At 24.5% G+C, this 70033-nt stretch overlaps 1 protein-coding gene and 1 long non-coding RNA gene across 2 annotated transcripts; one reads left to right on the forward strand and one right to left on the reverse strand.

Moving 5' to 3' along the window:
• Nucleotides 1-19663: 19663 nt before the first annotated feature.
• Proc-R (Proctolin receptor) lies at nucleotides 19664-47065 on the reverse strand. The gene is made up of 5 exons (XM_067271444.1): nucleotides 46990-47065; nucleotides 46512-46626; nucleotides 26925-26980; nucleotides 21181-21216; nucleotides 19664-21117 (listed from the first exon to the last, which is right to left on the reverse strand). Exon 5 carries the CDS (start codon nucleotides 21066-21068, stop codon nucleotides 19839-19841), a length of 1230 nt encoding a protein of 409 aa, XP_067127545.1. The 5' UTR covers nucleotides 21069-21117; nucleotides 21181-21216; nucleotides 26925-26980; nucleotides 46512-46626; nucleotides 46990-47065; the 3' UTR covers nucleotides 19664-19838.
• Nucleotides 36439-45018, forward strand: LOC136976223 (uncharacterized). The gene is made up of 3 exons (XR_010880896.1): nucleotides 36439-36573; nucleotides 44864-44925; nucleotides 44994-45018. It is a non-coding gene; the product is annotated as an uncharacterized lncRNA (long non-coding RNA).
• Nucleotides 47066-70033: the final 22968 nt, after the last annotated feature.

The raw sequence follows: 70033 nt of genomic DNA on the forward strand, positions 1-70033 counted from the left end.
TTTAGTTTAATGTGCTTTCTGTTAAATATTTACGCCCAGAAAATTGTTTTTACTTTATAACATACAATGTGTATGTGACGAAAGGATGTAATATTAATATTATAAATTAGAAAAAATAATTAGATACATTTTTTCTAATTTATAATATTTATTTTTCTAAAAACGTATCTTAAAATATATAAAATTACGTCTTTAGAAGTTTTTAAACTTCAAAATGTTTATATTTTGTATATTGAAAATAAATATATCTATTTTTAATGAGCAATTATTTATTGTGACGTTGTCACAATGCCGGGCTGCAATTTTTTAATCATATTTTTAATTTATTTAATTTAAAATATATGCTCTCCACCTCAAATTTGTAGCTGCTTGCCCCTGTACATCATACTTTTCCTTTAACACTAGAGTCGTGCTGGTCTTTTATCTTTTCAGGGGAAAAGTTTTGAATTTAAATAACGTTAATCGGGGCTCCTGATCCCAAGCTTTCCATATATGGTCTCGGTTTTCATCTGTGTAACTCCGTTTTCTAGATTTAATGAAAGACAGACAGGCGACAGTGGTAATTTATAGGTCTGCAATTTTTTCAAATTGCAGCCCAAAAAATAATAATAAAATTAAAGCATTATAACTTATACTATATTCAGTTTCGGTTTTTTTGAATATATGATGTACTATACATACCATTATGTAAATAAAATCTATTATACTGTATATATTACTTTATTATTAATTAAAATATATTAATTTTCTTTAATAAAATCTTGTCGAATGGCGTCGATTCCATAGACAGAAAAAGAATTGATACGTTGCGAATTGTTTTTAGAAGTGATATAAATTTAATAATATCCATTTATTGCTCTTATGTACTTGTTTCCTTTAATAGACATTTTATTTTTGGAGACGGAAAGATAAAAATAAGCTTTTATACAAGCTCTGTTTGTCTAGATCCACAAGATTTCTAGACATTTATGAACAAAAATAACTTTTTTAAATTACTTTTATCCGTCTGTATGTTTGTCCACGATGTTTTTAAATATTTAACACAGAAAAAATAAAACAAATAGAAATTTTTATTCTCTCTTGTGTTAATTTTGATGCCCTAAAGACTTCCTCCAATTCTAAATTTTACATTAAATAATATTTTACTTTGAAACTTATTATTCGTTTTTCTATCTTTAAAAGTTTTTATAAACTAAACGAACTAGAACTTCGAAATCTTATTTAAAATATGCTTTATGTTCATTTGTCTGTTTTAAAAGTTAAAAAAAAACACGAATTATTATCGATAGAATAGGAAAACTAGAGACTTTTTTTATAGTGAATTAGAAAAAAGATTGAAGTTTCACTGGAATATAAATTTAAATATTTCCAAAACACACGTATTTTTTTCTATATTTTGATTTAAAATAAGATAGAATATAGTAAATATTATATTTTTTGTAATGAAAACGGCTTTTAATTTTAAAAAAAACGTTTAAAAAATAACGATATTCATTAAAAATGAAAGATTTTAATTAATTATCAATGAACTGAACATTGAATAAAATCAAGTAATGTGTTATAGTAAACAAACTCTTTAATTAAAGTAGCACTTCCAATATTTAAACCGATGCTGGCCAAGTTTTGTTTATTTTGATTTTTCTTCAATTATTTAAATGCATCTAAATAGGGTAAGTAGCTCTTATCTAACACAGTATAATGCTCGCCACGTATCACCACAATTAACAAGTTCAACTTATATAACTTTAATTAAATAAAAATATTATTAGGTTTTTAATTAAATAAAAACAACTGTTTTTTTTAATAAAATATATGAAATGATTGCTATTTTCATAACTGAAAATATTTAATTTATATTTTGCAGTGTAAATAAATGCAAGTTATTACAATATAATGCTCTAAAAAGTCTATAAAAGTAAATAAAAATAATTTTTTACTGCTAAAAAATACATATGAAATAATTTTAAATATTAATTTTATTTTTGTTTTTACATTTTCTTCTTTAATTTTTATAAGATAAAAATCCTCATTGTTTACTGAGATCGTAATGAAAAATATTTTATTTCGTTTACATTAATTTAATTAAGTTATATACAGTTTTAATGGTAAGTATTCATATAACTATTTATTTTAATGTAAAAACATATAATAAATATAGTAAAAATTAAAACAAAAATGTAATAATAATAATAATAATAATAAATGATATTTAATAAATATTATTAAATATATATTAGTATTATCTATATATATATATATAAGTTAACTGATAAATTTTTATATATGACTGAAATTTTTTTGACTTTAAAAAATTCATTCAAAATTTAAATTAAATCACTTTTTTAACTTTTTAACAATAATACAAATAATTTACATTAATTGTGATTAACGACAAAAGATCAACTATCGCATGCAATTATTTTATTGTCTTTACAGTTAATAAAATAATTGCATGCGATAGTTGATCTTTGATCTTAAAGAAATAAGTAAATTACTTCTAACTTCTAAAAAAATATTTTTTATAAATAATCAGTTTTGCATTTTTATTTATTACTTCTAAAATAGAGAAAGCTTAAAATCACAACTAAAATACAATTTCAAGTTTTGTAATGTCACCCCGCTCGAAAAGAATTACAAATTTCGATTTTTTTTTTCTATAGCAGATTGAAAATTTCCACACAACAAATACAAAATAAATTTTTTTTTTTACTTTTTTTTTCTACGGACACTTAGATGGCCTTGTTTTTCCTTGTCTTTTGTTATTCCACAACAGAGAATTACGATATCATTAATAATATGATTTTAATAATCTTTTAATTTTCGTGTATAAAACAGGGAAACGAATGCTTACCAATGTTGTGGATTAACGCCTGACCAACAATGGGCTGTTTTCCAGATTTTCTTCGCCTCTCTAGCATCTAAATAGGGGCTAATTTCCTATAGAAAGTCATCCCATTTTGGTAGATCGTCCTCAAGTTGGGTTGTCGTTTCACATCAAAAGAAAAAACAAATAAAATAAACTAAATTTAAAATTTAAATTTTCTTTTCTATTTGTAAGAATTTTAGTTCAACATTTTATGTTTTTTAATACTTTTTTTTAAACTCTGTTTTATTTAAAAAGTTTTAAAAATTGTTCAAAAGTACATTAAAATGTTTTTGCGTAGATTGATCTTAAGTAGTTGTTTTAAAGTCTTATTTGCAATGTAAATTATTTCCTTAATGTTTAATGGTGAAAACATAAACAAGAAAAATTTTATTAAAATAATAAGTATTTAAACTGGAATTTAATTTCACTTCAGTGGTGGGTTTGGTCTATACCTAATTTTCGGGTTATTCCTCATTTAAAGTATGTCCAAAATGGTTTTAAACGAAGACAATTCCTTTTAAGTTTCGTATTTCTGCTATCATTAAGTTAATCTTCGTTTCTGCTGACCAAATAAATGATAATGAGGAGCAAAGTCTGATGTTGCTCTAAGCTACTTGGAATTTTAATGAGAAATAATCAAATGAGAATTGTTAATTTTTTGACATTTGAATAAGGAAAATAAACTTGTAAATTTTTATTAAATTAATTTAATTTTAGAAATTTTTTAATAGAATATCATGGACGTTATTTTGTAATTTTCAACAATAAACGTGAATTATGCAAATATAATTTATATTTATATTTAACAAATGTACTTTATTTTAAATAAGAATAGTAACATTTCATAGTCTAAAATCTGTTATTTAATTCAATAATTGTTTGTAAAAATAAAATTAGACAATTATTCTCACGAATTTATCTATGTATATGTTAGTCAAAACCCGTTTTTAGTTAGAACGCGTTTTAACTAGTTGAAACTAGTTTATACTGGATGTCTTTGTTAAAACCCGTTTTGTCTAGTTAAAACTAGAATTTACTGCTAGTCAAAAATGAATTTGAGTTAAAACTAGTTTTAACTAGACAAAACTGGTTTTAACAAAGACATCCAGTATAAACTAGTTTCAACTAGTTAAAACGCGTTCTAACTAAAAACGGGTTTTGACTGTAACATATATACTGATACTGTGTATTCTAATCTCCTAAACATTAAAATGGATTTAAAAGTATATTAAATTTAACAGCTGAATATTTCAGGTTTAAACCTTTAATTTATAGAAGCAAAGAAATCGCACAAATATAATTTCAAGTCTCAAGAAAACTAATTTTAACATTTTATAGCCCGTTTTTAATAAAAGAATTTAACTAAGTATTTATTATTGTTGTTCTTATTAGGGGTAGAGCCTATTCAAAGGTCTACACAAAGGAAAAATCAAGGGAATGAGAAAGAGAATGATAAAAGTTTTGTATCATATTATCACTCAACATACAATATTATGATAATAGTACCATTATCAAACAAATCTTCAAAATTTATGAAAAATATAAATTAATTTTTTATATATTTTAAAACGAATCAACTAACTAACCTTGAATTCTTTATATTCTTTATATTAAAATTTTTAACATAATATTTTAATATATTGTGAGATTTAATTTTTATAGAAGAAAATGTTTATTTCTTAAAAATATTAATTTATAATTTTTAGAAAACTTTTACATTGTATTAATTCAAATGTTTTATTATACAGCGATAAAATATTTTAGAAAATGATATGCAATGTTTCTATACTTTGACTCTATATATAGAAATGCATTAGATCTATGTAGATTATACTGAGAATAAAGAATATTACTTTTGCAAATGATAAATATATTATACTATAAATAAATAATATTATTTATGTAAAAAAAAGCCAGTTCTCCAACAAATACAGAACAAATAAAGTATCAGAATCTAGAGATTTGATAACAAATTTATCATATTTTCTTATAGTTTACTTTCTGAATTTTCTTGCATATAAAATTACAGCATTCTAAAGTTTATGCAAAATTTATAGCAATTTTTAGCTTTAACGTAATAGAAGGCAATGAACAATAATAAAAATAAAGCGGCATTAAAATAAAATAGAAAGTGCTTTATTAAACTATTAGGGCAAACCCTATTGAAGAAGAAATACAATTTAAATTGACAATTGTAGATGAGATATGAACAGTTAATAAACAATATAATTTGTTACATAAACGAAAACAAACTGACTCGAACATTGAACATTTTAATTAAGATTCAGGAGACTGCCCGAAGGCGACATATCGAGTATCGTATTTTTAACTTTCCAAATAGACGGAGTAGAGTTATTATGGGAATTATTACAAAATATGTCTGTGGACTTCACTAGGAATTTCAAGTAATGTTTATTAGACATAAATTGAGAATTTCCACGTTCGGATCGTATATGATATAGACTATAAAGTTTCAAGTCGCAGATGAGTAATGGTAACTTTGTAATAACAACATTTTAGACGAATAACAAAGGAATTTGCTGCATAAACTGGAGATTGATAGGAATTGAAGAAGTCCAATTTTAGATCAAGAAAGCATGCGTATAGTTTGTGCTGTTTTATTGAAATTTGAAAATGTATAAAGCGCATTAAACACATTAGAGTTTCCGCTCTTCCACTGTCAGGCATGAAAAACTGTAAGGTTATTTTAAATATTATTTTCTTCCATCTAATTTTTAAATTTTAGTGCTAGAAGGCTTGAAATAGTTTGCGTAGATTGACAGAAGGGCAATCGATCTATAATTTTTTGGATTCAGAGAAGCCTGTTGCTCTAAATTATTCTGAAATTGATGAAATTCTAGACAAGAGCTACAAATTCAGTTTGAAAGGAACCGTTAAATATTTTAGGAGTTGATTATGAAATTATGAAGAAGCCAATTTAAACAGAACTGTAAAAGTAAAATTACTTCCTAGTCATGGAGTCATAGTTTTATTTTTTATCTTGGCAAGAATTTTTGTATAGTCATTCATTGAAGATGAAAAACAAGGATAGAAATAAGAAACTTTGTGAAATCTAAATACTTTTCTCCAAAAAATTTGCACCAAATGTCTAAGCTAATATAATTGTTGACTTTTCTGTTATGATTTTTAACTTGCTAATTGTTGATCAGAAAGTAGATTGATTTTAACATATGTTGTGCTGAGTTTGATTGAAATGCCTTTTTAAGAAGCCATTTCTATAGGAGCGTTTACATAACTTGAAAAAAATCACTTTTGAAGTTGATTTGATGATATTTACAGAGATGAAATCTGACTTTTTGTTTTATTTTATTACAGTCACACATTTGTATTTGTATATGCACTGGTACAAGGCTATGAATACACTTAACTTGTGTTTTGCGATTTTGAATAGGTGAAGATTGAAATAATTGGTTATGTCGACAGGAGGAGGAGAGACAGGTGCGAAGACATTTATCATAAAAAGGAAATCCCGGTAATATATTATTTAAGTGCTAAATATAAACCATATTTTCAATAACTATGGGTAAAGTTTCGCATAGTTATTTTCAATAATTACGTGAACATAGCAATTGATCATATAGTTATTGAAAATAACAATGTTATCAGTGTAAAGTTTCAATGCTTCCAAGTTCAACTTGGAAACATTGAAACTTCTCTCTAGTATAAAAGGATACGGATTCTTTTTCTGTTTCCCTATAACCAACAGAGGTCTGGAGTAATTATTATTAGTTTTTCCTTGTACTATTTTGTTAGTGTTTTCTCCAGAAATTTTTTAAGAGAAGATCTTGTAGCTTTGGAATAAGGGTACGGTAGAATAGCAAACACTTAAACATTATAAAACAATATTGCTAATGCAAGAACTGGAATACGTATAATACAGAATTAACACAGTTAATTCTGTAGAAGTTATTATTCATTGATCTTGAATAAACTTGGACTTTCATAGTCCTTAAATAGGTCTAGGTCATCAATAGTCTTAATACGATTCTATATTATTAATAACTCTAGAATAATTCTAATATTAAATCCTATATCAGCCGAATTAGACTTGTTCTATACTATTTATAATTTTACAAATATTATACTATTATCACTATACTATAATATAATAGGCTTATACAGTATCCCAGTTGTACTTGTAATCCTAAAATAATACAAATTTAGAATAGCTATAACCATTGCCAATTTTGTAATTCTATATTATACAAGAATACGATAAAATAATAATTTATAAAAATTCTTTAGACATAAAATAAGTAATAAATAATTTTTGCATAAATAGAAAATTATATAAGAATATTATTCTAAATTGTTTTGAAAAATGATGGTTTTTAAATCAATAATTTTCAAAGCAATTTAGAATATTATAAAAATTATATTCAATAAAATATATGCGGTAATTTAATCGTGTTTGTATTTATTTATGTAATAAAAATAATTTTTTCTTTTACGTTTATTATTTCTTCTAAGATACACAATTCTATTCAACGGAGAATACAACAGAAATAAACATTCAGCAAGGAACATAACAGTAATATGGATAATGAAGAAGGATCGAATGTCACAATCCATTTCATAATGCAAGTTCTTGTTGCTGGCCAGAAGACTGTACAGTTGGTAAATTAACAAGATTACGTCTCATTCCGGCTCTGCTATTAAAATAAAACATTATTTCTTTATTTCCATATTAGTTCGGATGCAATGTGAGAAAGAGCATTTATAAATCCGTATTCTTGTCACTCTTGCAAAATTCTCTTAATTATAGAGTTATTCAAAATATAATTTAATAAAAATCTTCAGTAATCTATATAACTGTTTCAACTCATTGGTAAATGAGTTGAAACAAACAAAACAAACAAAACTCATTCTAGAGTAAATCCAACGATAAATTACATCTAAAAGATCGATTGTAAATAATCTTAGATATATCTCTTAGAATCAGATTTCTTGGTTTGATTGAATGTAAACAGATTTATACATTATTTATCATAAGAAAACATTCTATATACGTTTTCCGAGTATTAAAGAAAGTTGCTATTCTTATAATTTCATCATATCTTGATTTTGTTAAAGATTTGTTCGAAGAAATTCAATTTTTCTTAATAATAAACTTAATCTACATACCATTAAGGTATGAACTCTTTTAAAAGTATTTTTATTAAATTTGTACTTTTTTTAACTAAACAAATTTAAACCTTTGTAATTCTTTTATCCACAACTAAATTGAATATTTACGTTTTAAAATCTTATTATAACTCAATTATTATTTATAATATTCTAATTGAAGCTACAGCTGAATATACTTCATACAGCAGCTGCATTTTTCTAAATTTTACACGGATTATATATTTATGACAAAATATACGAAATCTATTATTTTTTAATCATTATACATATTTAAGATTATCAATATCTCGAATCAGCAAGCTCTCTAGCATTTTAATTCTAGCTTTTGATTTTTTCATGAACTTAATTTATAATTATAACCATTGCTCGATCATTATAAACAAAAGAATTTGCTCAAGCTGATTCTTTTGTTTATAATGCTTATTTTCTTGATTAGAACTATTTGAAAAATTATCGATATTCATATCATGAAAATATTAATGTGTAGGTCAATAATTATACTGATTTTCAGGCAGCAGTACTAGTTAAAAAAAAAAAAAACTTATTAAAATTATTAGTTCAGTACATAATTGCAAATTTTGAAATTTTATGCAATATTTTAATATTTATACAGAACATCAAATATGTTCTTTAAATATAAATTGTCAATATGGAATCAAATACACTTTCTGATATTTTATGTCACTAAAGACTGGGTTATGAATCAAATTTTGTTTCTCCTATTTTATTTCCACAATACTATAAACCAAATTGTTTTTATTAATTTCTAATTTATCATAAATTAGTTTAAAAATTAACAACTGAAAATATTTTATTTATAAGCGTAATTTTTGATTGTTTTATTTTTCGTTAGTCCTGAATGTGATTTAAATTTATTACAAATTTTTAAAATATTTTATGAAGAAGCTATAATATAGAAAAGTACATAACATAAAATTGTCTTTGTATTTTATAGAAAACAAAACTCTGGCAATGAAATAGAAAGTATTTTGAATAATTGAAAAACTAAAGTTATTTTTTCATAAAATTCTTAATAAATTTTTGAGTAAATGTATACTTTTCAATACATTTTTAATTATTGCAGTTTTATTTTTATTGTTATTCCGTCGATCAGATCGCCACGTTGTAAGATCCTCCAAATTCGAACCTAGTCTAAACCCTTAATTTAACAATAGCATTACGCTACAGGCAATTATTCTCTATTCCAGTCTACTAATTGTAGGTCAAGCTTACTCGTAATAGGTGTAATTGTGTTCGGTCACATAACCCAAAATGTAGAGTTGACTGGGATAATCGCAGACACAAGTTAAATTTCAGCCTGTATCGCGAGTCCCATTAGAGAAAACAATTTTTTTTTTTTTAAATATCAGTTGATAGTCCAATCTAATGGCTCTCATATGGTTTTATCATATTAAAAATCTACCTGTTATTTTGTCCTGTTAATACTGTAATGATGCAACATAACAGTGATGCCAACTTTTTAATTTATGTATTATTTCATATGTACCTTTTCCTCGTGTTCGGATTGCCCCGTTAATTAACCAATCATTACTATTCCTCGTATAAAAATATTGTTAATATCTCATTAACATATTTTAAATTAATTTTTCTCCATAAAACTCTTGTAATTAAACAAATTATAAATTTGTTTACATCCTCAGACATACAAATTAATTATTAATAACAGGTGAACTGTATTTACTTAATTAACATTATATTAAAATTAATAAATAAAATTAACATTACTCTGCTGAAAGATTATTTACTTTTAAAACTACACGTAATTACACTCTCTTCCTTTATGAATTTATATCCGTTTCATACAGGAAGTGAACCGAAAATGTAATTATCTTTAAATAGCTTTGATTATAAAATTAAATTGACTTATATTAGTGTTAAAATTGTCTGCTCATCTAAAATACGTGATTTGCAAATTTATATTGATGTTTATATACTTTACATAAGCTTATATACATATATAAACTTTAGGTGAGACAAGAGCACTTCCTTTGATGATTCACAGGATCAGAAAATAGCAATTTGAAGCTACCGGATTGCTCTTTTAGAATTACAAGTAGATTAACATCGCATAATTTTGCATAAATGATCATTTCAATGACTTTACACAACTAAAATTTGTTTGCTAGAATCTTAAATTTCTATTAGTTTTCTTATTGATTTTTTTCGTTACAAAATTTATTTTAAAACGAGCTATTAGTTTTAATATAACTTAATTTACATTTTTTAAAAATAATTTTTATATAAATTGACTTGGACTTTGTTATAATTATATTAAACGAGATGTTGTTTTTCATATTAATTTTTGACTTGTTTAATCTTGTCATGATATTGAATTAATTTTCTAAAATACACTTGTATAGTCGGTTCAAAAATTAAAAATTTTATAGGAAAAGATTTTAAAAAACAATCTTCACAAATTTTTTAAGAAATTTATAAAATTTCCAGTAATTTTTTCTAAAAATATTGTAAATTTAACTGTAAATCCGTAATATTATTTGAAGTGTTTTTTTAAATAAAAAACTGGTAATTATTTTTAGAAAAATAAAAGTTAGAGTATTTTCTTCTTCCTCCGAAATTTTAAATAGTTCTTGTATGTTTGTAATTTTTAAAATAATTTCAGGTAAACTTTATAAATTTTCAGAAATATTTCTATTGACAGAGATAGAATGGCCAACGCCTCTTTCAACTGTCGTTCTAAGAAAAGGAAAAGAAAAGAAATATTAACCTTCTAAATTTTCTTATAAATCTCTCTCATATTATTATTAGAAAATTCACAAAAAACTTTTTAAAAAATATATTAGAATGTATTTCAAAATTGCATAAAATTATAGAAAATTATCAAAAAAAATAATGCTTATTAATACATTTAAATTTAATGTGTACTTTTTATTGATTTTCAGATATAAAATGATATTTATTAACTTAATTCTAAATTAAAGACTTAAAATGTTAATAAAATTATTTAAAATGTTTTAAACTATTATTAACCTTTGAAAACTTTTGATTATACTGTATTAAGTATAAGTTATTATTTTAAATATATAAAACTACACTAGACTATTTTAAAATTCGTGTAAAGATTATTCGTCATTTAATGTCCATTAAGAAAAATGAGGATGGTTTAGGAATTAATTCTGCGAATAAAATGGCGAAATAATTTTTAAAACTTTAATTCTCTTAATGATTCCATCAAAATAATGATTTTACTTTATTTTACTTTCTTTTCTGTAATCCCAAAACGCTTTAAGTCTTTTACTAAATTAAAATTTGAGCACTTCTTAGTAAGAAAAACGAAGTTTAAGCTCAAATAAATCGAGAAAACGTCGCCTGATTGTTTACCTAAAATAAAAACTTCTTTAGAAAAATCGTAATTTTAAGAAGTTTTGATGCTTAAATACGAATAAATTTGATATGTAAATTTTAAAATTTATAGCAAATATTAACAACAAATTTGTAAATAATATTAAATTAATATTTGAGCCTGGAAGTGGAAAGCTGTAGTAAGGCTAGAGATTTTCATTTCCAGTAGGTATGGGGGGGAAAGAGCAATAAGAAGAATATAAACTGTTAGTATGTCGTCTATATTTTTCTGGTCTGTCAAATTCGTCACAGTAGATTAAATCTGATGTTTTTCTGGATCCGAAATATATAGATTTCTAGAAATGATTGCATTATCTTTTATGATGACCAACGAAAAGTTTCAGCATTTATTGAAAAATATTGTATTCAGTATCACATGTCAATAGTTTCTATAGCGAGAATGTATATCTTGCATAGATAAACAACTTTAGAAAAATTGTCTATCTCTCCTCTCGATCCTCTAGATTTCACAACTTCGAAGAATATGACGCAAATGCCATAGAGAATGCTCTCGAATATAAGAAGCATTGCTCGGGACAGCCATGCGAAATAGTTGTAGAAAATACAGTGAACACCTGACAAAACATGATCACCTTATTACAGAAGATTTATAGAGCAGCAAAACCATCATACAAATATTAAAGAGCGCTTATCTCCAGGAAACAGGAGTCAGTGAACCATTTGAAATGTATATCTATAAAGTTTGTTCGATCTTTTGCGCATCTATCGGCATATAGCTAAAGTGAAAAAAAGCCACAATAAGATATGATCTATAGTTTTTACAGAAATATTTGAGAAAGATGTTCAAAATTTTTCTTTAATCTTCGAAAAATACATTAGATAGAAGATTCATGTAAAGAAGAAAAATCAAAATCTTAATAAAGTGCAGAATTGAGTCAATACATTTCTTGTCATAACTCTGGAGACTAGAAAGAAAAATGGCAGGTTATATTCTGTGGTCAATTTGGATACACTCGTTTAAACTATCTCTCTGATAAAGTTTCTACCGCTTCATCGATAGTAGAAACTTTGAATTGCGGAGTATTTCATCAGTATGCTTCGAATCAACTTCACTTCTGACTTGTTACGAATATCAACGTGTTGTATGTTTATCTCCTCGATACAGCTTCGAAGATTAAAGTAGTTTTACAATTTTTACATAAGGACCAAAGTTTAGTGGATACAATAATAAATACTCTCTAAATTAATTATATGCTCCCTTTTTTCAACTGCACACAAATGTTTTTAATTCGAACATCAAGTTTTAAGCTAAAAATGAACCTGTACATGTTCCATACTTAGATATTGTAAAAAATAGCTAAACAACTTGTTTACTTCACAGTATTAAAGACTAAAAAGTCTGTAATACTGTGACAATTTCACTCACGCTTCATGTTTACATAATACTGTAAGTGAATAATCAGAGAATCCCTAAATACATTTTCACCTTTCGACTTTTAATTTTTTAAATATAAGATATATTAGCTTTAATTATCCAAATTTCTACTAATACATTCAGATGAATTGAATGTTTAAACACTAATTTAAATGCGAATTGCAAAGAAATAATAGCGTGTTCGAATTGATCGGGTGCGGCTGTGTTTTTATTAATTAGTGTTGATGTCTATAACTCTAATACAATGAATATAAAGTCTATTACGATGTGTTTTCAGAAAAATCATTCTGCTAGGAATCGATTTTGTTGAAAATTTAGGTAAGTATAGCTACAGATGCAGTTTGTCGAATGCTCTACATGTTGTTATAAACTACGTTTCAAAAATAAACTAAATAAATAACTCGCTAGAAAACGCTACTCATTAACTGCTGATAACCTTAAATCAGAAAAATCATGGTATATAATAAAAGAGGAACAGTTTTAGTCGAGTACTTGAAGCTAATTTTCGAAATATTGAATCAATGTTGTTTACCAGACGTGCCATAAACACAGGAAATCACCAATCCAAAGTCATGTTCAAATATAGAATAACTCTATCAGTTTAGGATAGAGCCATTTTATATTTAAAACTGAACGATTGGTATTTGTATTCTGGAGGAAATGGATACGAATCATTCATCGTGTCAACTTTAAAGTCGGTTATTATCAAGTGAATACGAAGGATAAAAATAAGGATAAAGATGCCGTCGCCATACTTTTTGAGACATTTCTTTTTATACATGTAAATTTTTATTTTAAAGTACTTTTGCAACGTTTTAGAACAATGAGAATTACTTATCATATAAGAGCCACTAATTTAGAATATACACGTGTTAATTTCTAAAAGTGTCATCCTTTAAGGGGTACGTCATACAGATAACTAAGAATAATACTGGCTATTTTTCTCCTGTATTATCAGGCCGGACCTTAGCTAGACTAAGATCTGACAGGAGTTTATAATTAACGTGTAAATTCATATACCGGTATAACTTAAATAAATAAATCTTAAGTGTATGGTAGACAATGTAGACATAATATTCGCAGCATTTCCAAGAAGATTCAATGATAAACATAACAAATAAAACGATTAACTCATTTTGGGACCTCTATCGCAGGTTTTACTTAAAACCCGAAAGTTTTTTAATCCGACACATTCTACACTGCTGGCCATTAAAATTGCTACATCAGGAAGGAAAGCAAATAGCAGAATCATGTTTATTGTACACATAAGTTACAGTATAATGGGAGGAAGACTTGATTAAATTTCCAGTTGAAAACTTTTATACTAGAAACGAAGCAAGGTAAAATTTCATTGTAGAACATTTTAAATGTAGGCCTATGGGCATTCCAAGAAGGACGATATATGATATAATTAAGAGAATGAAAGCGAAAAAAACACTACGTCTAAGACATAATTCCTATGTGTTGGGCGTTGTAAATTCATTTCCATATTCCGGATGTTAGTTTACTAATCTCTATGCAATAAATTGGTCGTTCCTTATTTATACCTCAAGCAATACCGTATAACTGGAACCGTATCAATTTGGTAGAACATAAAAATCTTGATCTAAAATTCATATAGTAAGGAAAGCTTACGTATTATAATGGGACATTTCCCTATTATCCTCAGTACTATAAATGCTTTCGTGAGTAAAACAATAGACTTCGTATATCACTTTTAACAGAGATTTAAAGTTTGGTTTGTGAGATTGAGATATTAGTTTCTTCAAAGTTAGTACCTAATATTTGTAAATACGAATTTTTCAAGAGATATTTCCAAACGAGAGTACAGCAAATTTAATGCAAAACGTGATGAATCCTATAAAATCTTTATTACTGGAATGATTCCTCGGAATTTATCATTTGAGTGCGTTAGCTTCGTTTTCCAATGCACACAAGTTCTTGCCATATATAAAAATGGATCGTATAAATGATTTTTTCTCTTCATTTATCACGAATCTTAGAAAGGGAGGGGATTGTAAAGTAAAAAATTTGTCTACCTCCAAGAGAAAAGGAAAACACAGTGAGAAGGATATGAATTGTCAATATCATCGCTTTTCATAAAATCTCTTAATTTCAATAAACAGACTGGCAACTACTCCACAAAATAGAATTTAAATTCCAAATAACATATTTTATGTGGATTCTATAGTTAAAATAATACGCTACTTACAGTACGTGACAAACAGAATGATTTATAGTAATATAATTTTATATTGTACAGTACATATAATTTATGGTTAATAAATAATATATAATGATATCAAAGTCGATATAATATTTACAATTTTGTTTTATAGTTTAGATTTTGGTAATTCTTGTGATATGATCAAGATGATTTATATTTTTGATGAACTCGACAAGAAAACTAACATTTTTTTGGAAAAATTGATGTGGAGATATCGATTGAAACATTTTTTAAAGTTCTGAATATATGAATCATTTTAGATCTTATCCATGATAGATGTGTATAGTTGTATCCACACTCTGTATACATGGACATATGTCTATCTATGTTTAGGTGAATGAGTGAGTGTTTCTGAATAGATGCGGGTGTACGTTTGTATGTGTATATGTATAATGTATTTACAGTATATATACATGCATAAGTGTGTGTATATAATAAAACGAAAACTATTTAACCTAACAAAATTATTTTTGCATTGATAGCATTTAGTTTCTCGGCGAATATAATTTCATAATTTTAAGCATTTTTCTGTAATAGAAAATTAAATTATATTATATTATATATATATATATATATTGTTCAAAAGAAATTTATGCAAATTTATATGTTAAATAACCGAATTAATCTTTAGAAAATGACGGAAATAAACTGTAAGTTTATTCATATATAAGTTTAATAAAATTCACGTAAATTAATAGATACTGTATATAATATAGAAGAATAATTACGTGTACAGTACATTCAAAGATTAAATGAAGTTTTAATTTTAATAGTGTAAAATTACATATAAATTAAAGAATTATAATTTTATTTTGAATCTCAGCATTATAATACGCATCTAAAGTTTATTTATTTATTTATTTTTTATTCTTCTAATGAAAAAAGCATAAAATATTAGGATATTTCATTAAGAAAAATTAAATTCAAGCGATTTTTCAAATAAACAAATGAATGTTATTCTGTTTTATTGACAAGTATCCAAATTTTTTTTATTATTTAATGACAAATTCTTAATGAAGTATACTTGTAGAACCATTATAGATCCATTTAATTACAGAAAAATCCCTAATGATTTACAGAAACTAAACAAAATTGATGTTGTTTCCAACATCAATAAAAACTTTTCCAATATTCTTTAATTTGTAAACAAATTTTTAGATAATTTTCTCTAATTATCATAAAAACAATAAATTAATTGTATTGTCAATACCGTTTTATTGATCGTAATTTATAAATTGATATCTAATTACATTTAACGAGAGTCATTTAACGTAATAAATGAACAATTTTATTAGTTAATAAATTTATAACTTTATTGTAATTAAAAAAAAACATTTAAACCTTAAAACAGAAACCCAATTTTTAAAATTAAAAATAAAATAAATAAAGTTAATTTAAAAAGTTTCCTTGCGACACTCAATAATGCAGAAACCAGAAAAAATTACCAAGAAGTCCACTTATAGTATGTCCCTGGTGAATCTTGAACTTATTTTTGGTTATTTGTTAAAATGTTAGGACAATAGCATTGGGAATTACAGCATCTCGTAAAGAACTTAAATAGATTTTTGATGTTTTCTCAGTAAAAAAATACGTCGATATACGGTAAAACTTTTTTATTTATTTCTAGTTTATTCAATTAATTATTCATATATATTGATTATCATAAAACACTTACACATTTATGTATATTATTACTTTAATGATAATATATTTCAATCACGAACATTATTATTGCTAAGAAATCTTGTTTAGTTAGAAATATCTTACATATTTTATATTATATACTTATGTTATTTGGTTATTTATTTATAAATTTTATTTAAATCCACAATACTGAGAAATATACGAGGAGTAAAGGTGCACAAATATAGTAGCATGTTGTATTGACTACTACTTGTTGTAGTGCTGTTATACAGATACTAAAATATAAATTATTAATAAAATTGAAAGCTTAATTATATCAGGAAAGAAGAAAAATCATGTTGAAGTATTTACAACAAAAACAGAAATATTTTTTAAAATATTTTTCTATTATAAATTATAAAAATTAAACCTTGAAAGCACTTATTACAAGCAAATACTTATCTTTTTCCTTTGAGAAATTTGTTCAATAAAGAAATTTTTGTGTATAACAACTTCAATCTACTTTTATACACTCACGTAACAGAATAATGTTTTTATAAGGTCGAACACATCTTGAAAATTTCAAGAGTTGATGATATGGAGGAAAAATTCTATCAGAATTTTGTTCAAATATTCGAAAATTCTTATATATCATTCTATGGAAAAAAAATGCTTATTTTTTCGAAAATATTTTAAATTTTTTAAATTTATACACTTGTTTACGTAGCAGAATAGTGTTATTTAATATAATAACGTTTTCAAATATAATTCATCGATATGCTAAAACTATATTAATTAATTATCTTCCATCATTTAATGATATACAATTGAGTTAAATTTAAAAAAAATATAGACAATTTAACATTGTATATAATAAAAGTTAAACTGGAATCTGGATTAAATCATTGAGGATTTTTGTGTAATTTTTGGAAATTTTTTAATCGAATTTACGTTATCTTTTTATTTTTCATTTTTTTTTCGCTTGATTAAAATTAAATTAAAATACTGTTAAACATATTGAATGGTTTCTTATTAAAACACACTTTCATTTATTTCTTAATTTGTTCGTATTCTAGTTTTTTAAATCGATTTATTTTTTTAAAAAATTAGCGTAGTTAATTGCTTTTAAGTAATTAAAAAGTCGAATAAATATTTTTAAAAAAATTTCGGAAATCAAAATAATTTCAAAAGAAAGGCAATTAAATTCAACTGATTTTTTCCCCCTCAAATTTAATGGGATTTATCAATATCGAAAATACACAAATTGACTTATTTATTTTTTCAAATCGTGGATATTAATTATATTTAGAATTTAGTATATTATATATTAAATATGTCTAAAAAACCGTCATTATTTTTTGTATTATGTAACTCTTTTTATCATCTGTTGAAGAATAGTTAGTTGTTAGATTGTTTAACAACTGTTTTTAATGAAATTTTCGGTTGTTTTCGATATTCTGTTATTTATATAATAATGTAACCAAAAACTTTTGTTACAACACATTGCTTTAATTGCTGTAACTAGTCTTTCAAAGACAACGCTATTCTGTTACATCCTGTATAGCTCGTAACAGGAACTTAAGTCAACTTTTAGAGTACAGATAGTAATTGTAGAGTAATATTGATACTTTTATTTGATGATTCGCTTTAAATTTGAGGCGTTTTCTTGTCGCTAATTGGACGGAAAGAAAACAAAAACCTACCGATCAAAGACTAATATTTGTGTCTCTTTCAGGCACGCTTTTCATTTTCAGGGCCATTTCTAAATATGTGAGTGTGCCACGGTTACGATTACACGAGAAAAAATAAATATAGCAAAGTAATAAGAGTGTTGAATGGTGTCATTTGTATGTAATAAAACTGCATTAACTCGAAGACAAGTTTATTTTATCGTGTCATAAATTCGTTACAATGGGAAAAATAAATTAGAAAAGCGAATGAACGTAACACGAGCACTTAACAATGCTGTGATTGAAGGAAAGGATTACGTGACGAAAGCACAAGACGAGAAAGAATGACGGCTATTGGGAGAGAGCTACATTCTTAGATTTTCCTGATATTGATTGTTATAAAAATTTTTCTTGAACATATCTTTATAACAATTGTAGTTCGTTATCTTTTTCAAGTTAAGAGCGAAAAGATGCTCTTTCTGATTTGTCGCCGCAGGCAACCGTTCGTATTGCCCGCTCCTAGCGTAGACACTGCTCACTTTCAACTGATAAAAAGATAATACGTATCATTTTTAAATGTAATTTGATGCGATTTAACAAACTGGTACATAATACATGGTATACATAATGTATATTATATTGAAAAATAACAAAAAATTCACATCAAAAATTTGTTGATAAAGTTATTTAAGAAATTTAGATATTAAAGAAAGTGATAATTATCAAGCGAGATCTCTCTATTAAAACGTGATGAAATGTGTTTTGCCATTTTAAAAAATAGCCTTTAAGTATCCAATATTTTATTTATTAAATTACAATGAATACCACTTTACAAGTTTGATATTTACGACCGATCTAAATTTTTTATTCTTATTTTTGTAATGATTGTATAAGATATAACATTTAAGTCCTATAGTTTTTGTCGGTTTTCTCTTCTGTTATATTGTTAAAGCAGTATTTTCAAGAATGAAATCGCAACTTATAATACTGAATTTAAGAGAAATACAACGTTTCGCTTTCGATAACTCCCTTAACAACGATTTTCTAAGAATTAATTAGGTCGTTGTACAGTTCTTAATGTAAATTCCATATAAATCTTTCTCTTTTTTTATGAAGTTTTTGAAGTTGAAAGTAAATGAATTTCAGAATAACTGGTAAGCATTGATTTTTACCATTTATTTTTCTTTTATCAACAATTATATCTATAATTTTAAAACTGCTATTGAAAATGTTTAGATATTATAACTTTTTCTATCTCAAATATAATCGTTAATACGTGCATTTATTAAAATGATTATGTTTACTGTTAAATATTAGAGTATTTTTCTTAAAATTCTATAACGTGAAGTAAAAAAATTACTACAAACATTAGCCACTTGCATTTATTACAACATAATGAACACATACACATTTGGGTGCTTAAACGAACGATATGTTAAATCAGAAAAATATACATATATGTATGTATGTATGTATATATATATATATATATATTAGTACTATAAGCAAATAATTTTTAATAGAATGTTAGAGATTGCAGTCCGATTCTCTTGGCGGCATTCCACCGCGGAAAACCGCCTGCTGAGGATTTTTTCCTTTCCACGATCCAGAATATTCGCTCAAATTGGCTTCTTGGTCCATCAAAATTTTACCGTTCTCTTCTTTCAGAGATAGAGTCTTGTGTGAAACTCGAGGGCTATCTCGACCGTTTGAAGTATACAAGGTATTTTGGTACACAGAATGAAGATGATAAATTCTACCTTTTAAACAAGGGCAAAATGTCTGTAGAAAGGTAGTTCGATATTTTTGACTCAGGACACAGTACAATACGAAATTTCCAGCCGCGTTGATCCCCATTAAAAAATTAAATACGTTGCCCAAAATCTCAAATATTATGTCTTCGTTACTGTTGCGTGGTACTTCGTGAAACGTTTGATATATAAGTACGGTTGCTGTGGGTAGTTGACAAATGAAAAACAATATAACAACTGATACTAACATAATAGTAATTTTGCGTTCTTGTCTTGAAGAATCTCTGTTATCGTTTCTTCTTGTCATTGTCTTCCTACGAACTTTTGAAGTGTGAAGGGAACGTATGAGAAAGGAGTTAAATATCGCCAATAAAATTAGTGGTAGGAATATGAACAAGATAGTCGTCAACCAGTAGAAGATTCTTCTGTATAAGGGATTTTTTCCCAAATCTGAATAGGTTAAATCCAAAAATGGTATATTTGATTCGTCGATCTTGTGTTCGAATGGTGTGGGTACTGTAAACGTCAAACATATGAGAAAAATACTGAAAATTGCCTTCTTAGCTCTTGATTCTGTACATAATATTTTCCCTTTTATGGGATGACATACTGCAATGTAGCGCTCAACAGTGAAAGTTACAGTTAACCATACTGAAGTATTACTGCATGTATCAACCAACATTAATACGAATGGTCTAAACCTCCAATAACTGTAAAATTTAATATCATGGAAATCTGGATAATGTGATAAAGATAGAATAAAACTGAATATCAAATACAACATATCGACTGCGCCTAAAGCTGCTAGATAGTGATTAGTTGACGAACGCATGCGACGTCGTGACATGATCATGATGGTTATACTGTTACCCACTACACCTATAACTGTTATAATTGGTACCAGGACTCTTTGGATCCAAAATCTGGTCTGGTTACGAAATGCTATGTATTCTTCATCTGGTCCTTGTGAGCAATTTATGTATACTGTGCAATTCCAATCAGCCATGATTTCTTCTTCAATTAATGTCTTTTTTTATTCAATAAAGGCATCCTGACTGTAAAAATGTGTATAAACAAATTATAAAATTTGAAAAAATTTTTGAAATATATATTTTTACCTCTACACATCAAAGTTCACTCATTGGTAGCATGATCTGGAAAAAGAAACAAAGAATTCTATTTATTTTCATAATAATGATAAACTTATTCTAATTTTGCGTACTTTTTAGCTGTAATATATTTAAATAAATTAAATTATCGCTACAGATATGCAGCGCTTTATTATAATACAGTATATTAACTTTAATTTCATTTTTAATTACTCCATCTCTAATACTGATATATATTACAAAGTATTTATATATCGCTTATAGAAGTTCAGTGAAGTAGCAATTCAGTACTTAATGCCGGCATTTTGTCTTAAATCTTGTAAAATTAACTTGTTTAAATGTTAAATAAAACTTTTCTACTTAACATTTAGATATTTGATCTTTATTTGCAGCGACGTGTTTCACTTTATTATATTAATATTAATTCTGTAATAATCCTGAAAAATATCCAGATTTTAATTAGTTGCCATTAAAATTCCATTCTTATCAGTTTGTAACAAAATTTAATTATTATATTGAAGTTGGAGATGGAAATCGCGCGAAAACAATCACTCGTTCTCAATGAAAAGTTGATCAGGATCATTTCCATATAAAATGTTTTCAGTTATAAATTAATATTCATTACAGTAAAACCTACCCAAAACGGAACCTGAATAATATGCCTAATTGTTTGCAACGAGTTAATAATTAAGAAATTGACTGAAATTTTCATAAAGATTGTTGTAAACAAACTACAAATTTGTAATTATAAAAGAGGATATGACATAAATAAGATGCCCATAATTTATTATCATTAGTTTTTAATATTAAGAAAGTGTATTCAGTTCGTGATAACTACATAATCTCTTGTATGCATATTATATTAAGCTACAATACATCAAAATTCAGGTAAAAAATACTGTAAAATAATTTATTTATTAATTTTTTTTCATAAATTTATAAACTTGCTAAAATATAAGTTTTTTTATCAGTATATTGCGACTTTCAGTCGATTTGAAAAATGATCATTAATCAATAACATCATCAATAACGTATACAATACAACTTTTCAAGTAAAAATATAAAATAAGCTATATTCAAATGAGTTTACTTTCTTCATTTAATAAATTAATTTTTTAAATTTAAAATAATAAAAAATAATAAATTATAAAATTAGAAACTCCTTAAATTAAATCTGATACAAAATTTATATTATTTATAACTGTAAATGACATTGGAACTTAAAGGCTTCAAGTATCAGAATCTTTTGCTCTTTATTAAAACTCATTAAATCCTTTCTTATTTTTCACATTTAGAAATTTTGTGAATAACGTATTTTCAGTTGAAGGAATGAAATGTTATCTTTTCTAGAAAATAATTGGAGTAGAGAACTGACATTATAAAAATAATTATTGAAATAAACTCAGCTGGAAACCTTAACCAAATTATTGAATCAAGAAAAAACTTCATTAACTTTTAGTTGGAAATTATAATGATGCTCCTAAATCAATTTTTTTATTAATATAATAGATCACTTTCTCGTGTTTCTTCATGACAATTAATTAAAATTTAACAAAACAAAACAATTTAAAATTTTTTATTATTACAACAGTTTTTTTTATTAATGATTGAACAATCTAACACTGAATAATTATTATTATGTAACCTGTTCTGTAACTTAGACTATTTTAAAGTTATTTTTTATTTCTCCAGGATAAAGCATAGTAATTGAGGGTATATTTGTTAGATGTATAATAGTGATTGCAAATTTATTGACTTTTCTATTAGCGGTTCAATACAGTAAATTTTCAAAATGTAAAATTACTGGTTATTTACCGGTAATTTTAAAATTTTAACTTCAAATGCAAAAATTACCGCAACAGTCATTTATCTGTTAAACTTAAACTTAATCTTAAACTGCGCTTACGATTTAAATAAAAACATTTTATGCTTTTTGTCTTTAATATATGAAAATGTATTAAAGGCAAAATATATAAACAGAAATATATAAATGTATTTATAAATGTACGTGAAAGTATACACAAATAAATATTTGGTTTCAAAAAATTACTATCGATTTACCGATGCATTTTACTTTCCTGGGAGTTATACACAACAGGAGTTGGTACGGCGATTGGTCAAAAAATCACCCCCCCCCAAAATTTTTACATTTTTGGATTTAAAAGACCTCGAAACGTCGAGAAATGCAGAAAAAATTCGGGTTTTTTCCCTTTATGTATGGATGTTAGTATGTATTTGAGGTCACGATTTTGTTCATCATATAGAAGCTTAATAACTCCCGTGTCTTTCGTCGAAAATTTCTGAAATTTTGTATGGAGGTTTGTATATTAAGATATTGATTGTTAATAAATTTTGGTCGTTAAAGGTCGAAGGATGGGAGATAGAAAAGATCGTGTGTCATATCTCAAATGGGGATTTTTTACAATTTTTTTTAATTATAAAACTCAACTCTTTCTCCAAAATGAAACATTTTGCCATTTTACAACAATATAAAAAATTTTTAATAAAACCTCATAACAGATAGTGCCATACACAATTTTAACTCTTTTGCCGGGAAAGTTACGCAATTTATCGCTAAAGTTTTTACCTTTTTTTACTCTGAATGCAATCCCTAATATATAGTACATATATATGCTCTATTTAGCTACTCTACACGCGAAAATGTATTTCTTAACATATGTTATTAAATATACGTAATGATTCGTGATAATACATGATAATACCCAATGTAAATGTACTATCATGCTTTAATCATTATGATCGATATATATTTAATATACACGTTTTTCTTTAATATACATCTATAATAATGCATTTTCTATAGAATTCTTGAAGTATTCTTACCAAGTTAATACAGAATGGGGCATAAACAACTGAAGGTATTTAGAAAATCTTTACACCCACGTGTTTCATCACAAACAGATGATTTTATTGCAACAAAAAAGATGCAAAATGGAAAGGAGGTTAAGATAGTCTCTCGGTTATACCTAATCAGTACACGAGATGGCCACCTGATTCTCCAAACACTATTCCATTCCGGTTCGAAGGGAACCCACCACCCGGTAAAGAATGTTCTTTAGAATGTCATGAATCACGCACTGAATTTTCTTTCCGCCACTTCCTAACCCACAACAACACAGTGTTTCTTGAAAGGGCATGTCGTTCGTTAAAATAACGCCGAAACTCTCGCTGTGTAACTGTGACAGAGTTGCTTCTACCGTGGCAACACGGTCCTGTACAGACCGGCTGTCGATAATCACTGCTCCAAGTGGATTTAGTGTATTCCACTAACATCACCAGTGCCGCCTTGCGGTGAAATTTGTAGTAATAAAACAAAAACTGTCAGGTGTTTATGCCCCATTGTATATTATTCTTGATTTTTAAGATGTATGCAAAGTTTTATTCGGATTTTTATACTACATAATTATCATGCGGTATAATACATTAATCTGTATTCGTTAGCTCAAGAATTAGTATTAGTTTATTAGTATATCGATCACATTATAAATAATGCGTGTATACAATACATTTGTTATGACAAAATCGGAGTATTTCTCTCTCTCAGTTGGAGCATAATTTAAATGACATTTTGATTGGGTTGATTAGAGCATAAAAATATCTTTGTATTGAGTTAACTCTTAGAAACTATTAAGATATGGTGGGTCAGACTGCTCGGAGCATAATGGCACATTTAATTATCAATTAGATCTACATTAATTAAAAATAAATACACTATCTTATATTAGTTAAATTGGTTGGAATATATAATATGTTTTATATTGACCAGATTTGTTGTAGCATAATGTTACAATATACATTGAAACTATTTAGTATTTTAATCCAAAACAGCGACGAATAAATAAATAAAAATTTTTGTTTTATAATAAAAATATTGCATTTTACATTGTAATAAAATCTGAAAAAAAATTCTAATTAATTAATAAAATAATTTAAAAAATTATTAATTATTATATACATACTTTTACGTTATTAATTTCACGTAAATTAAAAATTTTTCAATCAGACATCTTAGTTTGTTTACGTCTAAAAGTTATATTTTAAACATTAAATCTATTGCCAAAAATTTTCGAAATTTTTTAAACTTCGACGTAATTAATAATTTTTGCCAAAATAGTAACACAATTCCGAAAGTATTAAGGTAAAAAAATCACAGTTGCACATTTAACTTTCGACACATAAATCAGTTTGACATGTAATTCATCCAGAAATTCGATACGAAAAAATAGCATCCTACGTATCAAGTAACAATTTTTATTGTTTAAATTGTCTTTTTTTCCTTCACGATAATTGTGTAATAGGAAAAAATATCAAGATTATACAGTTTAATGTTCGTCAGATTTATTAAGATGCTTAGTCGGATGCACTGTAAAATGCAAGATTATAAAGCACTAAACAATAAAGTTGAAAATAATTTCAATGTTTTTCTGAGTTTTCCTTACGATAATGCAATTTTAAATTATGTTAAAAGTTTTTTATGGCGTTACTGATATTAAAAAAATAACAACTTTCAAGATATATTCATAAAACTAATTTTAGTTTGATAATCATTTTTGGAGAGAAATTAGTTCTGAGCGAGGTTGGAAATAGGCAATTTCTAAGTTAATAATTTTATTGCATCAAGAGATTAATCAGTTATATTCGATTATTTATTTTAAAGAACAATCTTTTATGGGCTTACAGGCTTTTATATATAATTTATAAGTTTGTTGCATAATGCTATTTTAACAGCTTTTATGCTATGTTATAGATTTGTAACGTATTCTTGTTTCATAGAATTTGTTATTAATTGGACCATTTTTATGTTTATTGTCAATCAACAATTGTTTTTGTGTTTATAAACAAATAGATACTTATATTCACAAGCTTGCATAATTATGCTAATATGTGTGATTTATAAAACATGCCAATGTTAGTTTACTCGTTCGTATTTTTGTCCATGCTTGAGTATTTTTATACCAACTTACCTTCGTTTTATTAATATTAATATAAATCGTAGTCGTATAACATGTAATTGCAATGTAGGTGAGTAGATATTAATATATGAAAATCTGAAAGATATTAATATATGAAAATATATATTGGCTATTTCTGTAATTTGTATGAAGTATCAGTACGATTTTTAATACGTTACTCGTGATTTATATGTATTTTCTTAGACTTAAACGTGTATAATGACGAGTTACAGCACATTTTTATTAAAAAAGAGTACTGTTGTTGATGTATACATTGATTTATACAGTTGTATCTCTGTTTGCAGTATTTTGAAGAAAAATAATGATGGCAGCTTGTTAACGATGTAGTAATAAAATAAATTTAAGTATTTTTAAATAGCTACTTACGTAGCTATTTAAAAGTACTGTTTGAAGTTTACTACAAATGTCTGCTTGTATCTACCAAGAAATTGGATTTAAGATATCCATTATATATGTAATATTTTCAAGTGTTTTTCCCTCTGGAAATTTTGTAATAAATTAATTATAAGATTATTCGCTAATTTACCTAAATAAAAAGTAAATTTAGTGATATATTTTACTATCTTTTTTGTATAGAAAACTTTAAAATAGCGTAGAAATGAAAGCTTGAGAAAGCTTTAAATTAATCCTGAAATTTCAAAATATATTTTATTAAAAACTATAAAAATAAGTTAATTTTATATATTTTAAAATATTAAGCTACTAATGATATCTCGAACCAAACATTTAATAACAATGATATTTCCAAGTCTTACTAACCTGTACATAAATGAAAGCTGCAGCTGTTCATGACAGCAAAGTAACGCCTTTCATGCCTGGAATGATAATAAATATAATTTTTTACCTATAAAAATGGACTAATAATGTAAAAAATGATTTCAATAATAAAATAATATAATAATTTTAAGTATAAAATTGAAGAAAAATTTGTATTTAGATAAATAAATAAACTGTAAATAATAGCTTTCTGTGTACGATTTTGAGATTATGAACCGTGAGAAAATTGACTTTGTCAACTGCAATAAGTAGTTTTAATCATTAAAACAATAGAATTTGGCTTCTAACTGGAAATGAGCAAGAGCCAAGTTAATCAAGGCGATTAATATATTGCTAACGAGGATTGGAGTCGACACCCAAATAACAAAATTAAGAACATTGTTTCAACTACTTAAAACATAAAAAGAAAGATCATCATATCGGATTTCTTAACATAAACAGGTGGAAAAACTGTCCAAAAATCTAAAATCGAACATATTCTTTAAAATTATAAGCTTCTTTACTTTTCAAAATACCCTAAAAAAGTAAAAGATCGTATATGATCGAAGAATTCAGTTGTGTTTAAATTTCTCGCTTCAGTAAATAGAATTTATATAAAAGATGGTAAAATATTCGATATTAAAATGATAAAATCGATTTTAAATTTTTGTATATTTTAGTAAGTGGAGCCGTTATGGGAATAGTATTACTGTCTAGTCTCATGACAAACGTTCAGAAACTAGAAAATAGTAGTTGAGTATCAACAACAAACATAGAAAGGAGGACAGAAATATAAGAAAAAGTATATAAAGTTTAAAATCTTTTGGTTTAAAAAATTTATATATAAATAAAATTTTATTTTTAAAGCTTTTATTTAACTTGTTTTTGTAAATCAGAAATTAATTTTAAATCTTATTTTAATTAATTTAACGTATGATTAAAAAAAGTGCGTTTAAGACCTATAAAACTCTACTTATAAAAAAGATAAGTAAAATAGTCGCGTTTTAAATTAAATTTATATTTATAAAGGTGCTTTCTAAATCAGTAAACAATGAAATTAATCAGAGGATTAAAATTTTTTTATGAGAATATAGCAACCATCACTCAATAAACTAGATAAAAAAATTATAATTAATTTAACAATATAATTAGATAATAAATTGAATGTTGATTATATTTTTGTTTTTAAAATTAGAAAATTAATTTTAATTTACAAATACCAAAAAATATTTGGATCATCCGACGTGGAAACTGTTAAAATTCTGATAAATTCCACGTAACAAAAATTATATTATTAATTAAAGTCTTAAATTTATTAAGCCCAGAAGATGTTTATATATGTTTTAAACTTATATTTATTCGATTTAAATTCATTTTATGATGTTTTACAGAACTTTAATATCTCGTTACTCACTTCATACAAAGTCAGTTTGTGTTATACACAATGTTTAACTTTCATAAATAAACTGTGAGTGTTGTCTGTTATAAAATTTTTGAGACATTTATTCCTGAATTATTTACACAACTTAAAATTTTATTTAGTAAAGTATATGTAAATATATTTCATACAACTTTGATCTACTTATCCTGTAGCCTAGAAAATTCAACACAACGTAGAAATGGATTACACAAGTGGAATACATTTACCCAAGAAAAAAGGAAATCGTGTAAAAGCAAGGAGAAATAAATGAAAATCTATATAAATTATATTTTGATAGTAAATAAAACTATCAGGTAAATAAATATAAAAGAATTAAAGTATATAAGATGTAACACTCTTTGGTTTTCCTAGAAAATTTTGTTTAAATTTAATTGAGAAGATGTCTTACCGCATCCTTGAAGCTGATGATGAATGATGCTGAACGAGAATGTGTTGATAAGTTTCGAATGACGTCTTTCAATAAAGAGATCGGTTGACAGAAATGGAGATGAGAAAACTTCTAGATTTAGAAACTCTGTTTACATTAAACTTATTCGATTATAACTTTATAAAAGTATTCTAATGTATTTCTGTCAGTTTATGAAGAAATTAACATGATAAAGAGCTTGAATAAAATATATTCTTGATTCTAAATCGTTAAAAGAAATCATTTTTTCAACTAATTTTGTACCGGGATAACTTACTTATAAGGTTAGTTACAGAAAACTGTATCATAAATAAAGTTAACTTTTTATTATTTTTCTCTTAATACATTGCTATAAATCACATCTGTAATACGTTTAATTGTATTTAAGTTATAATTTTAAGTCAAAATTGACTCAATACATTAATATTCTGTCGAGAATACAACTCAAAAAGTTTAAAATATCAAGAGATTGGTTGGAAGTAGGCCTACTTACATATTTATTATGTGAACTTAGATAAATTTTTATGTGATGAAATTACAATTTTTCATATATAAAACAGTCTTTTTTATTGAGTTTTTATAGTTTTCATAGAGCTTACTTTATATATCAAACGTAGACAGGAGGGGGTGACAACGTAGCGCTAACACTTTATGAACTATCCAAATAACTATTCGAAAAATTGCTCTTCAGAAAATATGTAATCAAAGAAATCCTATCCAAAAGTATTTTTATTAAATTTTGTTATAAATTTCATCAAAAACTTTCAGGTGTTTCAATCAATATGTGTTATTTTTATATATAAAGTTTAAATACTGTTAAAATTTTTTCAATATTATTAAATAATTAAAATAATTTCATTTATTTTGGATTAAAAATATTTTTAAAAAATCTATTCTATTTTAAATGTACAGTATATATTTTTTCTTATTTGATTGACCCGATCGTTTAAATTTGACATCAATTCTTTTCATAAACATTGCTGACAATTGAATGACGTTTTCGTTCATTTTTCACGTCTGTGACAGTGCAAAATACAGGCATTTTTTACTCGATTTGCAGAGATTTTGATTCTTAAGCAATTGAAAATGCCAGTGATCCACTTAACTTCGAATTGCGATACGGTCAGTCTCATCAAAGGCACAAAATAGAATAAATACACTTTATATTCCGTGCTACACTCTCATATTATTCGAGTAAAGCAAACTTGTTTTCTTTGTAAAAATATAAACTATTACCACAGTATAATTTCGAATTTATTTAAAATTAATATAACTTTACTGTTAAATATATTATGCTGTTTCGTTATATTTGTTGATATTTGTTGATTATTAACCTTGTAACATACAAAAAGAGGTAGGAATTTAAAATGGAGAGATATTTGTTCGTGAATTTTGTTTACTGTTTATGGAGTAAGCCAACAACTTTTAAATAAAGATTATTTTTAAACTTTAAAATGTAACTATTTTTAGTGTGAACGATAAGATTATTATTGTTTCTATATGAATAAAATATACAACTAATGAACATTTTAATTTAATTTAAGTAATTAAGTTCATATAATGATTTTTCTAAGTTGATAGTTTGCACAGTTTTTATGAATAAATTATGAGTGTTAATAAATCTAAAATCATGTTGATATATATTTTATATATAAAATATTCTTTAAAATTTTACGATATTTCTAATTTATATAATAGATTTTGGTTATATAATATCTAATCGTAATAACTTAATAAAAATTCTAGTTTCTCTTTGTCATGTTCTCCAATTAGTAGGTCGCGATCTACTAATTGAAATTTATTAAATAATATCGCATTTTTTGTAAATTCTGGTTATAAATCATGATCTACCGATTGAAATCCATGTTTTGTAACTAAATTATAATTTTCCACCTAATTGAGAAAATTAAAATGAGTAAATATTGATATAATTTACACGACTCTTAACTATCAATTTACATTAGTTACGAAGCTATTTAAGTTTTTAACTAAATTCAAACTGCATTTTTTTAACAGAAAATGAGAAATTTATACGTCAATTTTTCAAAATGAAAGATCAATTCTATAGAATATCACTTCAATCAAACACAATTTTATAAATTAGTACAGACCGTATTCATCCGAGAAGATCAATATTTTATGATCTAAACTTTATTTAATTTTGTAAAAAAAAAAACATAATATTACATAAATATATAATGGATGCAATTATATTTTAGAATTTGCTAAATAGTTTTAACATATGAAACAATTAAAAACTAATAATTTAAAGGTAAATTTTAATGCTTTATCACGCTAAATTTTGTGAAAAATAATTTCCTTTGAATCTTTGAATTGTTTAAATAAATTAAAATGTAATTTTTTTTTCAAAAATCTAATATTAAGTTACATAAAAATAATGAAATTTTAAAACTATTAAATCTTTGAATAATTTAAATAACTTTTCCTATATCCCAAATAAAAATTTCTGATTAAAAACATTATTTAAAAAAATCTTGAAAACGTCTAAAAATAAATTATTTTAAAATATTTTACTTGTTTACAAGTGTCAAAACTTATGATAAACATATCAAAACATCATCATCATCGAGATAAATGATGCTGAAAGTGTATACACGTATCACTTTCACTTTATAGAATTTTATTTAGATTTTTGTCTTTTTTTTAATTTTAATATCTGTCTAAAAAATGATCATGTAAGACAAGAGCAATAAATGTATTATGGAAAAGCAAAGTCAGCTTGTTACAAGAGTGACCTTCGCTAAGAATGCAATTGGTGTCACATAAAGTGATTCATTGCACCAACTTTGCTACTAACTGTTACATGGGTTCAAGGTAACTCCTAATTAACGCTAGATTTGTATTATATTTTCGTTCTTACCATTAAAAATACAAAAGGAACAGATTGAAAACATAGAAAAGAAAATTATATACCGTAGAAAAGTAATTTAACAGTAAAGTATCGCATGTAATTTACGTCAGAAGTAACAGTAATTTTTGTTCTTAAGTAAGTTTGTAATACAATAGAAATATTTAATCTTTAAATAATTAAATTAATTTTTTAAACAAATAGTCGAGATTTAATTATATAAATAGAATCAAATCCGAATAACGACTGGAGATCTATTGTTATATTGACTCGTACAAGATTTATCGAATTTTAAAGTATTTTTTAGTTAAATATATTTTAAAAGCGTTAAAATATATGAACAAAAATTCACTTATACGTTTAAGATTTTAAGAATTATTTATATAAACAAAATTCAAAGCACGTAACAAGTAACGCCGACACCATTTTCTCGTAGATTCACACATTATATTTCTTAATTAAAAAATACCCAATTAAAATTATATTAATTTTTATTTACTTTCTAAATTTTAGTCTTGAAAATTCATTTTAAATAATTTCCTTTTACATAATAATGTTTACAAAAGCATTTAAGTATGAAAATCTTGTACCGCATAAAAAAATTTTTAATTAAATACTTAAACATTATTCCTCTTTAAAAAACACTTGAGTATTTTCATTAAGGATAATTTAAATCGATGAAAGTTTGAAAGGTTTTCTTACATGACTATTTTTTAAAGCATTATCTTCAGTACATTGATGCAAATGATATCTTGCAGCATGAACCATTTTCATGATACTTTAGATCTTGCAACGTGTCGTCTCATTCAAATTTCTTTAATGACCACCTTTCACTCGTGTACCAAGTGCAATTAAGAAGCTGTCATTAGAAATCTTTCTTCGTCATTAGCGATCAATGTACAGTACTTAAAGCATTTTTTAAAACACAGAATTACTTATCTCGCATCCAAAATTTTTCTATATTGTTTGAAAAGTATGCATTTTTTGTTGGTAATTTAAATCATAATTCATACGTGACATATTGTTACTAATTTCTGTTAATTGTCGTGGTTTTTATCAGTTGATACACTGTTTTTGAGTTGAAAAACATGAATCGTGCTTTTATAAAGTATTTCTATGAGTTGAACCAACAAACATCCGGTATAATTCTTTAATTTTTTGTTAAGATCTTACAAATTCCTAATAGTGTTACTGTTTTAAATATCGTATGGTTACAAGACTTATAACAACTGTTAGAAGAAGAAACAGTAGTTGCTTATGTTTAATGTTATTTTTAGCATGAAATGTTATTTTATACGTCTCGTGACGATGATTTGTTGTATATATATTGCTTACAAAACGAACGGACCTTTAAATTATAACGTGCCATCTTTTTTTGGAACATTTACATACGAATAAAGTATCATGCAGAAAGTGTTTTCTTTGTATTTGAATAGGCATTAATACTTAGGGCGGTATAACATCATCGTCTTTAACAAAATTAGATGATTTTGTCTTAAAATGCTCATTTAATCGGCTTATAAAATTTACTTCCAGCAAAAAACAAAATATGTTAATGTTGCTTATTTAAATATCTTAAGCTTGTTATGATATATAAATATAATTAAATTTAACAAAAATTAACATCTACGTAAGAGTTGAGACTAGAAAAAGTAGATTAAATGTATTATAGATTGAAGCTACATTAGCTGGACTTTATCAAAATTATTCATATATAAATATTTAAAACTAAAATTACAGAATTTAAATTGTGTAATTATCATATTTTAGAAACTACAATATTCAATTTTCTTACATAAGAAAAAAGAAAAAAAGAAAAACTTCTTGCAAGTTTTGAGTTAAAGTATAAAAGTTAACAATGAGGAAAAATGGAGGAAAAGCAATAAATTTTTGCGAAAGTCGATAAGAATGTGGATTTTTTTCCTTTCATCCTTGTATGGAATCATTGGTTCTCTTTATTACTTTTTATCCACAAAGGAAGGCCAAAAAATTCCTTTACCGCTATTCTATAGGCAAATAAAAATGTGATGCGAGCTGAACTTGGCATATTTTCAAAATTATATTTATTAATATACAAGAAGTGGAACATTTTAATGTTTTAAAAAGATATTCGCTATTTTTCCGAGAATATTATCTCTAAAAATTAATATTTGTTTTGTTCTTAATTTAGAGAAACTTTGGATAATTTTCAGAAGCCAAGTCCTTGACCCGAATTGAACTTTTTCTGTCAAAGTTTCGTTGACATAGGAGCCATTACATGTTTATTTTAACTCCATTTTTTAAATCTTTTTATTATTGTCATATATCAAAATTCTTTTATCAAATTCTAGATTAATGGATTCTTAATCTACTTTTAGTATCTCGATAATGTTTTTTCTTAAGAATGGAAGGATACGGAAAACATTTTTAGCGAAATTAATAAATTTTAATCAGCCGGAAGATGGAACAAGAACATCTTCATCTTAATTTTCCTTTAGAGAATCAAGATATATGTTAAAAATAAACACGAAAATGTTTTTAAACAAAGCTCATAACTTCTGACTTTCAGTTTTAAAATATAAATAAATCCCTTTATAGCCTAACTTTTTTTTTTAATTTTTTATCTTTAGCTTTTTCGGTAAAAAGAATATATAATAAATTTTGTTAAAAATAAATTTTAAAATTTATATACACAACGCAGTCCATAAATTTTAGGACAAGAATTATAAAATAAAAATCAAAAACACACGAAAGAAGAATAATATATATATATATATTTCATTCAGAGCACGATCCATTAGCTTGTATGAAAGCTTTAGCACAATTTTCGGAGAGCCACAAGAAATTCTCCTTTTCCGATTATCTGGAGGTCGTGGGTCACCGTTTTTTTGGATGGTAGGAACATCCTCAAATTTCCTTTAAAATTCAATTCTAACTTTGGAAATAGAAAATAGTCTGAGAGGGATCAAATCTTCCGAGTGGTAAAGGGTGGTGATTCTTCTTTGTGTCAAAAGTCAACGCACGCTCGCAGCTTTGTGACGAGTGCATTATCGTGCAACGGGAAAAATTCTGAGGACTGGAATGTGGCGGAAGTAAAACGCTGAATGCGGTTGGGAGACGATCAACTACTTCTTTATAAAACTCCGCATCAGATCTTTTCCCTTCCGGTACGAATTCTTTATGAACCACGCTTTGTAAGCCAAAAAAAAATCAACATGATTTACATGTGCGCATTTTTCAAATTTCTATTTCTTTGGGCTAGGAAATGTCTCGCCCACTCATTCAGAAATCTGTCGCTCGGTTTCAGAATCGTAAGCGAAACACTCTCATCTATCGTAATGATTTTATTACAAAAATTTTTCTCTCCGTCCTTCATCGTGATAATTTACAATACGTGACTAAATCTTCTCTTCGCTCGGCTATCGAGGCGCGTGGAACAAAAAGACAGACAAATTTATCTTCCTCTAATCTTCGCTGGAAATGTGAAGAGCGACGGCTTTGGGATGTTAAAAATCTTGGATATCATCCGTGATGTTATTCGATGATTGTTCTTCACCAACTCGGCGACTGCAGCAACGTTTCGTTTTGTTCCAGTCGGTGTAGACGGCCACTTCTCTCCTCCCTTTCGTTTGAACACGTTAGACCGGTTCGCAGCTTCGTTACCATGAGTTTTTATACTACTTTTTGAATTTCTGTAGAAGAAAGATTCGTTTTAAATAATAATTCAGTTTTAATTCTCTGTTCACTTTCTAATTCGGGACGAACAGAAACACAGTTAACACTATGCATTATAATTCGCAAGTTTACGAACGTACAGTACTACATATCGATGACACTTGCGGATGAACATACAATACTTGCTATTAATTAGTACGTCGGCCGATACATCGCTATGTTACTCTTCTAGCAAAAAATTCGAATACACTGTATATAAATATATTAACAAATAATTATCTGTAAAGAAGAAGAAAAAATACACTTTGTTCATTAATTATGATTTTGTATAAAAGTTTTATGAAGAGAAAATAAGGATTAGTTTAATAGCAGATTAAAAAAACAGCAATTTTTGTATATTATATCTTTAAAAATTAATTTATTTCACATTACATATTTATATTTTCGCTCGTAAAGAATAAACATGTTACAAGAAAAATATCGCTTAAAATACGTATATATAATCTTATTACTTAAAGAGCTATAAAAAAATTCTGCTTAATCATCAACATAATAAAAAAATGATATTAATATGTTATGAGTTTTCATACTAAATAAACTTCTAAAAGTTGTAATTGCTTTCTGAACTTATCTAAAATTTGCTAAATTTTTCGATATTTAAAGGAAGATTGTAATTAATGACCATTACAGATGATTAAGTTTGATTAAAATGCGATAAGGATTCCAAATATATTCACAATATAGAAGTAAAGAAGTCAACATTTATTGCGAATCTATAAAAGTATCTTGGCAAATTCCAAATACAATTTAACAATAAGGTCTTATTTAACAATGAAGACAATACGTAAGAGAACAAAGAATAATTGGAAAGGTAACTGCAGGTGGTATCTTCTCTAAGCTAAATTATCGTCATTTAACTTAATTTTTTAAACAGAATCTATTCAATAAACGAATTTTCGTAATAGAACATTCTTTCATTAATAACATTTGAAGTTTTTTTCGTTTATTAATATGTGAACACCTATTAAATAAATTCATTTTAATGTTTAGTTCGTTTCCTTTTGATGCGATATATACATTTAGATATATATATATATATATATTTTTTTTTTAATTGAGTAAAGTATTGTATTTCTCAGCAGGTGACATGGCACACAGTTCATAAGAGATGTGAAGAATTGGAACTTTCAGATAAAGAATAGAACATTCAAAAGGTCGGGATAAGAAAGGAAAAGATAAAGGAAACAATTCAAACCCCTGGATACTATAGGTTTTATATTCGGTAAGAATGATGAAAATATCTTCTTTCAAGTATTTTTTTAAAAATAAAATTGCATTTTATGATGTAAAAATGTGACATTGAGTTTTTAAATTTATTTTTTTATTGCGGTATTCTTTTAAATGTTTATCCGTGTAAACTTTATATATTTTTAAATTCCAAAAATAAACTAATTACCTTAAAAATCTGTTTAAAATTCTTATTAATATTTTATATTTTATACGAAGGATTTTTTAGATAGTTTACGCTTCATCGAATAGAAAAGATTTCTTAATAACTTTTTACAATTTATATTAAAATTGAATATAATTTTCTAATTTTTAAAAATTTAATTAACCAATAAATATACATTTTTAAAGGATTTTTTCTTAATGGAAATATATTGAATATTTTATAAAAGATTTATTAAAATGATTCAAATAAACATTTATATCGATAAAAGGAAAGAATAAAAGCAATTTATTAAACAGTTTTTATGTATGAAAATGTAAACAATAAATATCGAAATCGAATAAGGTTAAATGCTTTACACAATCGATGTCACTATATCAGACCACATCAACATCATAATTTTCGTATTAATTTGTATAAAAAATTAAAAATAAATGTACAGTTTCTAAGAATAAAGCATCAGAATCATGTAGCCCTTAACATATATTTGCAATGTTTTTGTATAAATTTTAAAAATTATTTTAGAAAAGCAGCTTGATGTATCAAATCTATGTGACTGCAGAACATGTCTTTCTAGCGATACTAAATTATGATAAAGAGAACGAAAATAAGAATATTTCAAGTTGGAATAATATATGTCAATGTTTTAATGTAATATCTGTCAATAAAGTAGAGAGCAGTAGAGGGATGGGTTAGTGTGTTGTGCATCTGCCGCCAGGGACATGGTAAATCGATTGGCAATCCAAGCAGCACATATTACAGAATTACATAGCAAGTAAAATCTGTCACCAACAACTCTTTCCTGTTAGGAGAACATTAATAATTTACGGTATATCACCTCATCAACATCAGCTAACATATTCGAAATCTAAATTAAAAATAAGTGTTTAGTTATATCGCTTCATCAAAGTCCAGTTTCTGGAATTAATATAGTATAAATTATATTTTCTGACTTAGTTAAACGATTTTAAATACTTTATAATGTAGGTAATTAATAAGGAAAGTCGTAGAAAAAGTTTGATCGCTAGTTTTATAAATTGAGCTATTAATAATCTCTAAAATTTCTACTGTCTTTGTTTGCATTTAAAATAGATAATATCTGTAAAAATAAACGAATTTATAGCTCATATTTCATATATATATATAATTTGTAGTGGTAAAAATTCCTGAAAATGACTAATAATGCTAATAATAATGGCTGGCTACACTAAAGATCAAATAAATTCGTTCAGTATGGCGACTATAGATCATTAGTTTGTTATTTAAAGTCATTAAATTGAACTAATTTAAAATTTAGAGCAATTAAAAATAAACCCAGCTATTAAAATTTGTTACTGATAATAATAATAATTATTTTTTACAGTTTTCATTTTAGAAACGGCAATTCTTATGAACTTATTGATTTTTTACAAACTAAATAGAGATCCACCTGTTTGATACTGTGGCATAAAAATAATTTTTATATTTGTATAAAATAAATTAACGTTGTATAGATTTTAATTTATGATTAAAGTACCGAAAGAAATAAAAATTCAGATAAAAATAGATATTTTTTAATGAAAATGCAACTAAAATTTTTTAATATTCAAAATGTGTGTATTAAAATGTTATTAAGAAAGTAGACTATTTAAATAATGTTTTTTAATATAAATTCTAGCTTATTGCAGTTATTTTTAATGTTAAATTATCAAAAATATGATACCCGACTTCACTTTTTAATTAAGATGTTTTTCAAATTAATTTTTTAACGGCACTTAAAAAATATTCTGTCTTATAAAAAAGACATTTTAAATTAATTAAAATCTAATTAATCTATTTTTAAAAAATTATGTTCATATTATTGAAAAATATAAATTTTCTTTATATATATATTGCTGTTTGGAACTGTGCCTTTATGTTTTTTAAATACACTTGAATGTTAACTGAAAATACCAGACTATTTAATATCCTTCATTCAATTCTTTATTTAATTGTGTTTAAAAAGCATATAAAATATAAGCATATAAAGCTTAAAAACAGATAAAGTAAAGAAAATTAGGAATGGCTAACATCCTTAGTATTAAACGTCAAGTTCTACCACGAATACTGTATAAGTGGTGGAGGACTGGAAAAGGAGCGAGAACAAACTATCAGAGACAAACTCCAAGGTGAGGTCCAATACAGTGGCGTAGCGAACATAACTGGCGCCCGACACTTTATTGGCGCCCCTCTCCCCCCTCCAGAAACACATATAGTATAGTTTGTCTTGGAGACCATTTGGGCGCTCCTCTGCGAGTGGCGACCGGTGCATGATACATCCCCTTGCACCCCCCTCGCTACGCCACTAGTTCAATAATTCTTAATAAATATATTTTCAAAAGTTTATATCTAAGTGAAAAAAATCGACCAAGGTAAAGAATTGAATAAAGGATGTCGAACAGACTAGTGCCTTCAGTTAACACTTCATTGAGTTCGAAACAACTCTTCATAAAGTATTATATTTCACCGCATACAACAATTTTAAAGAAAATTTGTGTAGTTTGTAAGACGAGCAACCAAATTTCGTTAAGCTAATTTAATCGATAATTAAAGAAAATAATCAAATTACCACGGAATGCATTTAATCCATAATTATTATAAATTACAAAAAATTATTTTATCATATGACACTCAATTCTTACTCAGATTTTGATACATAAGTAAGGATCTTGAATTTATATCCTTATAGTATTTTTCCGATAAAAAGTCAATACTTAATTGAATTTTATTATGAAATTCTTTGTATTTTTTTTCATTTAATTCTTAAGTAATAATGTCATATTTCTTTATTATATATCAAACTTTAATCCAAGTTAAGTAAAAAAATATATATATACATATATATTTCTTTATTAGAAAATAAATATTTTTATTATTAACGTTTCTTCGTAACAAAACTGAATTTTTAATGGAAAAAAATAATTAAAAAACTTCTATATGTTCTTTGGTAAGTTGGTCATGTGTAACCAATAATCATTTTGCAGCAGATGGTTTCTCATTACGCTCTAAGTATTTTTGGATTCACATCTTTCTTTTGTTTCCTCCATCCTTTTATCTTAATGAACTCCTATATAAGAATAAGTCCAACACCTGCTTTGAAGTATGCTAAATTTATCGATATAATCTCATTAAAATTGACACTTTAACGATAACTTAACAAAAATATTATACTTTTTATAAATTTTTATAGAATTCTGCTGATTTTAAATTTCATATAATTGTATATAAAAGTCAACATAGTTCTGAGTTACAGAAACATTTAAATTTTCAATTATCTTCAATTTTTTTTAATAATTTAAAATTTAACTATATAAAATTATTTTTTAATTAATTAATTAGTATTTTTTAGCTAAATTTGTTAGAATTTATTATAAAAATTTGCTTTAAAAAATTGATAATCAATCAAATTAAATCGAATTTATTATGAAAATTATATTTTAAAGTTTATTTGCTGAAAATATATTATTGAAATTAATGGTGTTTTCCGTTGGTTTAAACGCTGCAATGTCTTAATTTAGCATTATTTAAATAGATTATTTAACTAATTTTAATTGAGCTGTAAATGAGACAATAATTTAATTTAATTTGAATATTTTAAATGATAATTTTTACTTTAAAATTATCAAAAATAAATTATTACTCGACATTGACCAATTAACTCAATTTGAAGTTTTTAGTAGTTTTGTTAGAACGGAATTTATGAATTATTAATTTATATTATTTAAATAATTATAAAATATTTAATTAATTGCAATTAAAATATTCAAATATCTTTAAATTTAATAATGGTATCTAAATTTAGAATTGCTACAATTTTAATATAAATTGATAAATTATGAATTAAAATATAAATTAAATTTATTTAAATTTACCCATTCAGTAATTTTCGATATAGTAACCCTTTTTGATTTTTTTGTATGTCAAATAATCTATTTTAATCTTTTCATGCGCTTAATAACTAAAATTATGAGTTATATTTTCAAACATTGGCTTTAAAGGTTTAGAAATTAATTTAAAAAAGAAAAGATTAAGTAAAAAATGGCGAAAAAATTGCTAAAATTCTTGAAAAATCTTAAAGTACACACGAGTGATAAATTCCAAACTAACCAATTAGCGTAAAAAATTATCTTCACTAAACTCCGCCTTCTTTTCATTTATTGGTTAATCAAATTTAAATTAATTTCAAATACTTTTCTAATTAGTTTAAATTTTCGTGACGTCTAATAAATACGTAAATTAACAAATTTTATTGGTTCGTATTTGAAATTTTTAAAAACATAAAAATTAACGTAATTTACGTAAAATTTTGAAATTTTAACTGCTTGAACTTGTCATAATTATATAAAATTACATTTTTAGTGTCGAAACAATTTTAATTAATTGAACCCTGAGCAAGATTAAAAGAATTTCTGTATGTGTAAAGTTTCTGTATAGAAATTCCTGGAATTAATTTACGACTAATTTATTTTTATGATATAATCACGCATCAAGACACGCGTCACTTTTAATTTAGACGTAACTTATTATCTTGTTTGTTATATTGTATATTATTTTTTTACTGTTTTAAATTTTTTTCGTATATATTATTTTTGAACCAAGTTTTCTAACTATTGAATCTTTAGTTGAATCGATTCTTTCTCATCTATCAATGTAACCTTCCTTAAGTCAAGCTAACAAACATTCTTTTAATGAAAATTTTTTTATAGCTCAACCTCCATCTAATCTTTGTTAAATCAAAGAAGACTAAAGAAACTGAAGCTTTAAAACTTCTAAAAAAAAAATGTTTTGTTTTATGTGATAGTACGCACTTATAATCAATAAAAGTATATTAAAATTTACTTATCTAAAAGTGCAGTTAAATTAGGAGAAATTTTTAGGATATTTTAAATCGTTTATTAAATTACTTAGATATTTATAATATAACCAAATATTAAATTTAGTATGTTTTTCACTGAATTATTTGCTTATTTAGGATATATTACTCTTGGGAAAACTATTTTTCTGCTTCTAGATTATTTCATTAAGACACACATAAACTTAGCACGTCTAGAAATAGATTTACAATCAGCTGTTTCGTATGTAGAAAAAATGAAAATTCGGTCAATAAATTATAATATTAATTAAAGTTTGTAAATTTATTAAGAAAATCTGATTCGTACTCATATCGTTATATTTTTATCCAATTATTTTGTGGATAAAGGCAAATTTTTCGTAAATATAAAAGCTGATTTTATACAAAAGTTTTATTATTTTTTTAAAAATATATACTTTTAAAGCGCATTGTTTCAATATTAAAAATTACTACACAAACAAATTTAAATGCTGTAATAAAATGTATGAAATATAAAATAGTCAACAAGTATTTTATTTTTAGAAATTAAATTTTAGATTACATATAGAATAATATATAACTAAAATAAATTTTTAAAATTTAATCTATTTTTTTAATTAAATGCTTATAAGATGAAAGTTGAGTTTTGAATTACATATGTTAGAACATGAAGAAATAAGAAAAGAAAATAATAAAGTTAGTAGATAATAATTTAATTTTCGATTAATAAATTATTACTATAGATCAGGGCTGTCCAACTGGCGGCCCGTGGGCCGTATACGGCCCGCCAAATTATTTTTACGGCCCGCGAGTACATTTTACTATGAATAAATTTATGTTACTAAATTATTATTATTAATATTAAAATTATTTTACTATGTGAAAATTACGGCCACAATGTTCTCATTAATATATTACGAATATTTTAAAGTTTCTTTTTAGTATAAATAAAATATTTTCTTAATTAACATAAACTGACTTTTCATTTATCAATCTTCTTGGCCCCCGAAATGCTTGGTGAAGAAAATATGGCCCGCGGGGCTATGATAAGTTGGACAGCGCTGCTATAGATTGTTCTATTTCTAATAAAAGAATTATAATTAATAAAATACATAAAAATCACTTTCATTAATGCATAACCTACAATATCAAATATAAGTAAGGTCATGTTTAGCAGGATTTGCAAACAGCTCTTCCGATGTCAAACATGATAAAAATATTAAAGTTCATTCACTATTTAGCAAACAATACTGCAGTTGAATCAATAACTTCCTCACTTTGCATCACTGTTTGCTTTCAAGAATGAGCACTCGTCACGTATTATTCTAATTACAACGATAATTTTATACAGAATATTAATATTTTGTTTAATTCTACTTTACAAAGTGATTAAGGTATGTTTATTTAATTAAGCTCAAATTTATAGACAGATTGAAATAGTAATTCCGTTAATTTATTAGAGTAGATAAGTCGTTGACGGGTGCTTCATTTCATTATTATAACTACCTAAGTTTTTCTCTAGACATTTTAAGTTAGTAACTAGAAGATGATAGGGCACGTTTATATTCATTAGAAAGTATTTTTATAACGTAAAATATATTGTTTATTATTTATACTCATATTTATTTTTGGCTTTTAAGCAGGTCTTTAATTACCTTAATATCGTTAATCTTAAAAAATATTTTTAAGGAATAAGTACTTTATATAATGCCAATTGCAAAAAAATATGTCGTATTTATTTTCATTTAACTTAAAGTCAATTTCAAGTAAATTATTTTGAAATATAATAATAATAAAATAACAAAGTCGTCTTCGGCGTTGTGTTGAATATAAAATGTAAAAGATTTAAACGAAGATTTGTTACAGATTTGTTTGTTGTTTTAACAAGATTGGTTAGAGATACGAAAATGGGTGTGGTCGCTCCTCCTCCTCCTTACTATTTTTATTTCGTCAACCAATAATCATTGAACATTCTCATCTTTGATTTTTTTTTTAAAATTTTTATGCTATCTCACAAATATTGAAGAGGACGATATATATTTGTTAGAAATTTTTAATTTTAAATAACAATTTTTTTACGAGTAAAATAAATATTGTTTCTATAGTTTAAAAATAAATTTTATGAATTAAATTTATGTACAGTATATACAAGTGTAATAAGACTCACATGTTTATATTATTTTGATTAAAAATTGAATGAAAATATATTTATGAATACACGAAGGTTCGTCTCAGTAGAAAGACTGAAGTATTATTATATACTTATAAAATCAGAGTCGACATTAAAGTAAAACAAGAAAATTCTTGAAAACTACGGATATTAAAAGAGTTATTAGAAAAATATTTCAAGTCAACCAAAGCATTTAATAATGAACTTTTGAAATTCGATAAACTTTTATGTCTCATTTGAGAATTGGAGTTGCAATATTTAAAATATCTAAAATAGTAATTTTATCGATTAAAAAGTCGCATCAAATAAGTTTAAAAAATATATAATTGAAATTTAATAAAACAACATAATTAAATTATTAAATCTTAACAATTTCTACTTCATTTTACATTATTAATATTTCAAACTTTCACACTACATTAATGAATATTTCCATTTGAACTCTCATAGAACTTGACTATCCAATAATAGAGAAGAGTTTGGCTCGACTTGATTAAATTTTGGCAGCAACTTCGTTGCTAAAATAAGTGTAAACGGTGACTACTTTTATTAACATTTGACAAGAGAAAACTTGGAAATAGAATGCTAGCTGGCATGGCATACATTGCATAATGATGCGAACATGTCACATGTTGGGTGTGGTTTAGCCCCGAAAAATTAAAAAAAAGACCACAAAGATCTTAACAATATGGATATTTATACAGTGAAACCTCAATTAAAATACTATCGTTCTATGGTTTTTAAACACGCTACTCTATTAGAAAGGTATATATTTTATTCATATATTCGATTTCTTTATGATTGTTGGTTGAAGCAAAGTAACGATTTAAATGCTTTTCCCTATTTGCATATATATTAGATAGATTTAAAAAATCTTACGAATGTAATTTCTTTACAGCCCATTGCTCCAATGCAATTTGATCAATCGCTGAAAACATATTCTCTCTATTTATGTATTGCATTCTATGTTAATTTCATGAACTATAACAATTAATATATTCTTATAAAATGAAATGTTAACTGTCTCAAGTTTTTGAATGAAACGTTTTTTATAAGTCCTAAAGAGATCGTTGTTCTAATCTATACATTTTATGTTATTGCAGACAGTGTAGTTTAATTCGCTTGGATAAAAGCGGGATTATTTTAATTCCTTCATAAAATCCTCGTATGTAACGCCCAAAAAACTTTTCGACTGATCAAATTATGTTAATCTGAGACGATTATTAATCATAGATTATGTTAATCCGGAGAATTCGAGCGTGAAAGTGACAAATGAGACTTTCAAATCCTTCTTAATTACATTTTCTTAAACGTAATTAAAAGAGAAGAATTTGTTTAAAGGTAAAATCTGTTATCTAAATTGATTTTTACTTTAAGTAAGATTCTTGTTTACTAAACAGACAACTTGGGAGATGTAAATGAGATATATACAAGGTTTATAAAATATCTAGTGGCAGACTTAATTGTCTGTAAACGGATACAGTTGCAAATATTTATCTAAATATAGATTTCTAGGAATAGAAATCATGTGGATCTCTCTTCAGGCTATCTACATTAGCGATCTCATCTCCACCTTCATCATGGCTCCGAATGGTTACATCAACAAAGAAGTGTGACAGTTTGTGTGACAATTTGTTCAAAACAACGTTATTCCACACAATTTTCAATTGAATTGATTATTTTAAAAATAAAGTTTCGAATATTTGTTAAGCTATAGCGTCATTTTACTGAAGATTTTCCAATTAGAAATCACAACAACGTACATTTTTGAGATTGTTATTGAGCATTTATCAATATAAGAAAGTGAGAAATCTGATAAAGAAATTCTTTCTAAGTGTTAAAAGTTTTAAACATTACTTTTATCAGAATGCGTTAATGATTATAATTTGAAACATAATTAAAATATAAACAAAAATTTCTATTCTGAACACGAATCAGGGAAAGAAAACTGTTTTCTAAAAGTGGACATTAAACAGTTTGTAGCAATAGACGTCGATATTATTTTTTTTAACAGAAACAATGTTCAATACAACGTTTCGAGCAGAAGGAACGATTTTTCCGAAAGAAAAAAATCCGATAACAAACGATTTATTTTATTTTATTTTTAATTTTTGATAAACAATATTCTCATAAAACTCTACTTTAAAGAAGCTATTGATAATAATCTTTAAATTGTTTGAATAAATAAATTTTTATTTAAGAATAATAATTGATTTTCGCTTCGAAAGCAAACATTTTCTTAATAAGTAAACAACTTAAAAATTTACTTTGAAAATATTAAATAAAACCTATATAAAATTCTTAATATAAATATAAATATTATTCATACAAAATTAAAAAGCTATTTAAAAAAATAAGAATAAGAGTTAAAGAGTGGAGGGACAAATATTATATTTATAAAAATCTAGCTTCTATATAAGTGTAATTATATAAAAATAATCTTTGATTAGTTCGATAATTTAAAAATTCTTAAATTATATTATAGATATTATTGTATTAAAACATAGTTTTTTAAAACCTTAATAATATTTTAAACATAATGAATAAATATAATTTTATACAAAATTCTGAATTAACTTTCATTTTATACAGAAGATAGGAACAATTTGAAAGTATAAAACACTCAAGAAAAAATTTTAAGTAAGTTTATAACAAATTTTTTAAACACATTTTATCACTTCATAACTTTTTAGACATAAAAAATATTTTTGTGTTGAGTAAAATAATGTATTTATGTATATTAATACTCACCTGTTTGTTGCACAGAACAGGAAAAGTCGGTTGTGCTTGCTTCAGTTAGGAATGAATTGCGACGGTACTAATCCCGTACTGCGCCACTTTTGGCACCAACTAAAGTCTTTTTCGTCTACAAATAATTTAGAAAAAATGCAAAATAAGGTCACGGGCATATTTTGCGCTTTCCTATTTTGATAAATATACTTTATACACAATTTTACAATCACTTGTTGATACATCAAATACTTAGTTGTAACATCACTGTTCCATAGTTAATAAAATACTTTTACATATTTAAAATTTATTATGAATTTTCTTCTTGGTTTTCTTTTTATAAATTATGATTTCAAAAATTTTTTCTGTAGTTTTGTTATCGATAAACATATGTGTAACTTTGTTTGCGACTTTTAAAGTTACAAAATGATTTATTTGTTGTTTTTCGTATGTAAAATAGTTATGTTTGACGATACAAAGCTGTAAAACTTCGACTTACCTTTACTACTGTGAGTCAGCAGCACATACAAGCAACAACAGATGTATCAGTGCCACACTCCATCCTTGATTCTTTCTACGAAACTGTGTTATGCCCTCTGTCGGCTGACGATAGTAACATTGTTAACCCCATTTGTAGCTTAAATAAAGGGTTAATATATTTTACTTTAAAAAGATTCTATGAATAGATGCTTACAAAATTTTTTCCTCGTTTCTTCTTTATGAAGGCTTTTAGTTGATATATATGACATAAAAATGCACATATTCCTCTTAGAAAATTGTATCTGCTTTATGAGATAAATAATCCTCTACACGGATGCACGGATGCTGATGAAGAAATTGCTTTTTTTTTTAATTATTTTTTTCTGTGTATGTTGTTAAATTTAATAAATATACTTTTTCAATTTAAACATAAATTGTCTTTAAAGCTTAATGTATAATTTTAATTAATATTAAAATGTTCTTAGACCGTAAAATAAAATGTAAAAAAAAAACGTTGTATCTGATTGTTTCAAATATTAACATTTTCTTACAATTTAATTATTCAAATTAAAATTTTAAATTTTATATTATTAAATAATTATTTCAGATTTATCATAATATATTTATATATAACTTTATATAAATAAAATTTTGCATAACTTTTTTAAAACTTTATAATGAGGTGTATTGCAAAAAAGAAGACAGATTTACAGTAGTAACAAGTAAAATGTTTAAACAATTGAAAAATGTTTTTGTATTAAAAAGTAAAAATTTTACGCGCGTTTGTTATTACAATAATATATAAAAGATACTTTTTACATAGAATATATTTTCTTCAAATACTTTCTTTTTGACAAATGCTGCGAGCTACAAAATGTCAGGTTTTGCTATTTTGAACATTTTAAGTAGTTTTATTTGATCGAAAATGTGTCAACCGTCAGAGATCTGTTTAATAAATTTTATATTTCTATTATAATACATTTTAAACTTTAAACATATTTTGTATCTGTACATATTTATCTCAAAATTTTTATTTTAAAACCAATAAATAAATGCGACTTCTATGTTCTATAAACTACACATATAGATTTATACATATAATAAAATTCTGAAAAAATATTTTATTTAGAATATTTTAAACATTATTTTTAACAAGAGAATGTAAAATTTATTCCGAATAATAGCAATTTATTAAAGAAAAATTTTTTAAATAGTTTCAAGAGCATCATTTATAGAAACGCATCATCGAATCAATTTTGTATTACTATAAAAAGATTAATTAGCTTAGCAATATATTAAAAAAAAAAACAAATTTCGATTAAATTAATCAGCTGAATAAATATAAATTTGTACGGTCAGAAAAATTATATTGTTTTATCATTAAATAATAAAGATTTCAATCTTTTTTTCATTCATGAATTTTTTCTTTTAATTATCGTCTAAAATTTAAAAAATTGTAAATTTTTACTACAATAAAATTAATTGATAAAAGTTAATTACATCTAACATAATTTTGAGAATTAATATATGTTATTTTTTAGCTAAATAACAAGTTAATATATAAATTTTTTAGGATATGTGTTTAAGAATTCAATTTTTATATCCTTTTTTTAAAGGATTATGAAGATTTTAGTTAATATAAAAATGATTTAAAGAAATACAAGAAGGCACTAATATATTATAGAATTATTATAATTATGTTTTTATCATAAAGATTAACATATATATTAATAAATTTTTGCTAATTTTGCATTTAAAAGTTAGTTTTTTAAAATAATCTTTACCTCTTAAAACCTGATTATTCACGAATATTTATGACAGGAGCTCATATTCTTAGATGAAAGATAAATAGACCTTTCTCGTTTTTCATTTTTAATCGATGATTATCAAATAAATTGTCGAAAATATCTGTTTATTCTCAGAAAATATTGATATATTCAATTTTATTTTGTGTTTATTATAAATAATCACATATTATAAGTCTTGGATTAATTTATCGTTTGTCATGAGGATTAAGAGAGATGAATAAACAAAACATTGCTTTTCTTTTGAACATTATTCCCGAATAAGACAAACGTCCACTTTGATTTATAATCTCTCCAGAAATTTCTGTTGTCGCGATAAACCTAGAAAATAAGTAAAAACAAAAATAGTAAAATTTCTGGTTGGCTTCATTCCAATTTTTCTACTCTTTCTCTCTTCCCTTGTCTGTTGAACTGAAGTGATCTGATAGGAACTTACAATGTTTACATTTAAACTTATGAGAGTGTAGACTCTACGAGAAACTCTGTAAGAATGTTAGCATTGTAGACAATGTTTGAAGCTTCTTCTTGAAATAATTTTACACAAAAAGTATATAATTCTTATTTAAAAGCATCGAAAAAACCATTTTAAAATTGTCTTTTGTTTTAATATTTTTTATTCAGAAACTATCCTAAACATTTCTATTACAGAATTTGTACTATACGAAAGATTTTATGAATATATGTTTGAAAAATTATACGTTACAACAAATAAGAATCCATTAGGATAGCATTAAAAACTGATAAGATTTTATCGTACAGGAGATACATTTAAAGAAATATTTTACTTTAATAGAAGAGAAAAAAGGTAAATAAATGTATTTTTCGCCTTTTTTTTAATACAATAAAATTTGTTTGTTTTTATCCGGAAAAATTTGAAAAATTGCTTCTAAAATCTATACATTAAGCCTATATTTTTTTAATATATTATCTTAATTTTAATTCATTAGAGATTCCACAATTTTTATAAATTTTTAATGTACTGAATTGTGTAGTGCAGTACATAGGCTTTGTTGATCATAAATTTAATTAACTTAGTTTTTACTTAATCATTATTAAACAAGATTTTTATTAAATTACTACAAGGGTTTTATACAGTTTCACTTTTTAAGTTTATTTAATTGCTTCAACACTTTATTCCACTTCATTTAATGTTATAATTTCACATTAGCTAACAACATAACTGAAAACGTGTGTTTACACAAAAAGAGGAAAATATGAAAAAAAATATATTATATAAACATTAATAAGAAAATATTTTAATTTATATTAAATTATATTTTGGATAAAGTCTTACTAATATATTGATTTAAAAATATAAACCTAAGACGATAAGTACAGTAGAAATTTCATAAATTTAGAGGACACACTAAAAAAATCCTAACTCGTCCTCTTTCACATCTCTAAATCAATAAACTAATATTAAGAGGACGACTCCTCTGTGGCCCTCTTAATACCCCTGTAACTTTTATTTTGAGACTTCGCTGAAGGAGAATTCAGATTAAGATAATCTGAAGATGGTCGAGGCAGAGTCGATCATCTTCAGATTATTTTATCCTATCTCAAGTTGTGAAAGAGGACAAATTATAAAGAGACTTATTCCCTTTTTATTGTTTCTTTTCAACTTATAAAATTTTAATTGAAGTTATCAATATAATCGTTTAAATGCAATCAAAATTTTTTAAAAAAGTAAGAAACTGTCCACTTATCTTGACAGTTAAGAATTTGCTTTTATAGAGAAAAAATATGTATTAAAATTTAAAGTTTCTACAATATTATTGTTGTATAAACTAAAACTTGTTCATGTCATTAACAGGCCTAATTAATGTCAAGAACAGTTGGAACTTTGTTTATTCTTTAATCACTTAAACGATACCGAATTCGTGTCATATTCATGTAATTCTATTCATATAATTACTACATGACATATACAGGTGCTTAGAAATATTGTGATAGTCTATAAGGGATCATATAGAGGATAATTTTGTTCAAATTTAATTCATATTGTAAACAAATATTCTTATCTATTCATAAATTCTTTTCGTTTAATTAGGCTGCAATTTGAAAAAAATTGTAGACCTGTAAATTATCACTGTCTGTCCTTTCTTAATTTCGAGAGCTGAGTTAGATAGATGAAAATAGAGAAAAATATGAAAAGCTTAAGGCAGGAGGCCCCTGTCATTATGTTCAAATTCTTATATAAATATCAATATTACGATTTCTATGAAATAAATAAAATTTATAAATTACTGAAGAAATGTATTTTAAACTTTTAAAATAACATTTGGTATATTTTATTTTTTAAGTAAGAAATTTACTAAATTAGGCCGAAATACATATTTTAGATTATTATTGGTATAACGTAATTCTTGAGTATCCATTTATTAATAACTATATGTTAACTAACCTGGCGTTTAATGTCAAAAGATTTTTCATACAACTTAGAATAAATAAGGAATTAATATTAATCAATAATAATTTCATTGAGTTTTCCAAGAGTATCTGCCCTAGATGTCATACAATAATTTCAAAATTTCATATGTTTTGTGGCTGTAAAGATGCAAAGAAACTAGCACATAATCTTGACTTGCATATGTTAACAAGGTGCACTGATGAAAGAGCAATGTATGAAATATTCCATTCAGCCAAGATAGACATAATTTATAGATTATATAAATATGCTCACAAATTTTTTAACGTAACAATTCATTAAAGACATAAGTAGCATTAATTAATGCTATTTTATGTTTAAGAACCAAGTGTGTGGAGAAAGTTACAAGTTGCAGTATGAGTTGGAAGGTCTTTAAATTGATGGTATTAAATACTTACAATCGGCAACCAATGTGTTGTATAATGCTTGGTTTGATTTGTATTATTGGAGTATTTTTTAGTATTAATAACAAGAATTGTTGTCAAAACATCCTTTGTAACTGGCTCCTGCCTTATTACGAATAAATTTTGGATTTTGGATTTTTTTTGGATTTTAGATTATTATTGTAATTAGATTTTTTAATGTTTATTTTATAACAAATTTTAAAGACGAATTTAAAAAAAATCTATTTAAAATTTATAATAAATTTAATTTTAAATACAAAATTTAAACTCGGTATTTTATTTATTTATTTATTTATTTATTTATTCTGTTTAGAAGATTCCCCGTTTTTATTATTTAATTATCATCTTTCTTTTGTTTAAAGATTTGTTATTTTTTACTTAAAATCTTCTTTTCTTAAGGTTTAAAAATGCTTTTAAATCTTTTGTTCTTGGGCTAATTAAATTTTTAATAGGAAATAAAGGTCGAAATAGAATTTAATTTCGATTTATTTATCTTTTCCATTTTTCTGCAGTAATGAATTCATCACAGAAAATCGAACACTTTAATGTAGAAAAATGTTTAATTTAATTTTTTTATCGAATAATTTTTTAAAGAATAAAACAGGAAATAAGAAAATATAAATAATTTAAATATTCTATTTATTTTAAAATTATTATTTTTATTATTGTAGCTTTTATAAACTAAAAACATGGTAAACTTGAAATTAGAATTTTAAAAAATTTAAATTATTTTCTAAGCTCTCAAATACGAATCTAGAAAACATATTTTAATAAAAAAAAAAAAAGATCGAATTTTTATTAAGATAAAAACAGAATTGCATATCGAGTTACCCAACTCTGATTTTCCTACTTTCTACAGCTTTTTCAATTATATAAAGTATTTTTGTTTTTTTTCTATTTAAATATTTATTTATAAATTTATTTTATTTTTAAAATATTTCTTTCATAAATTTTCTAATGTTTGAAATAGTTTTCAGTACTTCATAATTTAAACTTTGTATCGAATTCATGATTAGTTTCAAACGTCGTTTGCTTATTATAAGCATGTAAAGGATGAAGATTGTTAAGGAAATGATTGAATGGAGAGCTGCTGAAAAGTTAAAAAGTATAGAAAGTATTGCTAGAAGGCATTTGAAAGGATGGTTGTTAAAATGTGATAGAAAGTAAATGATAGTTGAAGGATTGTTAAATATAAAGCTATTACACTGTGAATGGTAGTGTTAAAATCTAAGTACTTATCATTATTTAGTCGAATGTTTTATATATATTTTTATCCTACTTTATAATAGTATGTTGATACAATTTTGCTTTTAAGTTAATAGCATTAAAAAAAACATTAAAAATGACTATTTAATAAAAATTTAAATTTGGTATAAGCTTCTAATCTGTATTATCAATTGAATAACAATAGATAACTATAAGCTTCGTTGGCCTATTGTTATAAGTACAGATTTATCACACACCTAAATAAAAAATCGAAAAGGTTTGTAATAAATCTGTACTTATAACAATAAGGTCAAGGAAGCTCATACTTGTTTATTATTAATTAATAATTTACATCTTATATTTAAATTTTTCACGATTTAAATAGCCTTCTTGTAGAAATTATTTTAGGTTTTTCGTTACTCACCGCAATCAAATTTGCTCGGTGATTGTACGTATATTAAAACCTTGAAACTATCTTAAACAGTTCAACCTTCTATCCCTATATATTTTCCAGATGTTAATTGAAAACGAATAGACAGATGAACGGACTACGCGTTAATTTAATTCCATTACTTTTCATTAATAAATAATTAAAATAAATAATTAAATATTTATTTATTCAATAATTAAAGTTTTATCTTAACAATTTTTGACTGTTATTTTTTAAAAATAAAAGTGCTAATTGATTTTACTTTCAAAAACTATCAGTATGAGTTATCTAATAAAAATAAAATAAGGCAAGTAATAAAATGAAACAAGTTATTTTTTAAAAATTTATTGTAAACAGAAAATTTCATTTTATGAATTTGCGATGTTTTTTATACGAATATTTTTTCTAAAAATGAAGGAAATAAGTTAAAGCTTTTAAAAGAAAAAAAATTGATAAAATTTCTACAAAAATCTAGAATCGTAATTGTTAAATATTGTGTCAAACTTTTCTGTATAATGTTAAGAAGTGTCGACTTTTTCCTGTCTCAGAAATCAAGTTTTTTCCTTACAAAAAAGGACAGATTTCTTGGAAAGATGACGAATTCAAGACTTAAATGCTTTAAACATTATAGTGTTATATTCAATGAGATTTTTATGAATAAATTCACTGTTAAGTTCATTTAAGAAATAAAATTTTAATATTAGATAAGTATGACTCGAATCGTGTTAATCTATTTAATATAAACTAATTGAAATCCTAGTTATAATATGTATTTAATTATGATATTGGTGAACTGGAGAATATATTTCTGATTTTGTCAAACAGGAAATCAAATACAAGACAACTCTGGAGAGAATTAAAGTGAAAAATTTGACATTTTATTTTTTACGCCTATCTCCGAGATATGTTACATTTGAAAAGTGACATGGGGCCTAAAATGATAAGTGACAGCGGAATATAAAAGACGATTACAGTTATATATAGGCAAACATTCTTCTGTTGTGAGTAATAATTATGACATCTTATTAACTATTATTACTAGAGTATAATAACACTTGTATTTTAACAAAAAAAGAACGTGTTCCACGATTAATTACTGTCTAATTATTGTTATCATTTATATTATTAATGTCAAATTTAATTTAAAATTATAATTAACTTAATTTTCTAAATCGATTTTAACATATATAATTTGTAAGAAATTAAAAAGAAAACTATTTTAGCATATTTAAATTAGATGAAATAAAACTAAAAGTTATTTTTGCTTAATTTAAAATATTGTTATACAAACTTTTAAGTTTACCGGCAATAAAATAAATATTTAAGAAATTAAAATTGTATTATTACATATAAAAATGAAATTAAGAACATTATAAATTTGTAAGGCATTTAGTTATGTTGCACTGATGATAATTTATTTTAATATCTTTTACGATATTCCTTTTAAAATTAAATTTGAATGTGTAATATATCAATAACGTATCGCGAAACACATCTGTGTGTTATTCGATTTACTAAAAAAATATATTGATAAAGGAATGCAGCAAATCGTAAATTCATTTTTTTAAGAATCTATTCGAACGTCTGCACTTATACTTAGTCTATAATGAACGGCATTATTATAACGTAACTATACTGTAACTATATAGTACTTATACAGAAACAATTGTAGATTATATCAATAGAATACTTTAACTTCACTAAATCAGACGAGAACGTATTGAAATTTATGTATTAATAATTCGATTTAATTAAACATTTCAAAATTACGTAAAGCGTATCGAAACCTGTTGATACACATAACAAGAATGACTTGTTGTAAAGTATCGTAACATCACATACCTGTAATTTCTGCAATTAAACATTAAATTAATCCGGTTGTAATTCAAAATCGAACTTCAAAATAAACTCCAAACTTATTATTTGTTAAGGAGAAACAGGAGAATTGTTTATCTCCAACTAAATAGAGTAGTAATGGTGATATTTAGTCATAAAAATTCATTGTTATCCGAGAAGATTTCATAGTGAGAAAATCGATATTGTAGATGTTCAAACGTGAATATTTGAAATGACAAGAATTGCTGATAATGTAAATTTAAACGAAATTGTTCATGTTTATATACTTTATGTTTGAATATTATAAGATTATTCATAAATGGTAATTTGCCAAGAATATTAAAACATTATTAATGACGTGGCTGAAAGTTATAATAACTTAACAACTGAGAGTAACTTAACTTGGTTTAAGTAATTAAAAGGTGAAAGTATCTGGAGAGTTATGTCATTATCCAGCATGTGACATTGTCCAGACAAATCGAAGACTAAATCTGATAAAATACAATCTTTAGATTAAACGTGAAATGAATATGAATCAATAATTATAATTTACGATTATGTTTTGTAAGATAAGTCATACTATGAATGTTGCTGAATAAATTTCGTCAGTTAGCGTAGAATTGAAAATAAAAATAAGTATAATATATTCTTATTTTTAAATTCTAATTAACACTAAACAGATAATTTTTAGCATTTAATTATTAAATAACTACTAATTAACTATCGTTCGATTCAAATTTTCATCAACCAATATCGTTCGTAATACTCAGAATATATGAATTTATAGACTGATATTTTAATAATATATGTCAGCGGATACAAATGACGTTATTCAAAATTAACCAATTAGATAAAAGGTAAATGAATTTTAAAAGTTCAAATTTTGTATTTCGTTCATTTATACGCAAATTTAGTTGATTTTTAATTGTATATTGTACATTTGAAAATATTGCAGTTAATCTATAGATTAATTTATTTAAAATTAGAAAATTTGAGAATATTTTTTTAATTTTTAAATATAATTAATTATTCACCTAGTTTATATACAGTTGTTGTATGCAGAAAATGGAAGATTTAACCTACTTTCATACTGAAGTACTTTAGAATATTCTTCATCGTTACTCAATTCACGTTATCTACTTGTAATTACTTGAAATACCTCGACAACTTTATCAATCGAAAAAAAAATAAAGTTGTTATTTCATGACCTTAAAGCATTCGAAGAAGTCCAACAAGTTGTTTTCGTAAAAATTGAAATATTTACTTTAATAAAGTTAAGAATTATTCTCAATTGCATGAAAACATTATATAACATTTCTGGTACAAAGCAAGCTTCGTTATTTTTATGCTTAAAAGTTATTAAATTTATGGAATAATTTCATTAAGTTAAACAAATTTTAAATTATAATTTAATTTATCTAAATTATGACAATATAACAAGTTTACATTAAAGTTTGTTTTAATTTAATTTTGCTTATTATGGAATCAGAATGCCTAATAAATTAAACATTTTATATTATATATACATTACTTTAAAATTTAAAAAAATATATATTAATTGAAATTATTTTAATTAAAAAGTTGAAAAAAATATATAATGTATTTTTTTTTAATCATATTATTGGTTAATTTGAATTTGAATTTATCCATTGACCGTGAAAAACGAAAGAAACTTTCCGCCTGTAATTGATTAATTGGATAATCTAAATTTAAATAATCCAATTAACGAGAACGGATTTAAATTTTCACAAATTCCTCCCTCTAATTTGTTTATTCAAATTTAAATTAACAAATAACGAACTTACCTTAAAAAATAATTTATAAGTATAAAAATAAACAAGTAGAGACGTAAATTTCAAATATTTTATATCTTTTACCATTACATAAAACTTTATTTTATTGAAATATATTTAAAACTTTGTTTTAATTCATTTAAAATCTAACTTAATAGAAAGTATTAAATATAATTTACTAATGAATGAAATTATATCCTTAAGATTATTTTTCATAAATGTAAAATTATGCTTATTTTAATGAAAATAAGAATTAAATTTTATTTTATTATTAACATAGCCTACACAATCGTAAATATACTATACACGGTACGTACATTCTGAATTTAATTTTCACAATTTTTATAAGGAGATTTTTCTAGAAATATAAGAATACAACAAAGATCATACATAATAATACTGTATATATAAAATCATATTTACATATATCAGCTTAGGTTTCCTGTCTCTGTGTAACGCTCTCCTCCTCCTTGTTGCGTTTTATAATTATTCTTTACAAAAGTAAGATTATGTACAGTATGTATAGTTTAAATAAGAGTAAATAATAGTAAATTTAATCAAAAATAATCATGGCAAGAAAAAATAAAACGTTGACATTCAAATTTAGTTGGAAAATAATAGCCAAAAACTTTTTATAAAATAAGTAGATTATGCCTAAATTCGGATGATTCTGTAAGGTATAAGCTCGAACTTTAACATTTCGTAGAGCCTAAAATATTAGACTTTCTTGAAATTTTCTGGTAATTCTCTTTCGATTGTATTAGTTTGAGAATTCTTCTATTCAAGCATTTTATGTCAGTGAATGGGTAACTTAAATGACGAGGCAATGTAATTTTGTTATATAGGTATGTGCTTATTGTGCTGCAACTCCTCTTGATACAAAAATAATCAGCTTTCTTACTTTTAAATAAAAATAAATACAATAACGTCTAAAGCGTGACTTCAATTAAGTAATTGAAGTAAGGTGATTGAGTAGTATTCTCCGAAAAAGACAGGTAGCACGTGCCTTGGTCCAAGAATCTTCCTCGAGCAGTATTTTCTCAAAATTCTGGATACGTCACTGATACTATTTACTGTTCTAAAGAGTAAAATCTAAACAACGAAAAATATTTATCCATTATAATATTCTGATAAAGTATTAATGGTGGAATGATTAAAATTGGGTTGATTGGATTTAAATGAAGAATAATTTTCTTGTCAAACTGTTACTTTTCTTGTCAAAATCATGTACGACATAACAATAAAACTTTAATTTGACGAACATTTAAATTAAGACATAAGCATTAAAAATATATAAACCATCATCAAATGCTAAATAAAAAGTGATTTATTATGTTTAATAATAAAATATGTATTACAAAAATAATTTTTTTTTAAATTTTACTATCCTCGTATTAGGCCTATATACCAACACAATTACTTCAAGTATATTTTAATGATAAAATTAGATACTTTTAAGTTCAGTAATCATTTAATTTATATTTTAATATATTATTGTTTAAACTTACATATTATAAATAAAAAAGTAAAAAAAATTTAGAAAATTCCTTCAGCTTATAATAAACAATGGCGTCTGATTGCAATTCAATACAATCTAGATAAAATAAAGCAAGAAAGACATTATAAAGAGAAGACAAAATAAATTTTAATGAAAAAAAAAAGAGTTTAAAAAATATTTAATTATAAATTTTATATATTTCCTAATATTTAAAAATGTAAACTAATATATTTATTATGAATAGGAAACAGTTCAAAAATATACTGTACAGTGCATTTGGCATAGAAAAAGCATTGTAAGCTGCAAAATTCTATGCTTTTTATTACGTTTCTCGGTATATCTTTCTACAAAACAATTTTAAGGCTTCTAAATTAAATTAATATATAAATTTTTACAATATTTTAAGCAAAGATACAACATTCTACTTTAAAAATATAATCTTTAAATGTTTAGATATTATTGTTATTAGTATATGCTATTAGTTTCATGAGATCGAAACTAGAAAAAAAAATAATTAAATTTTAGAGAGAGGTTTAACGACAAAAATAAAAAAATTAAATTCTGTGAAGAAAAATAGAAACTTTGTACAGAAGACAAGTAGTGAATTTGTTATAAGAGATCGAAGTAAAATAAAAATAAAATAAAAGAATTCTACTTTAGTTTTATTTCTTTAATTACTTCATATATAAATTAAACTTACGAGATATTAGATTTATATAAACAATTTTTCAACAGATTAATTTAAGATTTGAATTTTTCATAAGATTCTAATAGGAGGTTATAAAAAATGTACTTTTTTCTTTTAAAAAAAGTAAGTAAAAAAGTGATAAACATTGTAATGAAAGTAAACGGAGCTAATGGAAAATTTTTATCATCATAAACCTTTTAATGATCCTTAAAATGTTGTACTTTTAAAAATTGTAAAACGTAAAATTAGAATTTTGACAAGAAAAGAAAATTTAATAGGATTTTTTAAAGGCTGTCTAAGATTTTCTAATAAAATTCGAGTAGCTTCTAATGAGTTTAACAGAAACACATACTTTTGCGTGATTAAACACTATTAGCCATTTATTGAATATTAACTTAACTTTATGATCTAAAATAAGGTGAAGTTGTTTACTAGATTTTTATTGATTTTAATAAATTATTTAATTAAATAATTATTATATTTTTATATTGTGAATATAAAATGTTCAGATTTGTCCAGTTCATATAAAATGTTCAGTAGAATATGATTTTTTTAAAAATGCCTTTATACACCGTAAGTATAGTTTTCATTTATTTTATTTGTGTATTATTTGTATTGTAAACATATATTATTTCGTGGCATGCTTTTTCTAAATTATTTTTTACTGTAAGTACAGGGTTTTCATCACATACTTTTTAACAAGGTGATCCTCTTCTCAAATTGTTACTACAAGCTTTGTGATTACCTCATTCTTTTCGGTTGTCTTCCATTCTTTCTAATCATCTGTTCCATTTACCTTGTTAGATACTTTCAAACGTTCTCTTACATCGTTGTTTTTCTGATGGTATAATCTTGTCACCTTCAATAAAGAAGTCAGGAGCCCCTCGCCGTACTTTCTAATCTTTAACTGTTGTTTAAGGATAAGAGGCAACGTGAATAAGAATGATGACCATCATTCTCATTCAGGTAACACGCACTTTCAAACGTATTTTATTACATCCGACGTGATCTTAAATTCGTGACTATAATGTCTAATTATCCGATTTGTTTACTGATATTTATTTTATATTGCATCAATGTTTTCTTATTATCATTCTTATTATCAAGATATTTTCTTCCGTTAATTTTGTTCAGAAATAAATATCATCTATCATTTATGAGAGATATTAGAAGTTTCTTGACAGATCTTTGGATATTCTGACAGACGTTAATCGCATGGATATATTCTGAGGAGTATTTGCTATATTTACTGAAATGTTTTCTGTGAACCATCATAATTCTCAAGTTTAACTTTTAGAAGAACATATTAAGCTATATCTCATGATTTGAGTTATAAATTCTGCTAAAAACATGTATTTCTCTCAGTAATAAATATAATGAATAGTATGTAATCGTGTCATTTATAACTTTTCTTTGAAAAATTTTGAAAAATTGACTCGAGACTTTAAAAAATTTCTTGCATTTGATTTATATTACATGCAAGAAATTTTATAGTTTTAAACTATATCCATTTCATATATACCATTGAATTGGTACACGTACTGTAGATTATTTTTGTTAGAAAATAAACTCAATTAGATAATATTATATATAATTTTTACTGAAAAAGTAAAGCTGCATAATATTTTCCAAGAGTTTTTTTATTCAGCATGTTTAAAAATAGCGTATCCATAATAATATATGGATACGCTGTATAATCTGTATAATAACATTATACAGATCTATTTGTATAATAATCGTGATATGTTTTGAAAATATTTCTCTATATTTTATTGTTTATTATTAAAAACTGCCGATATTTTAAATTAGAAAGCATTTTTTAATGTTTGTAAATTTATAAGTGAATAGAATAAAGTTCATTTTTGAGTTTTTCTATAGTTACAGGAGATTTAACAAGCTAAATGTATCTACCTCGTTTCTTCGTTACTTACTGTCATGTACAGTTTGTTAGAAAAGTATAACAACTGTTTTCTATTGGGCTCCTACAATATTATAAAGTTTTCAGAATAAAATAAAATTCACTCAATACCCTTTAAAGATAGACTTGATTACGATAAGATCCTTTTTATGTGAATGGAAGTAGTAGTATCTATAATACAGTAGACTAAACGAACTCCTGAAATTTTCAGTAGAATTCTGAGTATCGTAAAAAAAATACACAAAAATAATAATTTCAGTGTTTAAGTATCGTTTACTTATTCAAATTATGAATCAATCATTTAATATTACGTAAATTAATTTTAAAAAAAGTCTAATATGAAATAATATGTTGTAGGTCTATTTCTTAAATATATTAATCTTCAATTATATAATCGTATAGGATACTAAATAATTACTATTATCTCACGAGATTGAATACATATATCTATATATAATGTATTAAGTATTACTGTAAATGGCTTCTATTTTTATACAGTAAGTCAATATTTTATTGTAATTCTATTTTAATAGAATGTTTATTAATGATGTAATAATATTAAAATCTATTTTCTCAATTTATAAAACTGTTTTTTAAAGCTTAATTTACGTTTAAATTTAACTTTTTTTGGGGGGGGGGCTTTGTTATTTGTTACGCTGTGGAAATTAGAAAGTGCTCATATACATTTCCTAACTTAATTTTTGAAAAATAAACGACGAAACTTTTTTACTCGAAGCATTACCGAATTGTTTAAATTGAACCTGTCGAATCTATTTTTAAAACTAACTTTTAGCCTGGCTCTCGAACAACATATAAACGTTGCAAACTCGATCAAAAATGTATGAAGCGAACTCCTAATAGAGGTCGAAAGGTTAGCTGAAATTGAAGTCGAGTAATCAACTCAGATACTTCTTTTTTTAACTTTAAAGAATACTAAAATATCTTCGAAATTGCGCTAAATCTCGTATTCAAAAATTGATCTCGGAATAAGTCTTTTTCATTCTTTATTAAGCCCTGTAGTATTTTCAGAAATCCTTTACTTCCTAACCTTAGAAGATCTACTTTAGCTTAGAGCACTTGAAAAACTACTCGAGCTAGATATTTATTTTTTTAAAACACTTTAGAAACTACTGTGGTTATCTTGCAGAAAAACATCACTTTTATCTACTTACCTTTGCCTCCCCAAAAAGGAAAAAAGCAGTGAAGTTTTAATTAGGAATGAAACAAACGTCCATGTTTGTTTCGGAGACATTGAAAAACTCAAGTAGTGCCAATGGTTGGTAAAATGATATATTTCTTTCCTTTTAAACGGATTACTTACTTTACAGATCACTTTTCCACAAGAAAGAAAAAGATAATTATAGTGTAAGATGTATCTAGAGAAACTAACTTGTAATTGAAGATAACAAATTAAAGTTTATCATACGCAACACTAGAAGAAGAAAAGGCGCTGTAAGTGTTTTATAATGCATTTTATTTTTTGTTAAAAAAACAAGAAAAACTATCGGCTGTTTGCTTTTTTCTACATTAAATACTGGTTAAGACGAGAATACAAAGCTGAATTAATTCAATTTAATGTATTTAATTTTCATAGTTCATTTATATTTAATAAATTAACTAATAAGAAAATTATGCATCGATTTTATTCGCTGTTTTTTCTAAAATCTCTCCGTCAATAATCAAATTTTAAGGGCATTACAAAAATAAAATAGACGTAGCTGACACAAATTAGAGTTAAAAGATATCATTAAGTAGTGGAAACGTCTCTTTACCTCGGTAACTTAGCAACAGCACGGGAGTGAAGTGCAACAATTTGGAAGCTATAAATGGTTCTTGTTGGATATCATTGGTTTTATTTATGAGGAAATTATCTTTAATAATTGAGTTTTTTGTCTTAACGAATTTAGTTTGTTAGAGTTGTTAGTTGTCCACAAATAGAAGTGAAAGATTGAGACAATTTCTTCGTAAAATAATACAATTTTCTATGGCCAATTTACAATTTAAATGGCGATTTACACAGAAAGTTAAGATATTAAACCTTAAAACTTCCTCTGAAATTATAACATTTAGCATTTATTATAGTGATTAAGCATTAAATTTTATGTTAGAGAATGAATTTTAAAAACAATCTACAAATATAACTCAAATAATATATTCCCAGTTCAATTTTTTTAATTAAAAAAATTGAGACTTTTAATTATTAATTTATTTTTCGAGGTATAATTTTGCTTTTAAACAACTTAATTTTCTTAATGAATTATCTGAAAGTTGATAAACTCGATAAATTAACATAAAAAAATTATACTTAGAAATACATAGAAAAATTATATTAATTTACATTAATAATATATATTAATCATTACTCAAGTTATAAACTTGAGATTAAAAATATTGAAGATAGACGGAATTTGCGTAATTTTGAATTTTTCTATTAAATTTTAGACGAATAAAAAGGCACAATATTTAAAAATATATTCTATATAAAGTATCCTCTGTATTCATATAAACTTTTTGATTTTTTCCATTTATTATCTTATAATGTTATTACATTTAATACCGGTAATAGTTTATTTAATGATGTTTAGTTCCTTATGAATTCACAATTAACTTTTTAAAAGCTTTTATTAGGTTAAAGTAATATATTTAGCAATAACATAAAATTAATTTTAATATACTTATATATTGAGAATTTCATTAATCTTGATAACATATTATACTATTGTAGCGTATGAGAAACCGTTCATAAAGATACCAATTCAATTAAAATTAATGTGTAATAAATAAATCAACTGCAATCGTGTAACATAAATTTTGACAGTATATTTATGTGTAACTTTTGAAAATGAATGTAAATTACTGAAATTTCCTAACAATCTATCGAGATCCTACTCAAGTATCGTATCAGTAATTTGTAAATCAAACTGTTATCACCATGATAGATGATAACGCTAAAGGATATACAGCAGATGTAGAGCAAATAAGATCTTATGTCGATTATTGCTGTCTAGTAATTAGCAATACTGTCACTCTACTAATTACCACCATTATGTTTACGTTCACTCCAATATCTTCCACCACTTTGCAGTAAACAGCGAATATATGCCAAATTATAATCTTCAAACATAATATTAAGTTTATTATTATAGTAGCGCATGTTGCTTTTACATTGTTTACGTGTCTTACTATGTTATTTTTCGATAAACTACCTCACTTCTATATTTGTTATCTCTCATATGTAATCAATTTACATAAGAAGCCCGGATAAATCTGAGAAATAATGTGTAAAATACGTATAAAGTAAAATAATTTTAGATCTTTGAAACAAGCTTAATTTTCTTATCTATTAGAAATTTTTAACCACGGTGTCCTTGTTAAAATGTGAAAAATATCAATAAAGCAGATTGTTTATAATTGCATGAAGGTGATAGAATTTTACAATGTAAATATTTGCCTGTTATTCTTACTTATTATAAAATAATAAAATAAATGAGTAATTTATTATAACTTTTATTAGTATTATTATATTTTTATTGTCAATTTTCAATATACAATCGAACCTCCCATTACGCCCACCTGGCCATTTTTTATACTCCCATCAGTGGTCGTTGTTTACAGGTTTGACTGTATTAGCTCTTTATAATCAACTTTAATAAATAATAAATAATAAATAACAAAAAAGTATTAATATTTTCTTAAAAAATAAATTATTCGTGACCAAAATTCTTCTTCTCATTATTATTTATTATAAAATTACAAAATGAAAAGAAATTTTTAATTATTCAAATCTTAAGAGAATTGTGAAAAATTTACTTTATATAATTCTTGTATTAATATCATTATCACGAAGATAATTCGTAGGCAAGAGAATTAATAATATGCATTTGAATACATTTCTCCTTCTGGGATTTATGTATTATTGATTGAAAGATAATCCTCAATTATATAATTCAGTTATCCTCAATTGAACAAGTGGAGCATCGTCATTAACATTGAACAAGTAAATTATTAGAAACGTTATCTAAGCAATTACATCATTTATCACTAGAATTAATTGTTCGGATACGGATTATGATTATCTTCACTTCATAATTGATGATTCATAACTGTAAAATAACCATCATCATTTTTCTATATATCTTACTTTAAATATGTAAAATATATATTTTATACTCGTTAGATTATATTATAAATATAAATTATCTCGATATTTAAATTGAATTATATATTAGTAACATATTGAATGCGGCAAGCATTTTATGTCTATAAATAACTATTCTATAATTATTTACGATTATATTATTCACAAAATTACTGGAATATTGTTTAAATTTGATTGAAATAAATATTTATATTACACATTTATACAAAGCAAGCAAGCAAGAAAGATGTTTGAAAATTTAATAAAATAGTTGAATTATGAAAATGGATAATTTCTACAAGATTTGTTAATATCATTTATATTAAAACATTTTAATTATTTATATAAAGAAATAAACTTTTAGACGTAGAATATACTTTAATAGAGTTTTAAATAGACTTTTTATTCAAAATGTCGTTGTTTTTTTTTAATTTCAACTAAATTATTTATTTACTAATATAAATTGGCCATAAATGTATACAAAGATCATTGTAATGTAAATAATAATTTATTTAAATTAGTTATTGAAAACATAACATTAACTTTATTTTGTAAAATATAATAATTAATTTATGCAATATTGCATACTATTTTTCTCTTGACTTAAGATTTACTTAATAAACATTTAAAGTATGTTTTCTTTAATTAATTATGTCAAAAAGTTAGATTTTGACATAAATAAAAGATTAAAATAATTTTTACGATTTTTTCGAACGATTGAGATGAATATTTTAATGAATTTGCTTCTATCAATTTCACGTAGCCTTATCTCTGTCAGTACATTTTGAAAACAAAACCTTTAAAATTTGAATGTTATCTATCAACAGAATATTTGAATTGTTTCAAATAATCACCAGTAAAAAAATCCCGTAATAATTCTTAAAATTTTATATCTTCTACATTAATAAGAAATTTCTTAATAAATTGAAAATTTACTCACCTGCTTAATAAAAATCCTATATTAGCGATATAAATTGAGCATCTTTAACATGAAAATATCTTTATTGGCAATAATAATTGACCTTCACTTTTAAATTTTTATTAATTTCACGTGTTAAATACTTCGTTTCAATCAACATATGTTCCACGCACTCTCATTCTCTCGGTCAATTAGAATGAACGTATTACTATAGTAATAGTCCTGTTTTATCCTTATATAAAGCAATATATATACCTGAAATTTAGATGATAATCACACCAATCACTCGATTATAAATTCTGTTACATAAAGATTAACAGCATATCTATGTCAATAAACAGAGCATAGTACGAAGACATTTGTATATACATGAACTTATACTGATTATATTGTATATGATATTTTATACATGGCATAACTATAAGCTAAATTTTAAAAAAGAATTACATTTAAATTTCTTATTTATTCCTTTTAAAATCTTAATAATTTGTACACAATCTTTATAAATTAATAAATGCATTTAAGAATATTAAGTGGCAATTTATTATAGTTACATAAGAAAAATTTTCTAAAGTCGAAGAACGTTTATGGTAAGTTATTCAAATCAATAAGAGTTTGAAATATTCAATTATTTGAAGTAAATTATATGAAGTTTAATCATTAGTGGCTTGTACTTCAAATTTTCCAACTACTTAATGAGTTTAATTAATGATAATTATGGCAACCATTCAATCATCTTCAGAGAAATCATCTAATTTTTATAAAATAATCTATAGTTTTATTATTAAATATCGTCGATGAGAACAACTTAAGTTTTTTTTTATCTTTATATTTTTTTAAAAAAGTATAAAAAATTAAATTTTTTAAAATATATTTTAAAATATAAAAATTTAATATCAATATAAAATTAAATGATTTAACATACTAATTATATGTTGTTCATTATGCTGTTTTATATAATGCATAACGTGACATTGTTAATATATAATAACATGTTATATAGGGCAGAACTACTCGGTTTATCTATACAAAACATAATAAATGTACGAGATGTAATTTTAAATATTTTATCAATTTATTCAAAACTTAAATTTATTTTACAATAAATAATTAAAACTTTTATTAAAATCGAACCAAAATCGAAATATAGAAATCAACACTTATGAAAATGAATAAAAGCGTCATAAATAAAACCACTGAACAACGGGAAATGATAAAAACATAAAATATGAGAGTTTTTTGGAAATTATTTTATATGCAATTTTGTTCAACATTCCCGAAACCTGCCGCCGTTTAGTGGTGACCGTCGTTGAGAGGTGTCCGTTATCGGAGGTTCGACTGTATATCAAAATGTTATACAATTATACGAAAGATTGATAAGTAAATATATTTAATATTTTGTACTAATATAAGTGAGAATTTGCTCATCTTATATTATTTAATATAAAATAATTACAGTATGGTCAATTAACTTTTAAACTTTAAAACTAACATATATAAAGAGAGACATGTATATAAGTAGAAATATAGAAATTTTTTCTTAAAAATTTTAGAAATTCAATAAAAGTAGTAATAATAAAAAAAAGGGAGCTACAAAAATACAATATTTATAAACCATAAATACAGTATGATGAATTAATCGGATTAAGACACAAAAAATAAAATATATTTTAAATCATAGTAAATTTCAAGTTTAAATGAAAAATATTACACAAATTAAGCATAATTTTAATGTTTTATCACTAAGTTGTTTTTAGAATTCGACAAATCGACTACAGAGATACACACACAGACACAGACAGAGAGAAAAAAAAAACTATTTTCTCTTTTAATCCATTCTTAACGTAATCCTTGTTTCAAACACTATTATCCAAACTTTATCTGCCTTATACTAGATTTATAAACTTCTATATATACAATATAAATATAAAAGTAAAAGAAAAAATCTGTTTATTTATAAATATTTTATATTGTTAAAGATGTAGTGATAAACTTCTTGAAACTTATAAAGAATGCAAAAAGGAAATGAAAATTTTTATAATAGATGAGCTTCTGTATCGAAAACAAAAGAAAACTGAAAAAAAGGAACCGATTAGTTATTTTTCCCTTATTTTTTTGTGAGTTTATAACAGTTTAAAACACAAAAGGCGAAACATTTTGTTGGTTTGCAAATTATTTTTTTTTAGACGATCGCCTACAAGAAATCGATTGCAGCTAATTAGGCCACTGGATTTAGTAGTAAATAACCACAAAATAAACATAAAAACAAGCTTCTTAAACAGATATTATTATCTTGGATTACTGTCTTTCTACATAGGATATACATACATAGACCTGTATACAATATATATCATATTGTATTATATGTAATCAACTGAATAATTAATTATCCGTAATTCATTACTCATTAAAAGCGTAATTAATTTTAATAAGTCTATTCGAATTACCAAAGTCAATTTTATAATTAATTTGTACCATTCTAACTCCATTTTGTAATCATTTCGTTTGATTAAGCACAGAATAATTGATTATTATTATTTTAGAAAAATCCATTAGATTTAAAAAATAAATTAATTTTTCTAAATAAAATTTAAACATTTAATCAACAAAAATAATTAAAGTAAATTATCTGTTTAAATAAATAATTTTAATAAAAACAATTAAACAATTTTCATGTTTAATAATTTAAAATTACAATTTTTTAACTTTTATTTATTTATGTTTTTAACTAGAATTATTTACTTTTAGATTAAATTTTATTTATTTTGATTATAATCAACATAAATTTTTCTTTAATATAAATAAATAAATAAATAAATATATTTATATTTATTATTATTTTTTTAAATTTATCTTGTGAAATTTTAATAATTCATGACTTTAATTGTTTATTTATTCATTTTTTTAAAATTTAACAATTATAATATTAAAACTATAGTTTACGTAGAATAAATTTACAAATTTTTCTACTTAAAAAATTACAAGTATTTATGAATAAATATAATCTAAAAATGAAAAATAAATAAATATAAAAATAATTTCAGTTAAGTGTAATGAGAGAGAACATGAACTAAAAGGAATACATTAAAAGTAACGAGTATATAATCATTAAAATTCGTATATAAAACAATTTAGTTATAAATTTAATTAGTTTTATATTTTAATAATTTTGGTAAAAATAATTAAAAATCTTTTTAAATTCTAAAATTTGTTTTTGTCTTAATTCTTACTTGAATAAAACTTTATACATAATTGAACGAGAGGAAAAACATGCAGCCAAAGTATACAAAAATTAAAAAAATAATAAAAAAATAGTAATTCTTCGATTGATTTTATTTAAAAAAATTTTTTTAAAAAATTCAAAAAGCAACTTGTGTAGAAAAATATCGGATTATATACATATATTTAACCCAGTTTGAGTTGTTGTATAAGAAAAAGAAACTTGAATAGAAGCAGTACAGTACAGTATATAGTCATAAACATTATCAGAGGAAAACTATGTACTGTACTTGTTTGAGTTTTACTTATAGGCGAAGAGCATCGAAGTGAGTTGATTTGAATGTTATGCTATATAAACAATAGGTTATTGGTTTTTTGGATACAACTCATGATTGGTTTGCGAGTTATTCGCTCGATATCTCTGAGAATATGACATTATTATTTTGGTTTACTTGAAAAATAAGTGTACAGTATTATATTCATAGACGATTTTTATTATATATAAATATTAGCTCAGATTCAAAAAATTTTATTAATTTATTGAAATTTATAAAATAGAAAATTTTTCTTTAATTTTATTCTCGAGTTCTCAATTTTTGAATTATCAAAAATTGATGATATTTGAATTGTAATATAAAGTTTCTATCGTTTATGAATGTAATTTATTGAAATAAATAAAAATTCTTAATTTAATTAACGATTATTAGGCTTAATTTTAATTGTAATTAATAATCTTAGATATTGATTAAATTTAATAAAAGTAATTTTAATGGCAATTTTG

This window comes from Centruroides vittatus, unplaced genomic scaffold, assembly GCF_030686945.1.
Source record: "Centruroides vittatus isolate TY-2023 unplaced genomic scaffold, ASM3068694v2 contig_4, whole genome shotgun sequence".
In the NCBI taxonomy this organism is placed as follows: domain Eukaryota; kingdom Metazoa; phylum Arthropoda; class Arachnida; order Scorpiones; family Buthidae; genus Centruroides; species Centruroides vittatus.

Bases quoted from the DNA above. Each gene is read 5' to 3' on its own strand.
- Proc-R (XM_067271444.1), bottom strand. From the start codon at position 21,068: ATGGCTGATTGGAATTGCACAGTATACATAAATTGCTCACAAGGACCA.